Below are 72,089 nucleotides of genomic sequence, written 5' to 3'. Positions count from 1 at the left end.
GGTTATCCCACCATTTATGTGTACTGCCATTACAGGTTATCTTGCCATTATATGTGTACTGCCATTACAGGTTATCTTGCCATTATATGTGTACTGCCATTACAGGTTATCCCACCATTATATGTGTACTGCCATTACAGGTTATCCAACCATTATATGTGTACTGCCATTACAGGTTATCTTGCAATTATATGTGTTCTGCCATTACAGGTTATCCCACCATTATATGTGTACTGCCATTACAGGTTATCTTGCCCTTATATGTGTACTGCCATTACAGGTTATCTTGCCATTATATGTGTACTGCCATTACAGTACTGCCATTACAGGTTATCCCACCATTATACGTGTACTGCCATTTCAGGTTATCTTGCCATTATATGTGTACTGCCATTACAGGTTATACCACCATTATATGTGTACTGCCATTACAGGTTATCTTGCAATTATATGTGTACTGCCATTACAGGTTATCCCACCATTTGTATGCCATTACAGGTTATCTTGCCATTATATGTGTACTGCCATTACAGGTTATCTTGCAATTATATGAATACTGCCATTATAGGTTATCTTGCCCTTATATGTGTACTGCCATTACAGGTTATCTTGCAATTATATGTGTACTGCCATTACAGGTTATCCACCATTATATGTGTACTGCCATTACAGGTTATCTTGCCATTATATGTGTACTGCCATTACAGGTTATCTTGCCATTATATGTGTACTGCCATTACAGGTTATCTTGCCATTATATGTGTACTGCCATTACAGGTTATCTTGCCATTATATGTGTACTGCCATTACAGGTTATCCCACCATTATATGTGTACTGCATTATATGTGTACTGCCATTACAGGTTATCCCACCATTATATGTGGTTATCTTGCCATTATATGTGTACTGCCATTACAGGTTATCTTGCCATTATATGTGTACTGCCATTACAGGTTATCTTGCCATTATATGTGTACTGCCATTACATTACAGGTTATCTTTATATGCAATTATATGTGTACTGCCATTACAGGTTATCTTGCCATTATATGTGTACTGCCATTACAGGTTATCTTGCCATTATATGTGTACTGCCATTACAGGTTATCTTGCCATTATATGTGTACTGCCATTACAGGTTATCTTGCCATTATATGTGTACTGCCATTACAGGTTATCTTGCCATTTTATATGTGTACTGCCATTACAGGTTATCTTGCCATTATATGTGTACTGCCATTACAGGTTATCTTGCCATTATATGTGTACTGCCATTACAGGTTATCTTGCCATTATATGTGTACTGCCATTACAGGTTATCTTGCCATTATATGTGTACTGCCATTACAGGTTATCTTGCCATTATATGTGTACTGCCATTACAGGTTATCTTGCCATTATATGTGTACTGCCATTACAGGTTATCTTGCCATTATATGTGTACTGCCATTACAGGTTATCTTGCCATTATATGTGTACTGCCATTATATGTGTACTGCCATTACAGGTTATCTTGCCATTATATGTGTACTGCCATTACAGGTTATCTTGCCATTATATGTGTACTGCCATTACAGGTTTATATGTGTATCCATTACAGGTTATCCATTATATGTGTACTGCCATTACAGGTTATCCATTATATGGTATCTGCCATTACAGGTTATCTTGCCATTATATGTGTACTGCCATTACAGGTTATCTTGCCATTATATGTGTACTGCCATTACAGGTTATCTTGCCATTATATGTGTACTGCCATTACAGGTTATCCCACCATTATATGTGTACTGCCATTATATGTGTACTGCCATTACAGGTTATCTTGCACCCATGCCATTATATGTGTACTGCCATTACAGGTTATCTTGCCATTATATGTGTACTGCCATTACAGGTTATCTTGCCATTATATGTGTACTGCCATTACAGGTTATCTTGCCATTATATGTGTACTGCCATTACAGGTTATCTTGCCATTATATGTGTACTGCCATTACAGGTTATCTTGCCATTATATGTGTACTGCCATTACAGGTTATCTTGCCATTATATGTGTACTGCCATTACAGGTTATCTTGCCATTATATGTGTACTGCCATTACAGGTTATCTTGCCATTATATGTGTACTGCCATTACAGGTTATCTTGCCATTATATGTGTACTGCCATTACAGGTTATCTTGCCATTATATGTGTACTGCCATTACAGGTTATCTTGCCATTATATGTGTACTGCCATTACAGGTTATCTTGCCATTATATGTGTACTGCCATTACAGGTTATCCCACCATTATATGTGTACTGCCATTACAGGTTATCTTGCCATTATATGTGTACTGCCATTACAGGTTATCTTGCCATTATATGTGTACTGCCATTACAGGTTATCTTGCCATTATATGTGTACTGCCATTACAGGTTATCTTGCCATTATATGTGTACTGCCATTACAGGTTATCCCACCATTATATGTGTACTGCCATTACAGGTTATCTTGCCATTATATGTGTACTGCCATTACAGGTTATCTTGCCATTATATGCTGCCATTACAGGTTATCCCACCATTATATGTGTACTGCCATTATAGGTTATCAGGTTATCTTGCCATTATATGTGTACTGCCATTATCAGGTTATCCCACTGCATTATATCTTGCCCATTACAGGTTATCTTGCCATTATATGTGTACTGCCATTACAGGTTATCTTGCCATTATATGTGTACTGCCATTACAGGTTATCTTGCCATTATATGTGTACTGCCATTACAGGTTATCTTGCCATTATATGTGTACTGCCATTACAGGTTATCTTACCATTATATGTGTACTGCCATTACAGGTTATCTTGCCATTATATGTGTACTGCCATTACAGGTTATCCAGGTTATCCATTATATGTGTACTGCCATTACAGGTTATCTTGCCATTATATGTGTACTGCCATTACAGGTTATCTTGCCATTATATGTGTACTGCCATTACAGGTTATCTTGGTTATCTCATTATATATGTTATATGTGTACTGCCATTACAGGTTATCTTGCCATTATATGTGTACTGCCATTACAGGTTATCTTGCCATTATATGTGTACTGCCATTACAGGTTATCTTGCCATTATATGTGTACTGCCATTACAGGTTATATCTTGCAATTATATGTGTACTGCATTACAGGTTATCTTGCCATTATATGTGTACTGCCATTACAGGTTATCTTGCCATTATATGTGTACTGCCATTACAGGTTATCTTGCCATTATATGTGTACTGCCATTACAGGTTATCTTGCCATTATATGTGTACTGCCATTACAGGTTATCTTGCCATTATATGTGTACTGCCATTACAGGTTATCTTGCCATTATATGTGTACTGCCATTACAGGTTATCTTGCCATTATATATGTGTACTTACAGGTTATTTGCCATTATATCTTTACAGGTTATTATATATATGTACTGCCATTACAGGTTATCTTGCCATTATATGTGTACTACCATTACAGGTTATCTTGCCATTATATGTGTACTGCCATTACAGGTTATCTTGCCATTATATGTGTACTGCCATTACAGGTTATCTTGCCATTATATGTGTACTGCCATTACAGGTTATCTTGCCATTATATGTGTACTGCCATTACAGGTTATCTTGCCATTATATGTGTACTGCCATTACAGGTTATCTTGCCATTATATGTGTACTGCCATTACAGGTTATCTTGCCATTATATGTGTACTGCCATTACAGGTTATCTTGCCATTATATGTGTACTGCCATTACAGGTTATCTTGCCATTATATGTGTACTGCCATTACAGGTTATACAGGTTATATGTGTACTGCCATTACTTATCTTGCCATTATATGTGTACTATGTATGTACATTACAGGTTATCTTGCCATTATATGTGTACTGCCATTACAGGTTATCTTGCCATTATATGTGTACTTATCTTGCCATTACAGGTTATCTTGCCATTATATGTGTACTGCCATTACAGGTTATCTTGCCATTATATTTGTACTGCCATTACAGGTTATCTTGCCATTATATGTTTACAGTTACTGTACTGCCATTACAGGTTATCCCACCATTATATGTGTACTGCCATTACAGGTTATCTTGCCATTATATGTGGTACTTATTATGGTTATCTTGCCATTACAGGTTATCTTGCCATTATATGTACTTGCCATTATATGTGTAGGTTATCTTGCCATTATATGTGTACTGCCATTACAGGTTATCTTGCCACCATTATATGTGTACTGCCATTACAGGTTATCTTGCCATTATATGTGTACTGCCATTACAGGTTATCTTGCAATTATATGTGTACTGCCATTACAGGTTATCCCACCATTATATGTGTACTGTCATTACAGGTTATCCCACCATTATATATGTACTGCCATTACAGGTTATCCCACCATTATATGTGTACTGCCATTACAGGTTATCTTGCCATTATATGTGTACTGCCATTACAGGTTATCTTGCCATTATATGTGTACTGCCATTACAGGTTATCTTGCCATTATATGTGTACTGCCATTACAGGTTATCTTGCCATTATATGTGTACTGCCATTACAGGTTATCTTGCCATTATATGTGTACTGCCATTACAGGTTATCCCACCATTATATGTGTACTGCCATTACAGGTTATCTTGCCATTATATGTGTACTGCCATTACAGGTTATCTTGCCATTATATGTGTACTGCCATTACAGGTTATCTTGCCATTATATGTGTACTGCCATTACAGGTTATCTTGCCATTATATGTGTACTGCCATTACAGGTTATCCCACCATTATATGTGTACTGCCATTACAGGTTATCTTGCCATTATATGTGTACTGCCATTACAGGTTATCTTGCCATTATATGTGTACTGCCATTACAGGTTATCCCACCATTATATGTGTACTGCCATTACAGGTTATCTTGCCATTATATGTGTACTGCCATTACAGGTTATCTTGCAATTATATGTGTACTGCCATTACAGGTTATCTTGCCATTATATGTGTACTGCCATTACAGGTTATCTTGCCATTATATGTGTACTGCCATTACAGGTTATCTTGCCATTATATGTTATATGTACTGCCATTACAGGTTATCTTGCCCTTATATGTTTACTGCCATTACAGGTTAACTCACCATTATATGTGTACTGCCATTACAGGTTATCCCACCATTATATGTGTACTACCATTACAGGTTATCTTGCCATTATATGTGTACTGCCATTACAGGTTATCTTGCCATTATATGTGTACTACCATTAAAGGTTATCTTGCCATTATATGTGTACTGCCATTACAGGTTATCCCACCATTATATGTGTACTGCCATTACAGGTTATCTTGCCATTATATGTGTACTGCCATTACATGTTATCTTGCAATTATATGTGTACTGCCATTACAGGTTATCCCACCATTATATGTGTACTGTCATTACAGGTTATCCCACCATTATATATGTACTGCCATTACAGGTTATCCCACCATTATATGTGTACTGCCATTACAGGTTATCTTGCCATTATATGTGTACTGCCATTACAGGTTATCTTGCAATTATATGTGTACTGCCATTACATGTTATCTTACCATTATATGTGTACTGCCATTACAGGTTATCTTGCCATTATATGTGTACTGCCATTACAGGTTATCTTGCCATTATATGGGTACTGCCATTACAGGTTATCCCACCATTATATGTGTACTGCCATTACAGGTTATCTTGTCATAATATGTGTACTACCATTACAGGTTATCTTTACAGGTTATCCATTATGTGAACTATTACAGGTTATCTTGCCATTATATGTGTACTACCATTACAGGTTATCTTGCCATTATATGTGTACTACCATTACAGGTTATCCTGCCATTATATGTGCACTACCATTACAGGCTATCTTGCCATTATATGTGTACTGTCATTACAGGTTATCTTGCCCTTATATGTGTACTGACATTATATGTGTACTGCCATTACAGTTTATCTTGCCATTATATGTGTACCGCCTTTACAGTTTATCTTGCCATTATATGTGTACTGCCATTACAGTTTATCTTGCCATTATACTGCCGGTCTAATATGTTGTTCCACTGTAATTACTTTAGAGTAGTTTGTTGTCATGAGTAAACCTATTTGACTTTAATATAAACTTGTCAACTGTAAATGACACCTTGTCTAGTGTATAGGTTTCTGGGTCAACTAATTATTTCAAATGCTGCCCGCAGAAACATATCGTGAACGGAAAATGTTCACTCAGTTTTGAAATGCTTGATAAAAAGTGTTTACGTTTATCTCCGGAGGCCACCAGGCTTTGAGAGATTCTGTGCAAGACAGTAAGGGCCACTGGAGATTTAGCCATTCTCCTTTCATCACACGCATATTATTTTTTATATCTCTTGACACAACTATAAATAAATGAGTTTTTGCAGTAGATCCCTCTCGATCTGTTGGATCTCCTTGGATAGTTGTCTGTTGATGACTCAAGGTCAAGACATGTTAAGGGGAAAGTAGAATGAAAGTTAGAGACAAAGGGACAGAATAAGTTGGTGCTGATTGTAATTGACCCCGCTTTATCTCCACTTGAACGATGTGGTGAGCCAGCGTGGTGAGCCAGAGTGTGGTGCAGATGATACTTCCGGTGTAGTCGTGTGGACATCTGCTGGTGTAGGGGAAACATGGCGGATACGTAGGAGGGTGAAGGATTTACCTTGACACTTCCAGACACTTAAGACTTCTACTTCTTTTCTACTCTGATTCTTGGGAGTTTTCAATCTGCGAAACACCGTTGCACACGAACATATCGCCTTATAGACTAGAGTTTCCCTTTGTCATAGGACACCTTTCTATAGACAGTCCTGATTTTGCCGATATGGGAGTTACGTCAATGCGTCAGTAACACTGATCTCTTTTTCTTCGGGTGCTAAACATACAAACCTATTGTAAAGAGAATGTGTTTCCCAATACACAATATTTACCATCCCTAAACAAACTTGCCTGATAAACGCTGTGTACTGTTATTCAGTGTGCAGAATGGCCCCTGTTCCCTATATGAACTATGTGTCACCAGTGGTTGATATTCTTGCACATCACACCTATTAATTCACAACCATGACACTTTATACCATGTGCGAGAGCTGACATCTATGTTTGCTGACCGGTATTCCAGGTATAGGGTGTGTAAGGTGGAAGGAAAGCAATTAGTGATGCGCTTTGTGATGTTCACTGCTTAGGTTAAACTAGAAGCGGAACTGTTTCTATGATCATTAGAAATCTCAGCTACGATGTTGATAGCAGAACATCAAGACCAAACTTTGATTCCAGTCAACTATCAAAGGATCCTGGCATCCTAAGGAACGTCTTAGAATTTGGATTTAAGCCTAATGTTCTTAATATTTCGTTATGTACTGTGATTTGTATTAGCATGTTGGCCTGATTTAGTAGACATAACACAGTGATTACACAATGCCATTTAGAAAATGGTCCAATGTAACATATGTTATATTTGGGATTACACTTTCTTAATAAAGCACAAATTCTAGTACTTTTTGAGTTGAGCCCCATCCGGGACTTCCAAGGAAGTCGCGGTAGCTGAGCGGGTTAGGCGGCTGACTTTGTGTGCTGGCGATTAGGTGCCTGACTCTGAGGGTGTGAGTTCGAATCCCGGATGGGGCTCAACTCAGAAAGTACTAGAATTTGTGCTTTTCACTAAGAAAGAGTAATCCCAAATATAACATATGTTAGACATAACACAGGTCTATACAACTATTTCTGTACGATTGTCTACTTCAGCCTCGTGTGTGTACCCTTGTTTGTATTACAGAATGTCCAGTAGGACACGAAGTAGGACAGGGGCTGTTTGGGGCTTTCAGGGAGGATAAGAAAAGCAAGATTTGTGGATGTCAGCTTCTTTATTGTGAATACCATGACGATTCAGAGTGCATGCTTGCTCCTTTATAACATCCTTCCACCTGATGAAGGAGCAAGCATGCACTCCGAAACGTCGTGTTATTCACAATAACGAAGTTGATATCCATAAATCTCGATTTCCTCATTGATTCCACTTCTAAATGCCCCTCAAAGATTTCAAGGAGTATTTAGGAAGCTGGAATATATATGTGGTACCCGTCACGTGCATAGGAAAGCCGACTGTACCCCTGAAACACGTCAACCTTGTAACACATGGTGCAGGTGAATGGGGAATCAGCTGTTACACTACATCATAGATCTTCCTTCGTTTGGATGTATGGCCGCAATGCCATTGCATCCTGGCTGATCTAGCAACAAATAAGCGGCACCATACGGCACCTATAGTGACAAGTTGTTGTTTAAGTGGGAGTATCGTTTTTTGCCCTGCTCATTACACGTTTGAATTTATGTATCCCGTTTTGTGGTTTATGTTCATTTGAAAGCTTTAATGTTTTCTGCCGAATACGGAAAGTCAATATGTGAAGCCGAGTTGACGCATCTCATTATCAATTTAGTGAGACCTTCTACCATGATGATAATTTCCAACAAAGCTCTATCAAGTGAAAAGGTCATCTCACTCAAACCGAAGACTCAAGTTGAAATATCATAGTGGAAATAACGAGATATGTATGAAAATAAAGGTTTATGAATTTGAACAGAGTGTGACTATAAACTGAATAGAAGTGATGTTTTATTCAACAACTATATATCTAGTTATCAGTATAAGTCCGGTTATCAGTGGTCCGCGTCGGTATATTGCAAGTGCATACTTTAATATAAAATTCTGTGTGTAATCGAATTGCGGTGTCGCATGTCACTTAATAATGATGAAGACACCATGAGTGAGATGGTTATCGCATAGGAAGCAGACGTGTTCTCTGTTATACAGTTACAAAGGACGTCTTAAACCTATGTTCTCAACATGTTCCAAATCGGACATGCCATGGAGCTGGTTTACAGTTCGTAACTTTAAGAATGTACTATATGAAACTGTATACTGAAAGTCCACGCGTACAAGGAACAGCTATGAACCTTTGTGCTTGAGGGTTCGTATCTATCAGGTTCAAATTACAAGGTTGGGTTGTTCAAGATGTGCCTGGTGGTCTGCCTGGAATGTTGTTTTCGCTTAAAAAAACGTCTTTCTGCCACACGAGTCACAGCGCGCCTTGGATGCAAGCATTATCAATTATTTTCCAGTGTCTTTGCCGTAACATGCCCCCCGTTGTGTAGCCGAGGCGTGCTTTATTGTGGTGCCCAACAATCACCCTCGTCCATGTATCCCGGTCTCTCTGCCCAGAGATAGCAACCCCTTCATACAATGTGCAACTGTAGACAGTATTCTATAACAAGCGCTGATACATGATGTACATACTGTAGCTTCAAGTAAACGATATTCCATGTGACGTTAATTTTATATGACATGTTGGATAGTGAGTCTCTCGCTGATAGTTGAAGGCGGTAGGGGGGCGATTTGAAGCAACAAAATCCTTCAAACATCCAGATCTAACACAAATACGATCTCGCCATGCCGAGTGAGCTTTACTGGATGTTATCTTCTCTACTGGCATTGTGTCGGAGATGCTCTACTTGGCATTGTGTCGGAGATGCTCTACTTGGCATTGTGTCGGGGATGCTCTACTTGGCATTGTGTCGGGGATGCTCTACTTGGCATTGTGTCGGGGATGCTCTACTTGGCATTGTGTCGGGGATGCTCTACTTGGCATTGTGTCGGAGATGCTCTACTTGGCATTGTGTAGGGGATGCTCTACTTGGCATTGTGTCGGAGATGCTCTACTTGGCATTGTGTCGGAGATGCTCTACTTGGCATTGTGTCGGGGATGCTCTTCTTGGCATTGTGTCGGGGATGCTCTTCTTGACATATTGTCGGGGATGCTCTACTTGGCATTGTGTCGGGGATGCTCTACTTGGCATTGTGTCGGGGATGCTCTTCTTGGCATATTGTCGGGGATGCTCTTCTTGGCATATTGTCGGGGATGCTCTTCTTGGCATTGTGTCGGGGATGCTCTACTTGGCATATTGTCGGGGATGCTCTTCTTGGCATATTGTCGGGGATGCTCTACTTGGCATATTGTCGGGGATGCTCTTCTTGGCATATTGTCGGGGATGCTCTACTTGACATATTGTCGGGGATGCTCTTCTTGGCATATTGTCGGGGATGCTCTACTTGGCATATTGTCGGGGATGCTCTACTTGGCATATTGTCGGGGATGCTCTTCTTGGCATATTGTCGGGGATGCTCTACTTGGCATATTGTCGGGGATGCTCTTCTTGGCATATTGTCGGGGATGCTCTACTTGGCATATTGTCGGGGATGCTCTTCTTGGCATATTGTCGGGGATGCTCTACTTGGCATATTGTCGGGGATGCTGTTCTTGACATTGTGTCGGGGATGCTCTACTTGGCATATTGTCGGGGATGCTCTTCTTGGCATATTGTCGGGGATGCTCTACTTGGCATATTGTCGGGGATGCTCTTCTTGACATTGTGTCGGGGATGCCCTTCTTGGCATTGTGTCGGGGATGCTCTACTTGGCATTGTGTCGGTTAAGAAAACACGGTTAGCCACTGTTGTTATCACACGTGCATCACCAGTAGGTTCACGTTAATGATAATGATAATGATGATAATGCTGACAGATATTGGTATCGCGCCATGTGCGCCCAGGAATGCATGCGCACAATGCTAGTCGGGCCACGTGTGTGGTGAAGCTGGCATACAGCCAGAACTTATGTATCAAGCATTAATAACAGAGGAAAATAGCGTATATTTTATTTAGGTTTGAAGCCACAAACTACTGGGGTTCAAAATATTCCAACTATATTATTTGACAGGGGCGGTGGGGTAGCCTAATGGTTAAAGCGTTGGCTCGTCACTCCGAAGACCCGGGTTCGAATCCCCACATGGGCACAATGTGTGCCCTCCGCCGTGATGTTGCTGGAATATTGCTAAAAGCGGCGTAAAAGTAAACTCAGTCAGTCAGTATTATTTGACAAAAACATTAATCGAGAGTACATGTGCACCTACAGTCTCATTTGACCTTCTTGTACCCTTTCGTCGACGTTTGCCAACGATTATCTCGAACAGAGTCTGCAGAAGCAAGTATAGTGTGTTATTTCAGACCTATATTAACAATTAAATTTGATTGATAGAAGATAAACCTTACAGTGTTGGTATTAAACCAGATCCACGTTTAATTATCTGCTTCAGGTAGGATATATTTTTAGATCTCTTTGAGTTTCTTGTTTCTTTCTACAGAACATACATTTTTAATGAACATCAGGATTTGCTTCAGAAACCAAAGACGACATTAAATGCAGTTCATGTAGCCATTGTCACCTCTCTTGCAGACCTAAACTGAGCAACGTATTTGTCAGTTCAATGCCGGGAAAGTATCAATCCTATTGTGTTTGAGCGATTATTTCCCGATTGAATATTTTTGTGTTGACCCAGGTGTTGCTACATCCAGCAGAGGACTGTGATGATCAATTAAATTGATGAAGTGGTTGTTGACACTGCTGAAGTTCAAATCTGTCCTCTACGTCAAGACAATTACCCCTTAGAAGATTTAATCAATAATGTACAAGAAATTCAGAGATTTGCAGAAACCCTAGTATCTCCTTTTAGTGAAACTAATTTTGCGAAACTGAGAGTATATTTGGCAGCACTGTTATACATTCATAAACGGGTTTGTTCCGTTCCATTTAAAAGGTGCATTTACCTATCACTTCGCACTCACGCTCTTGGATCATTGTTGAAATTATGAATAAAATTAATAGCAAATGGTTTTATCTATGTATTTCAAAACAAATATGTGTGATCACAACTGTGACAGCTATATCTCTGAGTCTGTTTGAACTGAAATTGGATTCAAATTCTGAAATATATATTTCACGAAAGCATGTTTAACAGGCGATGACGTCATGTGAAGTGCTTCCTGGATTTGCACTGGTTGTTTAGTTACCATACGTTGTTTGTCCTAAGCTGGCCACCCCTTCTCTGTGTGCTGCACTACATGGGGACAAACATATCTACCAGCATTATTGCCTCATGGAATACTTTTAGATAACAGATGCAAAATGACATAACATAACTCCTTTTGTGATTATCGGATAGTTGTTTTATTTTCTACAAATGCTTTTGTGATAACATGAGATACAATATTATACAATATCACAGGTTTAATGATTAACATTCGACAAAATCTAAGTTTATTGCACAAAATACTATCGTGAAACACCGTCAAAATTTAAATGTTTATCAATAAAAATCAGTATAGTTTCTCCGGTTTTAATTTCTTAATCATGATGAATAAGAAGAGAACATGTACTCCAAAATATAGATTCTCAAAATTTATATAGTGTTTCTGTCTTCCTCTACGTTTGATGGATGTCATCAAAACCCTCATTCTGTTTATTTTCATAAAAGTTTAAAGCAATAAATATGTATTGTAAAACATAAATTGAACATCTATCATAACAGTCACAAATCAATGTTAGGCTTAAGCATAATAGGGGCAAGTTAACAAATTGATGGAACAATATTGAAAAGAAATATACTTTAAGCTTTGTATGACCTTCTCACTTATTGAAGCAATTTACAGCAGAAACTTTCCCTGTCGCTGGGTGGTACTAAAGTGGACCTCCAGATATCATTGCCTTCATCTTTAGATGTTAGTTCATGTTTCTTTCAACAACATCCCTGAGTTTAAAGGTTCTCTGAGCCACCATTGTCTCAGTTCTAAGTATAACTTTTGTATTCCATTATTCCCCAAAACAAACTTCTTTGGGTTTTATAAATACAGTCTTTTTTAGATCACTTGATTTCGTTCTTTATCAAGATACGGGAGTTTCCTACATTTAAAAGAGTGGCACCATCTCAAGTGGCAACACGGCAAGATTATCTGAAGTTGTTTCCCGCTGTCTGCTCAATAACTAGTGATGTTGGACTTCAAACTATGTTTACAAATGCAAGCTTTTATATCGGGAACTATTGAAAATATGACGACAAGTAGTCACTTTGAACCACTCAACTATTTTATTGTCCACACGAAACCGTTTGTGACATGCTCTCCTGGCTAATGGCGATTTGAATGATGACAGGATTCAGTGATGAACCATATACAGTCAGCGAACGATGGTGCTCGAGACAAGAAACAAGCGTATTGTACCGTAGATGCCATGGTAAACTGTATCGTTTATGTTGCACACTCCTTTGTGTATGTATATTTCATGAGCTCTGAGCGAAGTCATCTTTTCCAAGTAAAGAGGGTGTTTCTTTGTAGTCAAAGACTTCCAGGATTTCACAAAGTAGGTTTTAACACAAACATTTTTATGATGTTTTATTCGAAAAATATCCATTACTGTCTTAATTGCCGGTGAAGTAGTTCTCTTAATGTTTGTTCACACATGAGGGATAGCATGAATATAGTCAGAAAAATAGCACGCATTCAGTTTCAATGAGAGAGTAAGAGATGGACGTGTTTTTTTAGTTTTGCCGAATCATAAGACTGTCCACGTGCACTTCACATTTGAAGAGGAACCTATTACGTCACTTCCGACACGATGCACAGCGTCATCTGCCGCCCTCTTTAGGGAGTATTTCCGCTGTTCTTGTTCTTTCCCAAGGCGTAGTAAACAAAGGGGTTCACCAGCCTCTTGTTTTCATAGTATCCATCCGCCAGTTCAGAGTCACCGTAGGGGACGTTGTTTTCCCAGTCTTCACCGTTGTCCAGGACGTTGCCGTCGTTCATTTCCATCTCACGTTTGCCGACGAACATTCTGTGGGCGTAGGGCCTCTTGCCAACGAACCACCGTCCAACTTTGGGGCTTAGGCGTGTTTGAAAGGCAGTGGGCATGCGTTTGCCGACGAAGTAATAGCCGTACTTTGGACTCCTAGATTCCAGCTCAATTGGCATCCGCTTCCCAACAAACATGTGGGTGAAGCCGGGACTTCTTCGTTTCTCAACGGCAGTGTCGTCACTTGTTTGGTCATTTCCTGAAACAAACATAATCGTTTCAGAATATTGCGTGAGGAGGATATTGAGACGTACAGATATAATGGTATACTGGAAGCAGAGTTGCCATGGAGACATGGTGTGAGCTCATCATAAATAATACACAATCAACATGAATCGTCCGAATAAAAACAATCATTGCCCCAAAATAGTGATTTCAAAGTTACATGTTAACAATGTACAAGTTCACAGAAACACCGATTCTTGTGTATATTCACAACTATAAATATGTCATGAAATATGTCCAATATACATGTATATCACAGTTTAAAATATCCTTGAGTCGTTTGTTGTAATCAGTGAAGACTGTGCGAGTTCTGTGAATGTCTTATGTCTTACATGTTAATGTTGTATACGAGTTATATAATCATCATATATTTTATCAAGGCGTAAATATATCAGTAGATTTAATCTCGAGTCCCTTATATATTCTTTACAAGTCAGAAGAGTCCAACTGAAAGTAATAGGCGAATTCCTTGACAGCGCATGTCGTTGCTTTTGTCATGTTCTCTGCCTCTTACAGTCATCGGATTGAGACAAAATCTGAATTCAGTGAACACATTGTCGTAATCCATTGCATGACGTGTAAGTATACATTGTAGGACATCCAGGACATTGTTGCACAGTGATGTCCTGAAGCTAAAACAGTTAGTCTGTGGAAATGTCAGAGATTGTAGTAGGCAAAGCAGAGCCGCACATCTCGCCTCCTCCCTGGTATTAAGAGTCTGCAATCAGAACTGCTAATGGCTGTTACACGGATTCCCGCAACCAGAGAGTAGCGTGATTGAAGAGCAGACAGGGTCTTCTTCGGCAAATCATGCAAACAGTATAAGTTTAAACTGAGGCAGCAAATGACAAGGCCATACACAAGTATTTTCCCTTCCTGACCCGCGTTCCTTCATACTGAGCATATATTACAGATCTTTAGTTTCAGAATTAATATTGGATTTACCATGGATCGAAGGTAAATCGGATGTGTAAAGGATTTTCTACAAGCTTTACCCATAAGCTTCTATTTTGAGATAACGGAAGTACTAGAACTGAAATAATAGATCATTATACACGGCCTCAGCTGTCTAGATGTATTTTCACCGTGTGATGACGTACGAAAGATGCTGAATCCATGTGTTCAGGGAATGTATTGAACCACATGTATCGAAATAGTATCGTGTTTTGTGTGTTTTCAGCTACTAGGTTAATGTCTCATAATGTGTCAAAAAGGGACGTTTTACGTCTACCGAAGCGTCTACTTCTGTTCGTCTTAATGCATCCTTGACGAAGTTAGGAGACCCTTTAGCCTTGCAATTTAGAATGGACTCTTCACCCTTCCTTTCAGTGATCAAGTCAGACCGGCAATTACACAAAGTCGACTTCTTTTGGTCAGATAATGGTTGGACAAATATAACATAGGGAAAGCCTGAGTGGTCAGCGTCCGCTGTGCGCAGAAACCGCCTAGTGATTATGGTTCCAATGCTTTCAGACCAATTTAAGTATTCGGCTCGTCCTTCAAGTAAGAAGACTATTGTTTGGTCATGCTTGTAGCAGCAATTGCGTGCGACTCCAGCAACAGAGGTTTTCTAATTGTAGTGACATTTATTTCATCAGCTGCAGTCTTACGAGTTCTGCAGACATTTTATGTAGGATAACAGCGCTTCTATGAAGAGACTTCATGCATGTTATGGTAACTGGGCGGCTCTTGTTTCAGTAGGAAACTACCCGTCTGGCACCATTTCCTGTTCACGGTGCCGAGGATGGGTGTGCACTCGATCATACGCCATTCATCTGTCTACACTCCATCATACGCCATTCATCTGTCTACACTCGATCATACGCCATTCATCTGTCTACACTCGATCATACGCCATTCATCTGTCTACACTCGATCATACGCCATTCATCTGTCTACACTCGATCATACGCCATTCATCTGTCTACACTCGATCATACGCCATTCATCTGTCTACACTCGATCATACGCCATTCATCTGTCTACACTCGATCATACGCCATTCATCTGTCTACACTCGATCATACGCCATTCATCTGTCTACACTCGATCATACGCCATTCATCTGTCTACACTCGATCATACGCCATTCATCTGTCTACACTCGATCATACGCCATTCATCTGTCTACACTCGATCATACGCCATTCATCTGTCTACACTCGATCATACGCCATTCATCTGTCTACACTCGATCATACGCCATTCATCTGTCTACACTCGATCATACGCCATTCATCTGTCTACACTCGATCATACGCCATTCATCTGTCTACACTCGATCATACGCCATTCATCTGTCTACACACTCGATCATACGCCATTCATCTGTCACTCGATCATACGCCATTCATCTGTCTACACTCGATCATACGCCATTCATCTGTCTACACTCGATCATACGCCATTCATGTCTACGCCGATTCATCATGTCTACACTCGATCATACGCCATTCATCTGTGATCATACGCCGTTCATCTGTCTACACTCGATCATACGCCATTCATCTGTCTACACTCGATCATACGCCATTCATCTGTCTACACTCGATCATACGCCATTCATCTGTCTACACTCGATCATACGCCATTCATCTGTCTACACTCGATCATCTGTCTACACTTCATACGCCATTCATCTGTCTACACTCGATCATACGCCATTCATCTGTCTACACTCGATCATACGCCATTCATCTGTCTACACTCGATCATACGCCATTCATCTGTCTACACATCGATCATACGCCATTCATCTGTCTACACTCGATCATACGCCATTCATCTGTCTACACTCGATCATACGCCATTCATCTGTCTACACTCGATCATACGCCATTCATCTGTCTACACTCGATCATACGCCATTCATCTGTCTACACTCGATCATACGCCATTCATCTGTCTACACTCGATCATACGCCATTCATCTGTCTACACTCGATCATACGCCATTCATCTGTCTACACTCGATCATACGCCATTCATCTGTCTACACTCGATCATACGCCATTCATCTGTCTACACTCGATCATACGCCATTCATCTGTCTACACTGATCATACGCCATTCATCTGTCTACACTCGATCATACGCCATTCATCTGTCTACACTCGATCATACGCCATTCATCTGTCTACACTCGATCATACGCCATTCATCTGTCTACACTCGATCATACGCCATTCATCTGTCTACACTCGATCATACGCCATTCATCTGTCTACACTCGATCATACGCCATTCATCTGTCTACACTCGATCATACGCCATTCATCTGTCTACACTCGATCATACGCCATTCATCTGTCTACTATCACTCATCTGTCTACACTCGATCATACGCCATTCATCTGTCTACACTCGATCATACGCCATTCATCTGTCTACACTCGATCATACGCCATTCATCTGTCTACACTCGATCATACGCCGTTCATCTGTCTACACTCGATAATACGCCATTCATCTGTCTACACTCGATCATACGCCATTCATCTGTCTACACTCGATCATACGCCATTCATCTGTCTACACTCGATCATACGCCATTCATCTGTCTACACTCGATCATACGCCATTCATCTGTCTACACTCGATCATACGCCATTCATCTGTCTACACTCGATCATACGCCATTCATCTGTCTACACTCGATCATACGCCATTCATCTGTCTACACTCGATCATACGCCATTCATCTGTCTACACTCGATCATACGCCATTCATCTGTCTACACTCGATCATACGCCATTCATCTGTCTACACTCGATCATACGCCATTCATCTGTCTACGAGAGCGATTCATGAAAACCTTTGCCTTTCTAAACGTTGACAACTGACAAGTAACAAACTATTTTATTATATATAAGTCTATGAAGAGATCAGTACTGTGGTTTCTAAAATCAATTAAAATGTTATGATTGTTTTCTTCAAATTAGCTATAGTTTATGAATTATTATCACACTTTAATGTTGTACATCCTCAACGCCGAAGAATATTCACTCTCGAATATCTGCAGTTTCCATTGGGCAAAATAGTAGTGAAACATTTATGAAGAATCAATGAAATTATTGTCAATAACCTTTTTCGAAAATGGTAAGCATGTCCCGCTCTGTCACTCTCACAGTTTGTTGAAAAGGCGTCTACACAGTCTTTCCATGTGGGTAGCTTCGCGACATAGGATACATGGTGAGGAACAATCACGTGACAGTTTCGTCGTGTGTATAGTTCCACGAATTCCTAGGTTCATCTGCTTTCTTATTGCTAGAATAACTTCACACTTGTTTCCATTTAAAGGAATGATATTTATGAGAAGTGAAACCTAAGACACATATGTCAACATTTTGTGTGTTGGCACCAGCTGTTATCTTTGCAGATAGTAGCGTCAGTACCAAATTTGTTATTTTTATAAGGAACTCTTGTTAAAAGGGAATTAGCAAAACGTGCAGATTGTCAAATGACCTTGAAATCGAAGACTCTGACCCCACCTGACCTCTGGGGATACGTGTAACGAAAACCGTAACCTGATAGTAGGTAGCTGTCTGTAGGAGTTGATCACACTCGTGATTGAAATAGTTCACCAAGTGCCAGACTGGTTGTATCTTAGGTCTAATCTTGATTTGACCGACACGGGTGGCAGATGAGTTAGTGGTGGAACAGTGGGGAATCTAAGATGACCGACTGAGGGTCAGGAATTGAACGGAAATGGTCATATCCGTGGGTTTCAGATTAACAAAAGTGATATCATGGCTATTCCATCAAGAAACCTTCACAATGTATCCTGGTGAACCAGTGAAGATACGTTTTGGAATTTTTTCGCGGATGATTACGAATGATCAGAATCCTGACGATGTGTACGGGGCATTTCCCCTGCTTCAGATACTCGAACGTATTTGACTTTGTTTACTCGTACAGCGCTGTCTGTCATTTAGAACCAGTCATAATGTTAATCTTGTCCCGACTGTTTTCTTGTGAGGCCGATATCTGTGATCACTGGTATCACCTTTCCGTTTCCCCTCATCACACTAAAACGCTGTGCTTGGACTTGAGTTTCCTGACAACTGATTATGTAAACACGCACAGCAGACCATGTCGGCTCCACACATACATCAACGTCATTTTGACAGCTCTCAACTTACCAACTCACAGCAATTATCGTCTCACTTGAATAGACAGGTACTAGAGGTGACGATAGCTAAAGTCTTAATGAGGGTCCGCACCATGAATATCGTGTTTCCCTTTTCCTCGGCCACGTGGGTGGGAAACATTAGTAAACAAGTCGTCAAGAAAGATATTCCCATGCGTACAATACACACTGTAAGTGATTTACCATCTAGTTTAACTACACGATCCCGACAATAGCGGTCTGACGGATACACGTCACCATATGATGAAACAATCAATGACGCCGGTTACTCAAGTGCGGCCAGCCTCTGGTGTATTTAAAGTAAACAATTATGATTTCTAAACACTCACTGGGATATTAGCATTGAAACCAGATACCTGGTAACAACATAACTGACTTAACAACCCACTGAAGTCGTAGATTTCATGTACATGAAACGTTTCAATTTCATATCCGATTCCAGATAAAGCCTTTGTACACTTTCTCTGATTATTTCGTGTTAACAACATCACACGGTAAATGTGTCAATAGTTTATCATCATTCTGCCATGAATGTTTTGTCACTACGACTGTATTGTAATAGGGTAAGCCGCTGTTTCATGTAAACCTGTCAGCAGAGTCTCTATAAGGCGATAAAGACACGGCAAGGCGTACGTTACATTTCTCTGTCATCACATACCACCATAGTCCGTTGTATTTGACAAGTTATATGATCTTTCGAGCTGTTCAGAATCCCTTAAGTCAAGTAATTGACATCTGAATGACATGTGTCAAACTGCGTGTCTCTTCCCTGATGACAAACATCAAATAGTGATGTCTTTTCGTGGCTTTTACTGAGACAATTACCGTGCGGTGCTGTGGCTCTGGCACAGAAGCTAATCACTTCGTCGTTTGTCTTCATGCTGGTGATAGTCAACACCCAGTGCTCCACTACCCAAGAACCTTCCCAGAGATTGTGTGTTCATGCCATTTGCCTTATCTAACTCGGCCAAATGGCATTGCAAGAACGTTCAATGATTTATACTTTCACTTAAATAGATTTCATTTCAAATAATTCGACACAAAACGTTAAAGAAATATTGTTAAATTTAATTAAAAATCAATGGCGAAATAATGAAGGAAATTAGATAACTTCTCAAAGAATGGAGACATCAACACGAGTTATATTACACACTGCTGCTATGATTGAGGATATTATAAAAATACTTCTTTTGAAATTTAAAACAACAGACCCATTTGTATGTAGCCCTTTGTTATTATGACTAAATCGTGCTTAATTCTTTTTAATTTAGTGAATATCCTTCATCAAAACTAGGCTGTTTACCTTATTGTGCGCACGTCGTGTAATGGCTGACATTAGCTATGAATAATACATACTACACGGTGTGCGAAGAGAAGATCGGGGAATCTTAAGGCTAATGCGGATTGCTGGCAGAGAAATACATAACTCTGGTAGGATTCCGTAAATAAATCAATATCTACAGTCTTGAAGTAGTCCCAATACCACCAAAGAATAATCTGATTTTGTACTAAGATGGTTCCAATTGTCTTGTAGGTTTGGTTGAAAGATTGTATATATCGTGCATTAGTGTCTTCCTACTGTATATGTATAGGGCAGCCTATTCAAGTGATTGCACACATTAGTGATTACATTGATGTTTCACAGGGTGTTCTTAGCGTTCCTATTAATTAACAAGTAATGACTTTTACACAGGGTCCCACGGCTCAATGCTTATTTTCTAAGCCGTCTCTTGTTATAATCTCTGTTTTTTGTCATTAATAGGAATTTTACATTAGCAGCCTTACAAGGTAAAATATGATTAAACCCCCCAGGACGACATTCCGATGAATGCCGCTTTAGTCGGAAATATAGGACGAGTCGGAGGGGGATGAATATTTCATAAATATAATAATCATCTGATCTATACTAACCAGGTTTAAGAAATGTTGCCATATTTGTTTAAATGGAAGACACCACTGAACACAAACATTGGCTGTTCTGTAATCCCTAGTCTGGAGCATAAGAAACAGTTCTTTACCCAGCATAATTGACAAGCAAAGAAAAAAAGTACAGTTAACAAACGAATATTCCATGAAGAAAAACTCCAACTGGATTAGAGTCTATTTTCTTTTCTTATTAAAAAAAATATTTCTACAAACCAAACCACTGAGGATGTGAGATGGCGGCTTCGTGCAGAAGCAAACACTCATCCTCACAAGCGAGTCCTCGCTGTACACCACGTCTTCCGTGAGGAACATATCTGTACACATGTCTGTACATGCATGACACTCATCACCACAAGCGAGTCCTCGCTGTACACCACGTCTTCCGTGAGGAACATATCTGTACACATGTCTGTACATGCATGACACTCATCACCACAAGCGAGTCCTCGCTGTACACCACGTCTTCCGTGAGGAACATATCTGTACACATGTCTGTACATGCATGACACTCATCACCACAAGCGAGTCCTCGCTGTACACCACGTCTTCCGTGAGGAACATATCTGTACACATGTCCGTACATGCATGACAGTCTGTGGTTTTATGTTACTCGTTCTCTTCACTGTGCTTGCAACACTTTGCACGTGTATGGGGCTTTAGTGTCCATGTTGCGATATTGGTCATAAAATGAGAGGTAAATATATTGGAATAGTAACACACATTTCATATTATACCAAGTTATACAAACGTGCATTTTGGATTAAGTACACAAGTACCCTTTGGTGGCTCCTGTTTCAGCCAATGAGCCCGGTAAGCTTCTCCGCGAAACTCGAGAACTTGGCCTATGATAAATTTGAATTATTCATTCCGTTTTCTAGTGTTCTGAGACAAAAATAGTTTTGTATTCCCTTGAGCGGGTTTTGTCATTATGTAGATTGCACACAAGGTTATACTCGGGATGACAAGCTTGGACTGAGGGTGAATGTCTGGGTTCAAATCCCGACGGACTGAACAAGTTCAGCACCTCTGACAAGAAGGATCTTCATGAATGATTTCCGTCAAAGGAACGAACTCTAACGTAAATATTTCTAGGGACGACTGGCGAAAAGGGGACGAAAGAAAAGCTGTAACTGTTTCACTCTCTCCAATTCTTTCTAATCACCAGACAAATCAAGCCAGCTGACAATGCCAGGAACTTCGCAATAACACAAGTGTCAGAAGGGATAGGTTCTCAACATTTTCACAGTCGAAATGATTAAGTTCTTTTGTTGGACTATTTTAACTCCTGGCAATCGTGCATCTGAATCATTGCAATGAATTAGTATGTGCAAATACGTGAGAGAGGTGTCCTTAGGATTCCGTTCATCTTTGGTATGAGACGCCTGTTCAATTAAATGTTTGAGACATGGCGACGTGTAGAAGTAGAGCCAATTATTGTAAAGTCAACACAAACTGCCGATGATGAATTAGGCAGAGGTCGTAAGGGACTTGACATTCCCTTGTGTCATACCATCAAAACAAGCCCCGATTTACATGACATTCACAATAATATTACGCACATTCTCATTACTCCCGTACCACCCGGTGTCATCACTGATGTCCAGTGGCCCATTGAAGTAGTTGGCAACACAAGTTTACAATATTCGTCGAATCAAATCGGTTTCAAAATATAATCGAGGCTAAACGTTCCTAGGTTGTTCTTTGGAACAATAATTGTCAAAACATCATATCGAATTCTCTTCGACTGTTATCATCTGTTTACAATTCAGTTTTTATGGAACAAATGTTCACATTTCCCACCAAAAACACGTGATTGGTTCCTTCATATCGCTATATGTGGCTTTAACAAGCTGTCGAAAGCCATGAGATGAAGTGAAAACAGTGTTTGGTTTTCAACTTTTTCTGTCTCAGTTTTCATTTGAGTTTACACTGACGCTAATTTCCTCCCTATCACTAACAAAAACACTGCCCAGGAAACCTTCACGTCAGAGATGAAAAGCAGATTTGTAGAATCTAAAAAGTCCAATATTTTGACACGTTCCTCAAGGCACATCTCTATTCATATAACTCTTGTTATTCCCCTTTCCCGGTTGTGTCAATATTAAACTTTGGTATTAAAGTCAGAAAAAAAAACATAAGTCTGTGGGCAAAATTCCGCGATTCTTTCCGTTAGCAGTGTACACCCAGTAGCCTGTAGTTTATCCACGTTGCATCAATACAATAACCAATATTATGTTTGATAGAGAATATGCCAAAACAGCAATATGAATGACTTGTACAGGTTATGACTGCAAAACATTACTGATTGTATTGAACAAGTGACTGTCGCCATGTCCTCGGGCTTCAGATACAATCCGGTATAATACGTTTTACAACACAAAATCCAATTGAGATACCCAAAAACTCATTGGCAAGGACACCAAGGCGGTATGGCCTCGAAGGCAGGAAGTCTGGGCTCTTTTGAAACACACCTAATGAGCATCCTAATGTGAGTTTTTCATATAATCCAGATTATTTTGTTTGTCATATTGCATTATTGTAAGATAATTAAATATTTATCGTGATATACGTTCTATCAAAACGCTAACTCTTTTTCTGGACTCAAATAGAAAATCGTTAGGCTACACATTTAGTATTATTGCTAAGTACCTACTATCGAAAATTATCAATAATTAAGTAGACGTGAAATCAGTGAATCTTGAAAGATTCCAGATCGTGGGAACAATGGTCATGTGCAAGCTAGCATGATCCAGTCATGATTGTACATGTCATTATCTTACCCCTTTCTGTCCCCAGGATATGACTGGGACCGTTTCATGGTTACAGTATTAATATTCACAAAAGGTTATGCTGATGGAATAAGTTAATCTGCATTCCCGCTTACGCGTTATTGTTGGTAGATAAGCTACCAAATCAATGTACAGGCTAATTCCTTCATACATGTACTTACCGGAGCACGGTATTCGTGTCGGCTTGACGATGTAATGACAGGCTCTATCAGCAGGAATGTTTGATAAAAAGATTTGAGTTCTTCACAACAGACATTCCTGAATGTAACACTTTACTTTACTTTACTTTACTATGTCATGATGGGCTAATATGTATACCAAACCAGCATCCATGTCAAGGACATTCTCTACACAATCTGCCACGACTTCTGTTCAAGTATTGTGCTGCTGCTGCTACTTTGTCGACCTGAGCAGAAATTCTGCAGGTTAAGGAAAAAGCACGTGCAAGCACGGTGAGTCGAGCACAAATATCGTGGCAAATCTGGTTAATCTGCGTAATTCGTGGGTAAAATGAATAAATTGATTTGTTTGTACGTCTGGATTGTGTAGTGATCGCCAAACACTTTGGGCAAATCAGTTCAGTATTGTCCGCACAGAGTGTCTGATCAACGTCATGAAATGATCAGTACGATTATGTCAGATAAACAACCAGGCATTACACTTAATCTCGCGGAAACGTACAGGTGGAACAGTGCTTTATCAGATCACTTTATAGCTTGCCTAACAGGCAAAGCTAATGCCTTTTTTCACAGTTTAACTGAATATATAGATACTAATCTAGATTATCAGTCATCTACTGGATGCAGCCAAATGTATGAAAAGACCAGCTTTTAGATGCCAGACTTTAAGACGCCAACCCTTAAACAACGAGTGTAGGTCTGCAAAGCGTGAAGCGAAGAGGGCGCTTAGGAAATTTAGACTTACACGAAACGACTACAACAGAAAGACTTTTTGTACTTTGAGAAATAAATATAAAGAATCATGTCGAAAATATAAGAGCAAAACAAGAGATCTCCGATTGAAAAAACTTAGCACTTTCACTCAAAATTCTGGTAAATTTTGGCGGGAGATTCGTTCCTTGAAAAGTAAAGATAATGTGGTTTGTAAGATAACAACTGACCAGTGGTTGTTACACTTCCGTTCTGTCTTTTCACATTTTCATGAAGAATATGAATGTAATGATACAGCTAGCTTGCAGGAATCTAAGGCTAGTTTGGAGACCAGTGGTTATACAGAACTTGATGCTGAAATCCTTGATTCAATAATAACCGAAACCGAAATTGTCGATGCCATAGGAAATCTTAAAAACGGAAAATCACCTGGTCCGGACAAAATTTTAGTGGAGATGTTAAAAACTTCCCAAGTCATTATATTGCCATTTTTACATAAATGTTTTAACTATGTTTTTAAGACTGGATACTTTCCAAGAACCTGGGCACAGTCTATCATAGTACCTCTACATAAGAAGGGTGACACCAATAACCCTGACAATTACAGAGGCATATATCTGACGAGTAGTATTGGTAAATTGTTTACATCTATCCTCAACAAAAGATTAAACATGTGGGCTAATATTAGAGATAAAATTCCTGAAATACAAGCTGGCTTTAGGAAAGGTTATTCCACATCTGACCATATTTTTACGTTGTATGCAATTGTGCAAATGTACTTAATAAGAAGAAAACGTTAATTATATGTAGCATTTATTGACTTTAGGAAAGCATTTGACTCTGTAAATCGACAGAAATTGTGGGCTTGTTTAAAGCGGGCGGGATTAGATGGGAAAATGTTATTTATGTTACGAGGTATTTATGCCATCGTAAAGGCTTGTGTGCGTAGCAATGGGGGATTCACTGACTATTTTGAGTGCCAACTGGGTGTGAAGCAAGGATGTTTGTTAAGCCCTATTCCCTTTTCTTCTTCATTAGCGAATTGGAAAATGAAATAATTCATAAAGGCAAACATGGTGTACAACTATATCCTGATATTTTGGAGATTTTAATGCTACTGTTTGCTGACGACGTGATATTAGTATCGGACTCAGTGGTAGGTTTACAGAACCAATTAGACATTCTGGAGAACTACTCGAAAGAATGGAAATTAGATGTTAATCTTGATAAGTCAAATATTGTTGTATTTAGAAGGGGTGGACCAATCGCTAATGGCGAAAAATGGTCTTATAACGGCATTCCAATGCAAATAGTTTCTGAATACAAATATCTTGGAATACTTTTTAATTATACATTGAATATGGGTAAAGCTGCTATTGCCTTATCAGCAAAAGCAAAAAAGGCTCTGGTGTATCTGCTTTCATCACTATATCCATTAGCGCCAATAACACCAAAGATGTTTTTTAAACTTTTCGATGCACAGATACAACCAATGCTTTTGTATGGGGCGGAGATATGGGGTTTCCAGACTTTTGAACCGATTGAAAAGATACATCTATTGGCATGTAAGAAGTTCCTAATGTTAACATTACAACACCAAACTACATGGTACATGGAGAATGTGGAAGATACCCACTTTATATAAACTTTCACCTTCGCTGCATAAAATACTGGTTCAAAATACTGAAAATGCATGAACAGCGTCTACCAAGAAAGTCATATAACATGCTACTTAATTTAGATAATATTGGTTATGTAACATGGGCATCAAATATAAGATATCTGTTATTTTCGTATGGATTTGGATATGTGTGGATTTTCCAAGGTGTCGGTAACGAGTGGCTGTTTATGAATGAATTTCGCCAAAGAGCCGTGGATATGTTTCGCCAGAATGGGATGAATACCCTTAATCTAAGTTCAAGATTCGATGTATATAGATCCTTTAAAACATTGATCGAACCTGAGACATATCTATCAAACATTACAAGCAAGAAACTTAGAAATACAGTTATTAGATTTAGACTTGGCTTGACAGATATAATGATCAATACTGGCCGTAACAAGTCACTCGCCAAACATCTCAGATTTTGCCCTGTCTGTATGGCGGATATCGAAGACGAATATCATCTGTTATTTATATGTGACGCTTATGTCGATTTAAGAAAGGAGTACATTCCACAAAAATATCTGGGTCACCCTACAAGGGAAACACTTATAAGAATTTTATCATCAAAAGCCGAATCTGTCCATGTAAAATTAGCCCTGTTTTTAACACATTCGCTGTCTTTAAGGAAGAGTTTAATTTCTCCTGTCAACTAATCTAACAATGTTATGATGCTTTCCACTGTTTGCAATGTCCATACCTTGCCTGTCATTACAATACTCTGTATACGGGCCAGAGGCCTTCTGTACAATAAACCATCTTCATCTTCATCTCTTGTTCGCTAATATTCCAAATTGTCCCCAATTTACGCGTCATGGATCCAGTCCTCCGGGTCATGTAGAGGGTGGAAGGAGGGGCCAGTTGAGACACAGCGTGATGTGGTCAAGGTCGTGATGTGGTCAAGGTCGTGATGTGGTCAAGGTCGTGATGTGGTCTATGTATGTATATTTAGGACGTGCCACATGTACTGTAAAGACGGCGAGTTGCGGTAGCAATTGCAGTCAAGAACATAACCAAGTCAAGTCATCTACATATAACACGACCCTTCCGGTAATTCGGTAGATATACACGCGTAACGGGAATATTAACAGATGGAAACACTTTTCATAATCATAAGAAATCGTTACTAGAAGCTGAGTGTCTCACTCTGAGAGTGTGGGAGTAGGGGACGCTTTATCAGGAATACAGTAGGGGACGCTTTGTCAGGAATAAAGTAGGGGACGCTTTGTCAGGAATACAGTAGGGGACGCTCTGTCAGGAATACAGTAGGGGACGCTCTGTCAGGAATATAGTAGCGAGTCATTATCGTCACCATCTAGGTACGAGTCATCGCAGAGCAGAGCCACCGCGGCTGGTTACTGGACGCGCCAATTATAGGTAATCCTATAACAACAATATCACGGAACTGTTGGGGGACATAATTCCGTTAAATAAACTCTGCTCATCCGGATCACCTTCTACTAGTTGCGTCGTCATGACGTCATCGCGGCGAATTTCATTAATTTACCTCTAATAACACCATAACCCCCGAGACCTATTAGTACATGCATGTCGAGTACCATGGCAACTACTTCTCTCGTTTATCGATATCGTGTTCTACCTACAGGTGCTATACTTGACTATATGACGTAATGCAAGCTCACACAGCACAGCCATAATTGCTTCCAGAACCAGATGTTTTCACAGCGTGGACAACAGCGAATAATCACGTCTCAACTATATACACAAACAGCTTCCATGGGCCGAACAAGCAGCGAGGCAGAGATGGAACAGTAGATGGATGGATCACTGGAAAACGGTAACCGACGCACAGGGCGTGTCTAAAGCTGACAGAAGTCACGTTCCAAATCGTATACCTCCCTTAGCCTTATTTGTTTGTAGTACAATTTATGTTTGTTGATGACACCGTGTGAGTGAGTGAGTGAGTGAGTGAGTGAGTGAGTGCCCAGGTCTTAAGGTACCCCTCTCTGTGACGTTACAGTTATGATGGATAGAGTGTTCCAGTCTGTAAGCACTGAACTATAAGGACGTTTGTAATGAATGGAGTACTTTTCACAAAGAATTTTTAATGGACATCATCGTTGATCTTCTTACACTCAACATAAACATATTTACAACTACTTGGCCAAGAAACTCCCACCTCTGTTAAACTCGTCAAAATACATATGGCAAATACGAATAGACGTGTATGAAGATTGCTCATGAAGAGGAGTAGGTTTTACTTTATCAAATTGTCATCCGAGAACAGGGAGCGTTAATCATTAAAATATGACACACAGTTAATTAACTGATAGTATTATGGAAGGGGTCCAAGCTTACCTGTGACGAAAACAGTGTGTATAAATAAGATGGCAAGGCTGACTTTCCATAGATACTCCACGATGGGCGACATAATGCGGTGATTCGGTTCTGTCAATCGGTGGTCTGAAAACACAGAGATGTCATTCTTAAACAAAGTCAAAATTCCCCACCTTCCGCTTATAGTAAATGTGGGAGCAATGCTCGACATAAATGTAAAGTTGACGCCTTTCCTATCCCCTGTCTACAGTAGAGTGTTACTCTAATCTGTAGTGTATATCTAAATAACAAACACATGACACGGTTTGACTGGTCATTTCAAGTTCAAGTGGGTAAATCAGTGGGACGGAATTTGCTGTTAGAGCGACAACACATTTTTAACACCCAAAAGAAACCTCTTGTTTTTTATTTGCCAGTCCAAACAGACATTCCGATTTACTGTATACACCCATACAGTCCGCCATTCACATATCTCACCAGTACACGTCAGATGACGTTTGCTTTCAGTTTTGACAAAACCTGACCATCTGAGCGAATGAGTTTAGTTTTACGCCGCTTTTAGCAAAATTTCAGCAACATCACGGCGGGGAACACCAGAAATGGGCTTCACACATTTGTGACCATGTGGGGAATCGAACCCGGGTCTTCGGCTTGTGTGAACGACTTCACCACTAGGCTATCCCACCACCCCTTGAACATTTGATGGTGGAGATGTAACTATACGTGGTCACTAGTTTTAATACCTTATTGACGTCTTGAACCTAGTGCCACAGTCTACAGACTTTATATACTGTTGTACAAAAGAAAGTACACACCTGGTGTATTGAGACTATTCCCAAATAAACAAATATTTTGCTAGCAACAGTGTACTTGAGTACGACATCTGGTGTTATTGCAACACGTACACAATGATTGTGACTTGTAAGTCACAATCAAAACACTTTTCTAATTTTAAGAAAATATTTTACCAAAGCATCAGGTGTGTAGTTTCTTTTGTACGTCAGTGTAGTAAAGTTGAGCGTAAATGTTGATAGTGTTATTGTCTGTAAAGTCAACCAGTACACATGAATCGGATTCTAATTTATAAATGACTTTCTATTATAAAGATATTCGTGAAACAATTCTCACTGTTTTTGTCTGCCATGTGATTTCTAACTTCCTGCTCCGAGTCCCGTGGTATAGTTGTGTTTGCTTAATACATCCTTCCTAAGCGTTCAAGGACCCGTGTATATTGTTCGCATTGCAAATACACTTGCATTTCCAGTAAAGTTAGCAGTAGAATATTATTTTTTCTTCCAATGCAAGGCTACTCTGTCATCACATGGTATTTGTTGTCAGAGATTGATCGCCATGTAACAGCCAGTCACATGAATGAAGAACAAATGTAGATGTGTTTCCCACTTGTCGTGGAATTCCTATGGGGCATGCGGGACTGAACAAAAGACTGCTGTACACAATCTGTATGAACTGTGATTGTAAATGAATAGCACACTAGCGAACCCAGTAGACAACACTGGCTTTTTGTCTTTGTTAAATCGGAGGAGATATATTGTGCTTGTATGAATCGATAGAACCTGATTAAGAGACGTTGAAAACTCTCACGTTGAAATATCAACACACAATCAGTAGTGTTCGTCAGAGAAATGCATTATAACTCTTGACAGGTAAAATGTATGTCTTTAACAGCATCCATGATGTTTTTTGGACGTGATGTCTCTGTGATACGTAGACCTCCATACATTTAAGTCTGAAGTATTGTGTCGTCTGCTTCAACAATCGATAGCTGCCTGCACTTCTGTACCATAATGGCGTTTATGGGTCAGCGATGTCTACTTGAGATTTTCTAAATGCGTTTACACATCACTTACTCCCTGTGTTTATATTTGCTGATCTGTTTGTCGCCAAAAAGAAAAATCGACAACAAAAAGCAACTCCTGTAGCTTGATTCAAGCCCGAGTGCGTCTGTGTCCATGTCGATACAATGGCGGCTGTATTGACAGTACAATATATCGATACAGGAGTTATGGAAATAAACATGTTCCATCCGTAAACTGGCGTTCTGACTAATCTATCCATTGTCCCGTAATGCAAAATCATGATGCGATACCAATTTATATTTCACACATAATTGTGTCTCAAGAAACCAGGATCTGCAGTCCAGTTGAATCAGTTCCTCTCACAATTAGTTTCATGTATACAATGAGGAACATACGTAACGCTGATTGAAATCTGTACCAGGCATTACCATTACAACCGGTGTCTAGAAGTCGCCTGTATGATGCCAGGTTACAACACCGGTGTAGGCTGACTGCACCAACTGTGGCTTATCCTGTGTCTGTCTTCACGACCCCACCGAGTTCCCGAATAAATGGGCAGCCTATTGGTTTAAATGGTGCTCGTATCGTCGCATGCTTGGGTACAGCGAATATATCTGGTACACGAGTACGGTGAATAAAGCCCATTTCTGTTTCCCGCCGTGACGTTCGCGTAATGTGGCGTAAAGCAGCACTCGCTCACTCACTCGCTCACTCACTCACTCTCCACCCGCCCGCTCACTCACTCACTCACTCTCCACCCGCTCACTCGCTCTTACTCACTCACTCACTCACTCGCTCACCCCACTTGCTCAATCGCTCACTCACTCACTCACTCGAAAGCATTTCTGTTTTCACGGCCCAACAAACTGTTTGATCCGCTACTTTTTTTTCAACTTGTTTCTCTGATGTAGTGGTTCATACGATATCCTCAGTTTTATCATAACCATCCAGACAAAGTTAAGGGCACAAAATAGATTTTTCTTTTGAAGATAAGGATACAATATTCAGTTTGTGTCTGGGATTAAATCAATGTCACAGATACGATCTCATTTCTAGAACTCAAGTGTCAATGAATCTCCTTAGAGATATTACCGCGCAGTGATATCCCAATAGACAGCTTAAAGTTACAGGCATTGCTATAAACTCCTCCATTAAGAATCGTCTTGGCTAGAGGTCATTTCAATAGGGTGACACATCGTGCCAGTCGATGTGCTATCTGATAACATGTAATTATGTAAATTCTCATATAATTAAGTGCGAGAAAAAGAAGGACAATATTTAAGAGTTTATTGGATTGAGCGTTATGCTCGTTAGCCAAAAATCATAATTATTCAATTTTCTGTTGACAGGAGCTCTTTTCCTTTTTGACCGGAACTTGTTAAAGGACTCTTGAATTCAAAAGCGAAAAGAAGACATTTATGCTTGTTATTAATCAGAGTTTCTTTCAGCAACAAATCAGCGCTGAAGTCGTTGAGATTCTCATATCCCGTTCACACTCTAAATCAAGGCTGTGCTTTCACAAGCACGCTACGTCGCGTGATAGTGTGATGAGTTTTCACAGGGGTATTTTCACCAACAAGTAGGGAAATTCAACGTCGTGAACGGCAAATGCGACATACGTTTAGAAAGCACCTGTGCTGTGCACATGACGACAAAGAGCCCTTGGCGGGAACCAGCCTGGTCTTCCTCCGGTCTCCACTGACTGGCTGGAATCAACGGGCGACTAATTTGGCAGTAAAACAATTCAGTCTGAATTGAATCAACCTCTCCCTAGGGTGAAATAACTTGAAATCGGATCGAGTTTTCACTGACATTCGGAGTAATCGTAATGTTCTTTTCCGTACAAGAATCTCCACGGAAGTATATTCCTTGTTATGGGCTAATTCCCATTCGGGATATCGTCAGTCTACTGGGGATGTTTCTGGTTGAAATCAGTTCTTCTCTGATGTGCTTAATTGAACATATTGCGCCCTTCAACTGAAGGTGACGCTTGTTGTGTTTTGTAAAGTTGCACATAATTCGACGTGAACAGTTAATGTTCGTGCATTGATTGTAAACAAATTAAAGGTGTTTTCTCCACCAGGTACAACAACATTATCCCACGGTTGGACATCAGTGTTCGATATTTAATCCCACCCATATTGTAACTATGTAGTAGGGGTGAAACGGTATACCGCGGTATTCGTAGAAACGTGGTATTTGCCTTCGATTCGGTATACCATAATGCAGTCCGAAAATTCGGTATTTCCAGTTTTCGTACCGTCATTTATTAACCTTTTAAAACCTTTTCTAAAATGTCTAGAAATCGAATCATTTTGTCAAAATCTATGCATTTCTTTGCCAGACGGCCGCTATTTTCTCGGAAGTAACCGAGGGCCTTGTACCGCAATACGTACCGTACCGTGGTAAGAGCGTACCTTTTCACCCCTACTATGTAGCATCCCGCCAGCTGACAAAACAGTTATACATTAACGCCAATGTACTTGACTTTTGGGATTGTTTTAAATCGGTTGTGTGGAAACAAATCCCTTAGTTATACTAAACACTAAACATATTAATTATTTACAATTCGCAGTTCAAACTGTTACCTATCCCGTGAAACTATCTGTAATTCCCAAGAAAACATGGAACTACTTTCCACTAAATATCCTGACTGGAACGATAATGTATTTGTCGATTACAGAATGCTTCTGCACATCGGCTCCAACAAGCTTCGTAAGATACAATGGGCAGTTGTATCTCAAAATCATATCAGACGGGAAAATCCCAACATAAAACAAGCTACCTGTGGCACCTTAAGGTATGACCAGATCATCACACTAATCTATCCCAGCATAAGACCTTACACAAGTAACATAGCACAATAACGGGCTAATGTATCTCACCATGACAAGATGTCATATGAATGCCAACAGTACAGTCGGCTAGTATGTTCCAACATACCATCTGACAGATGTATCCTACCATGACAAGATGTCATATGAATGCCAACAGTACAGTCGGCTAGTATGTTCCAACATACCATCTGACAGATGTATCCCAGCCTAACACCGGGCTAAAATATCCAAATATATTTTTGGACTATCGTAAGGTAACAACGGCATGTTGTATCTTCAGTCTGCATCCCGAGCCATCATCCAGCAGAACAACGGCATGTTGTATCTTCAGTCTGCATCCCGAGCCATCCTCCAGCAGAACAACGGCCTGTTGTATCTATTGCCTAATCTGTATCGACGGCCTCCTCCCAAAATAGTAACCAGTTAGTATCTCAACGAAGTAACCAGCTCATGTATCTTTTAACTTAGTGCGCTCAAACAGTTATCGCCTAAATGTGTGCGTCAACAGTCATTATCTATCTTTGCAACACATTAATGAGACGTACTGCATCCACGTTAATCACACGGTGTGTCTAGCTCGCGTCCAGATGCCATCACCTAGCACATTTACTCTTGATCTACTGTTGCAACAAATACCCGCCATAATGTCCACATGTCAACTCCATCAGATGCCCTCTCATTGCTACACTATCTCTAAATGAAGGGGCAACCGAAGCAGCCTTTGTGCGTAGGTTTCATCACTTATCGTCAATGGGTGTATGACAACTGGTGTATCATAGACAGTCCCCGAGGAAACGTATTGAATAATGGGTTTGTTTGACAATTGACATACATGTGACCTCTCTTAATGAACCGCGAGGCATTTGCGACCTGATAATTGAGTTTCCATGCCGAGGTTATTAATGCGATGAATGCTAGTGATTCCCTCAGGTGTGTTGTGATCCTACCAGAGTAGATGGATGGAGATACCAAATAAATGCTCTATTGTCCATGTTACTCATCGTATATGTCCCCTCGTATAATGTTGGCGTCGCTAGTTACACATACGTTACTACCCAGACAGTGAGTTCCCCATCAGCAAAGACCTGCGGTAGAATGACTACGGTAATGACAGACTAATAGGATACGAGCAGATCAGGCTACATGAGGGAATATTTGTCAGAATACAAATGTGTGAAAAGACATAATTATTTGAAGCTGCCCGATAGAGCCAGACATATATACGGTCTAAGACAATCATTTCTAGAATCTGTGCCGCTATCTTCACATTTAATGTGAAGGCCAACAGAGTTGTGGGATGGTAGATGTTTAAACACATATTGTGTGTCAAGGCCAAGCCATTTCACTCCATGATGTTATAAATACTGCGGCTACTGTCTGCTGTCTCTGGCAACAATATCAGTGGACAATACACAATGGCGGCAACAAATCCAAACGTGTTTTCTGAATAGTTGGAAATTATTTGATTAACCTGATTTAAGCACGTATGTCTCCTTAACTAAATTTCAAGGACACGGTATATAACTTGGATTACATTTGACCTACAGACAATGTTTTATGTTGTATCACAATGTATAGCAGCTCTACTCTGCCAAAGTGCAGTAATGTCTTTTGCCTATATTGAGTGACTATTGTGTTTTGAGTGCAAACGCAGCGAGTCACTGTTACAAATTCGTGTACAATATTGCACCTTACACCGTATGTCTAGCGTCATCAAGTTGTAAATGAATATAACCACACCTCTACATTAATGTGTAACTACATACAGATACTGTATGCTTGTACGTCAGAGAGTACCGTTAGTAAGGCATGGAGACTACTGTCATCCGTACTGTGTGCTTGTACGTCAGAGAGTACCGTTAGAAAGGCATGGAGACTAGTGTCATCCGTACTGTATGCTTGTACGTCAGAGAGTGCCGACAGTAGTGGAGACTAGTGTCATCCGTACTGTGTGCTTGTACGTCAGAGAGTGCCGACAGTAGTGGAGACTAGTGTCATCCGTACTGTGTGCTTGTATGTCAGAGAGTACCGTTAGTAAGGCATGGAGACTACAGTCATCCGGGGCGTGGTGGGCGAGCTGGCTAAGGCGCCAGGCTAGTGATCCAGCGAGCATGAGGTGCCGGGATCGAGCCCACCTGTGACCGGGTGTAAAACTTCTTTGATTGGCATTCTAGAAGTTGGGTAGATGAAGAATGAGGACTATTTTTATGGATATACGACTTCTTTATTCTATATAGGCGCCGTTTCGACATAGATTCTAATGTCGTTGTCAACCAAGTGGTGACGTATGACTTCTTTGATTGGCATTCTAGAAGTTTGGTAGATGAAGAATGGAGGCCATTTGCTTGACAACGACATTAGAATCTATGTCGAAACGTCGCTTTTATAGAATAAAGAAGTTGTATATCCATAAGAATAGTCCTCATTCTTCACTGGGTGTAAAAACCTTGGAATCAACTTTGTGTGCAGACTCTTTCAGTGTTGTCACAACCCCTAGTGTACAGTACACAACCCTGTGCACTTAAAAGAACCCACGAATTCGTTGGTATATGACCAGATGGTGGCCACATGAATACGTGCAAACACCTAGTTGCGCGTACAGCAACGTGCAGTAAACTTGGACAAAGTACTGTGACTATGTGTCCCAGTCCACCCAGCTGTGAATGGGTACCTCGTAAGGATGGGAAAGCCACAATAACTCGGTGCGCGTTGTGGCAGCCAGAGCTGTATGATCCCCAGGGAGTTGAGATTGATAATAAGATGTGCCGTTGAGATTGACATCCAGTGATCGGGGGTAAAATGTCGGCGCCTTGAGCACGCCTAGTCCGTGGATATGTGCGCTATATAAGTATCCTATAATACTGTGTGCTTGTACGTCAGAGAGTCCCGTAAGAAATGGAGACTAGTGTCATCCGTACTGTCTACACTGATGATGACTCTAATGTGTGTTTTTACATAGAAGCCAAACAGATTCAATTTGATCCCGAACGAAGAAAAAGTAAAACTTTATCTTTCCCAAAAGAAATATTCTCACATGGCACAGAGTGTTCTAATTTAATGATGGCAGTGTGATGTTTCGGGCAGTTCAATAAATTGTGAGATCAATGGAGTTCATTGCATTCATCATAAACCTTCGGAACTATTAAGTTCAATGGCAACGAACACCCCGAACATTTCATTGCCTGTCCCGACTGTCATTAACACGTGTACATTGCCTCATAACACGTGTTGCCCGCTAGGTTTCCCTCTAACACATCCTGGTTTAGCGCTGTTCATTGCAAACTACCGGTGTAAATATCACACAGTATTTGATACGCTCTAACAAGTGGCACCAATGGGAGAAGTCAGATATGTTGCCGACACTTTAAACCGATTTAACTGATAGGCCTTGTTTCAATTTCAGCCCGACTTCATGCTATTTATAGTTACAAAGAATAGAATGGAATCGTTAATATGTCCCAGTGCACCCTGGGGCATGGCACCTCGTGCACAGCAACAGGGGTACTGCTCATTAAACGAAATACGCCCGAAACCATCTGTGTCTGGTGATCGTGAATCAAGTTTAGATGAAACGGACATCACATTCATTGTGTAAAAATTGTAAAACTGTTGCAACGGATATGCTCGCGGGAACGTTTAATAAATTACTATTTGCAAAGTATTATCTAGTTTCTATGTCAACATAAAGCTTGAAAGAGGCTTACATGTGAATGTGGGCAGCTATCGGGAGTCTACAATAACCCCCGTGGGCTCACTTACAATGTCCACACAGGCAATATGTTGTGTTGTGATGAGCACCGATAACAGGTCTCCCATGTCGTATTTACAGATAACAGGTCTCTCATGTCGTATTTACAGATAACAGGTCTCTCATGTCGTATTTACAGATAACAGGTCTCTCATGTCGTATTTACAGATAACAGGTCTCTCATGTCGTATTTACAGATAACAGGTCTCTCATGTCGTATTTACAGATAACAGGTCTCTCATGTCGTATTTACAGATAACAGGTCTCTCATGTCGTATTTACAGATAACAGGTCTCTCATGTCGTATTTACAGATAACAGGTCTCTCATGTCGTATTTACAGATAACAGGTCTCTCATGCCGTATTTACAGATAACAGGTCTCTCATGCCGTATTTACAGATAACAGGTCTCTCATGCCGTATTTACAGATAACAGGTCTCTCATGCCGTATTTACAGATAACAGGTCTCTCATGCCGTATTTACAGATAACAGGTCTCTCATGTCGTATTTACAGATAACAGGTCTCTCATGTCGTATTTACAGATAACAGGTCTCTCATGTCGTATTTACAGATAACAGGTCTCTCATGCCGTATTTACAGATAACAGGTCTCTCATGCCGTATTTACAGATAACAGGTCTCTCATGCCATATTTACAGATATCTTACAGATAACAGGTCTCTCATGTCGTATTTACAGATAACAGGTCTCTCATGTCGTATTTACAGATAACAGGTCTCTCATGTCGTATTTACAGATAACAGGTCTCTCATGTCGTATTTACAGATAACAGGTCTCTCATGTCGTATTTACAGATAACAGGTCTCTCATGTCGTATTTACAGATAACAGGTCTCTAATGTCGTATTTACAGATAACAGGTCTCTCATGTCGTATTTACAGATAACAGGTCTCCCATGTCGTATTTACAGATAACAGGTCTCTCATGCCGTATTTACAGATAACAGGTCTCTCATGTCGTATTTACAGATAACAGGTCTCTCATGTCGTATTTACAGATAACAGGTCTCTCATGTCGTATTTACAGATAACAGGTCTCTCATGTCGTATTTACAGATAACAGGTCTCTCATGTCGTATTTACAGATAACAGGTCTCTCATGTCGTATTTACAGATAACAGGTCTCTCATGTCGTATTTACAGATTTAGTTAAAGTGAATGTTAAACAGTTTTTAAGAAACTAGCAAAGAATGTAACCTAAAAGCTTTAGTCTCAACACAAGGAACATGCTCCGGACCAATATCCAAAGCAATCTTAAAACATTTAAATTATTAAACAAAAGGATGTTTTGTAATTTGTCGGATACAATAATTATTCTTATGTCCTTTACTGCAGTCCGTCGGGATGCAAGCCAGTCCAGTGTAATGAAATTCCTTGTACATTTAGTCTTTGTGTAAGAGGCGATTACGATCACGGCATCCCTAAAGGTCACAGGAAGGCTTCAGTTCCATTCGGTTACCGATCCTTAGCGCTGGAAAGATTTCAGTACTTTAGGCTAATTTCCCTACTTTGACAACAAAGTCAATTTTACGCAGCACGTTTCATGAAAAGGAAGGCAAAAAGAATATCTTTAGATCACAGAGCTGTTACAGGTATCAATAATGAAGTCGCGTTTTATCAACATGGCTTCCTGGTGTCCCGGATGCGCTGACAAAGTAGGCAAATTCCTGGCATCGTTTGTGTAATAAAGAACGTATGAAATACAGGACTGCTTTTGCTGGAGCGATATATCGATGTTCTGCAATACATATTGACACATTAGGAAATTAAAGCCTGTGTTATCGTCACTTCGTAAACCTAACAGGCCTTAGGAAGGGTATGTGAAGCTCGACAGTATACGACTGGCTGCCAGGGTCATCTAGACATAGTTGTGACATATTCGTTTAGAATCCCATTCATCTCACATATTAAACGTCTTAGCCAACACACATATAGCACAGAACTTGTATCTGTCAGTTCATGAAAATGAATATGTGAGTGATACTGTTGGAATATACCCAGAAGTGGCGGTGACATGCAAACAATGTTACTCAGAGCCAGCCTCAGATTCGAATGAACATAGGATCCTGACACGCCTAGGGGACGCAACTCAGCCGTTACGATGGCTTAGAAGATGGGGCCACCACCCACCCAACAAGTATTTGTAAATACGGCTTCCGTTCCTTGAAATGTTGACAACGTCTGTGTTATATGATCAGTTGTAATGATGGCTGTCGAGAGAAGTGGTTATGCGAACCCTTAAATTGGTGAACACGACATTGTTCTTTTTTCCCAAACCACCAAATGTTTAAAGACGATAAATGTTGTCATTTCCTGAACTACCAAATTTTTAAAGACAGCCACTGTTATTTCCTGAAACAACACATATTTAAAGACAACTGTCATTTCCTGAAACACCATATTGTTGAAGACCTCCCCGACTGTTAACCTGCTCCCTGGCGGAACCACCTCAGTCTTCAAGGAACAGAACGGATGAGAATGTGAAGATGATTTAATACATTACTGAGTGGCAAACTGACAGCAGAGCCCTTTCATCCAATTCCTTCCATTTCAGTCGTTTATTACTGTTAAGGTCAGATTGGTGTTCGGCCACTTAGAATATTGACCAGAATGTGTACTGTGACTCTTGTCAATCCAATCTTTAGCCCAGGTCAGCAAATCATCTGACATACTAAATGATCATTGCTGCCAATGTCACATCTGCCAGAGTGCTCGACAGAACCTTTACATTGTCTGCATTGTGTGGCAAACACAGCTGTATGCTCCATGACCAGAACAGGCAGCCATGGCCAGTGGATCTGATGAAGTCTATAACGGGATACGCCGCCTGGTAGAATTACCACGACAGAATATTCACTCGTTGGTCATGATTGGATTCAATGACAGTAATAAAGTCATAATCAAATCACAATGGCAAAATGAGGGCAAATAAATACTACACGAGGAACACGGGCCAGCCTGTGTTGTAGATTATAGACAAGGATTGTCCAATATGAGCATCTGATCGCAGTTAAGACACTGTTATTACCATAACCACGCACTGGAGATTGTGTGTTCTTAGAACAAGTCAGCGAAAAGCTGGGTCGGTTTAATAACTGTCCAAATGGAGATGTCCTTTGGAATTATTTATAAAGCTTCTTCTCAATACCACATAATGGCGAGGACCTCTTAGTGAAGGAATGTTTTACTGAAAACAATTATGTTTCATAGATAGTTTCAGTGACAACGTTTCAAACAGACCCCAGTGTGAGTGTTTCATGGCGTGGGTTACCACGTTTATGAAACGTTAGCTCATCTTTTAAACACCATCAGAGCCAGTGGCTTGATATTCAACCATACAATACGTGAATACATTTTGTTGTTTATACCTAAGGCGACAAAATAGATTATAATGAACTAAATCACATCTAATTTTTGTTTCATTTTCCATGAATTTATCATAAAAATGTTGCTGTCTAGGCCGAGAATGCTTATGAGTACCTGTGAATATATTTCTAATTATCTCAACACATACTGGAGGACTAAAGAGAACGGATCTGGACAAACTACGATGCTTGAATTCGTATTTGCCACATGTAACACTCACAACCACCCGGTGTTCAAATAGGCGTCTATCTTGTCAGTTTGGAACTTGTATTCTTGAAACACACAATACGACCATTACTTGTTAGTTTACTGCCTGGAATACTGTGGAAGAGCCCTTATCATTCACACCAATGTTTGGGTTGGTGTTCGACTGGATCTAAGCTATCCGTGACTAGGGCAAATCCAGTGTCTCGGGCAATGCAGGAATTACCACCATGGACTCTCCTTGAAATCTGCAACAGCTTTGTCATTGTCCTGCCCGACTCAGTATGCAATCGACACTGTGATAATTACAACGACTGGCAACTATTTCAACACACCAGTCAATAGTTTTCTTGGACTCGCTTCCTGGTTTTATCGGAAATTGACAACAGTGGTTCCCTGTCTAATGAAGCCATACAGCCCGGGATCAGTCGGGGGCAACCAAATGGCATTTTCCTCTTCTCCCAGGCAAAGTTTAAGTATGAGCTTCAAAGATATCGTTGGTGCAGTCGAGCAGTGATTACGGAGGGTGATAGTTTTTCCCATATAGTACGTTTACGAGATTTTGTTAATGACACATATGTAACATGAGATGTCATTTTGTATGGATGGACAAGAAAGACGAAGATGAAACGCACTGGTATACGTCTTTAACGTCTTACAAAGCACGATCCCATTCCGCTCTGGATTAGATTACACGTAACATTATCTAATTTCAGATTAAAATACCTGCGTTAATAGAACATTCCATAAAGAACTGGCTCAAACTAGATCCAACCCGAAGTCATAATGTACGTTATGAATGTTTTATGTTTTATGCTGCTTTATCTTTGTGTTTATCCCTGTTGGGCAGAGCTGCATTATCTTTGTGTTTATCCCTGTTGGGCACAGGTGCATTATCTATGTGTTTATCCCTGTTAGGCAGAGCTGCAAAATCTTTGTGTTTATCCCTGTTAGGCAGAGCTGCATTATCTTTGTGTTTATCCCTGTTGGGCACAGGTGCATTATCTTTGTGTTTATCCCTGTTAGGCAGAGCTGCAAAATATTTGTGTTTATCCCTGTTAGGCAGAGCTGCTTTATCTTTGTGTTTATCCCTGTTAGGCAGAGCTGCATTATCTTTGTGTTTATCCCTGTTAGGCAGAGCTGCATTATCTTTGTGTTTATCCCTGTTAGGCAGAGCTGCTTTATCTTTGTGTTTATCCCTGTTAGGCAGAGCTGCATTATCTTTGTGTTTATCCCTGTTACTACATAGATGTGACCATCTGTTACTGAAGCTCATCCACTGTCGACTTGTCACGTGACATAAGCCATAATGATGACGTTTTAGCAGTTTAAGTATGTACTGTATAGATACAGCTGGTTTCATGGTTTGATGCCGTTTTATCACAAATACTCACTGCAACGTAAACGATCATGAGATTAATAATTTGCAAAGTTTCTCTAGATAATCTCAGCATTACTGCAGCTGTAGAGTTTCAGCTCGGAAATAAATAATGTATGTTAATACGTACTTTTATAACGTTCACTACATACACGTGCGACGTCGAGTTAATGCCTCAGCCAATCCAGACCTTATATTTGTGTTTCCGACAAAAAGGCCATTTCTCCAGACGTGCTCCCAAACTGCCCATGTTGCCACATGAGTTGTCCCACATCAAATACATCTGTTGGTAATTAGGGTCGCCCATAAAAATATCAGGACAGAAACAGAGAAAAAAAACCCGTGATAAATGGTACGCGAGTGATTACTCAGATAGATAATGAGAACACAAGACTTCTGGGTGGAGGGTTAAGCGTGACTACCAACAGCAATGCTATGATTAACACCGTGTGCTGATAATTGCTTCCTGCTGAGGTCCGCGTACCTCATTATACCACAAGGCGTGTTTCAGCGGGACAGGAAGTTCCACGTCCACGAACATTTCCTGAACAGTTCTCGCCAACTCAACCGTACTCTTCTTGCACGTGCACAACTTACAGACAAACGACTTAAAGGTTAACAGAAACACATTTTCTTTATAAAAACTCGTCTTATTAAGCTTTGTTGAGCGTTGTAATGACGGGATAGTTTGTACAGGTTACAAGTGTTCCATAACCTTCTTTTGGATCAACACTTTCACACGTCAGTTAGGTCTTAGTGTTTCCATAAACAACATACTGATCATCAAGTGAATGATCCTGATAAATCTTTGTAACCGAAACAAATTTCCAAACGAGATTTGAAAGAGATGAAAAATAGATGGTGGAAATATCGGTGGTAATAATTATCATTCGTTGCATGTTTATTCGACAAGTGTGTACATCTTGTAATTGGGATGGCAACACAAAAGTTAAATTATTAACTCGCCGGATATTTACTGTTTAATAATGACACAAACGAAAGGAAATTGTTCCCGCCCCGCCTCACGATCTCGGGGATGATAACCGCCGTCAAGGTGTGAGTTCACTTAGGTGAAGAGCTGATGATGTGTGAAGACTTTACTAGCCTGGCAAAGATCCCGTCCTGGTGGGGCTCATTGCTCATCACTATGAAGATGTTCCAGGAGTGTTGTCTTAAAGTGTTGTGTTTCCTTACGGCTTCCTATGTTCGCCCTAAACTCAAGTTTTCGTCTCACGAACACGTTTTCAGTAAATTAATGTCCCATACAATTTTGCTGTTTAAAATGTATTGCCAGGATGAATCAGATAGTGATTGTGTAACGCAGCGGTCACTTGTATTCTTGTAACAATGACAAGCAGATAATCAAATCTGACCCGAGACAAGTGGAGGAATCGTATTGAGATGAACAACAAACAATTTATTCGATATCTTTTGCAGAGTGTTATAAAGGTATTATATTGTACAACCCATATTTGGTTTTTGTCTACTTCTGTGTGCAACCACATCCCGGCTCCAGTGGTTTCCTTCAGTCCTCCCAACCCAGTGGCAATATACGAGGGTCCTGTAACTTAACTATGGTCCCATTCTCCAGGTGGCCAATGTTTATAACGTAACTATGGTCCCATTCTCCAGGTGGCCAATGTTTATAACGTAACTATGGTCCCATTCTCCAGGTGGCTAATGTTTATAACGTAACTATGGTCCCATTCTCCAGGTGGCCAATGTTTATAACGTAACTATGGTCCCATTCTCCAGGTGACCAATGTTTATAACGTAACTATGGTCCCATTCTCCAGGTGACCAATGTTTATAACGTAACTATGGTCCCATTCTCCAGGTGACCAATGTTTATAGCGAAACTATGGTCCCATTCTCCAGGTGACTAATGTTTATAACGTAACTATGGTCCCATTCTCCAGGTGACCAATGTTTATAACGAAACTATGGTCCCATTCTCCAGGTGACCAATGTTTATAACTTAACTATGGTCCCATTCTCCAGGTGACTAATGTTTATAACGTAACTATGGTCCCATTCTCCAGGTGACCAATGTTTCTAAGTTCACTATGGTCCCATTCTCCAGGTGACTAATGTTTATAACGTAACTATGGTCCCATTCTCCAGGTGGCCAATATTTATAACGTAACTATGGTCCCATTCTCCAGGTGACTAATGTTTCTAAGTTCACTATGGTCCCATTCTCCAGGTGACTAATGTTTATAACGTAACTATGGTCCCATTCTCCAGGTGACCAATGTTTATAACGTAACTATGGTCCCATTCTCCAGGTGACCAATGTTTATAAGTTCACTATGGTCCCATTCTCCAGGTGACCAATGTTTATAACGTAACTATGGTCCCATTCTCCAGGTGACCAATGTTTATAAGTTCACTATGGTCCCATTCTCCAGGTGACCAATGTTTGTAAGTTCACTATGGTCCCATTCTCCAGGTGACCAATGTTTATAAGTTCACTATGGTCCCATTCTCCAGGTGACCAATGTTTGTAAGTTCACTATGGTCCCATTCTCCAGGTGACCAATGTTTGTAACGTAACTATGATCTCAGTGTCTTTTACAAATATGTCATATCATACATCGTTAGTGTTGCATAGTTCAAGCAATTCCGTTTTCAAAATTGTAAAATATCAGGAGATATCGAGCTGAGTATTATGTTTAAATATTTTATTACTTTGCTTCATTGCTTAGCAACAATATCTAATTCTTGTAACTGTTGAAGCTGTTCCAGATTCTGGACCCAGTAAGTATTGTCGGAGAAACTCCAGTCTCAGGACAACATGTCCTGGTGCTGGCTACATGAACCCAGCCAGCTGTGTATGGTTCTGTGGAGTGCTTCATTGCCATCTCCTGCTAAGCAGTTGTCAAACATAATGTTTAGCCGATTTGGCAAACGTAACGAGAAGACATATTGCTGTAGATATTTGCCGTTAAGAGTCTTAATCGTGTACATGATTCAATGTCAAGTGAATGTAGAGCAACCCGCAATAAACACATCCTCGAATCTCCTCGTCCGTGTCAAGTGACGATTGCGACACAGCTGTGAATGCAGGGGTTATAATGCACCTTTCCGATGCGGGTATACGCTGATCACGTGATCACCCTTGGGTGCTGTAACGATATTGCCAACATGTGAACCTATCTTGTTAGCACATAAGCCTGTGCCAATATGAATATGATCGTAATCAATATCATTCCAGTCAGTAAAACAATTAAGCCTTGCCCTGGAGCAGGATGAGAGACAATTAATGTTGTGGAGCTAAATTGAGAATGAAACCTACGGCTAGTTGCTCCCCATTGCACACTGACCATATGAATACCCACCATTGTGTTAATCAATCGAGTCAAAGCGGGCAATAATCAGCCAGCGTAAACTTGCCACGAGATACAACTACTTCCCTTGCAACTGTGCTGAATTATTGATAGATGTTGTCAGATTACTTCAAGCAGTTCTGTGTGATGTGGGATATTGGGGTCCCGTGACTCGGCTTCTTGACCACCTTAAGAACCTCAGTTGACCCTTATTTGCAGGTGATGTATTAACTTTGAATAATGAATTACCGATCAATTAACGCTCGTCATGACCTGACATCGACTAATCTCACAGCGAAACAGGGCTTACATACAAAATACGCAGCCTGCATCATCTCAGCTCACAACGTATCAGAGCTTACACACAAAATACGTAGCCTGCATCATCACAGTTCACAACGTATCAGAGCTTACACACAAAATACGTAGCCTGCATCAGCCCATGTCACAGCGCGCAACAGGACTTACACACGATATAAGTAGAATACAAAATGATTCCGAAGCGAGAGTCTCCTAAAACAAATCGGCTTAAAAGAAAAGAGCAACCATTCGTCAGATGTTTGTTGTGGTTCCTGAAGGGTATTACAGTGTTGCCATCACTCAGGGGACGTGTGTTTGTACATCAGTGTACAGTTGGACGTGTAGGTTTCAATCACAATTGTTGAGATTACAAGGTTCACGTTCCAAGCACCAGCACCATATGTGAGGATTACAATTGCTGTAGTTGTAGTACAGGAGTACTCGTTAGTTGAGACCCGGGAGTATGGAGAACAAGATACGCACGATTTAGTAGTTCGCATTACCGTACTGTGTTGCCAGTAACATCTAACCGTACTGTGTTGCCAGTAACATCTAACCGTACTGTGTTGCCAGTAACATCTAACCGTACTGTGTTGCCAGTAACATCTAACCGTACTGTGTTGCCAGTAACATCTAACACTGGCTACTGGTATTTTACACAGGAAAGTATTCTGTTTGCCAATTTGAAGTTTTGCAAAACTGAAATATAATTAATGTTCTTATTATATCCATTAAACAAATTATCCTTGGAGCTACTTTGCAGCACGCGTGTCATTTCGCCAACATTTATCATCACTATTTCATGGTGATTCATAAACACATGCTCTGTCATCGTATCGCATGGTGACAATCACTGGAGTGTCTGGTTCAGACCCGATTTGGCAGATATTTCTTATGAATGTGGAAAGGGTTTTGTCGCTTCTTTTAATCCCTACATCAGGGTTCTCAGATTGGTAACAAGGCGCCTTCTTCACAACCCAAAGCTGGACCGTACAAACCAGTGATCGATGTCAGGAACAAGACCCACGCCTATTACAACTAGCAGAGTTTTCTCAGGTTCATACTCTCGGAGATATGAGTGTCATGAGATAACTGCACACACAACCGAGGTCATTTGTCGAGCTGCTTTGTTACTTTTACTGTGCTGTTTGGTATTTGTGTCTGTGTAGAGAATGTTTAAACAACGCCATTACTTCTCTGTTCCGCGGACCAGCGTCTCCCTTGTGTACGATCTGCATGTATATTCATACGTTAAAAGTATTACCATGTCAGAGACAAACGTTAGAGTTACGGTATTACCATGTTGACATCTGCCAATGCAATGGATATTGCAGAAAGTGTATTTCCACGTAACACGGCATTGTACACGTATGTAATGGCACCTGCGTACTGATATCAGTTACCCTCCTGAGACGTCACCTGAGGTCCCTGGGTAAAGATGTATCATCAATAATAGATTCCCGCTACGTCCTCTATCTGTGTCAGTTGTCTGTTGTTCTGCAGACACTTGCATGACGCCCTGCTTCGAGTCACAGAGTTCTATCATGCTGTAAGTCTAATTGTCCGGGTCATCGGTCCATACAACCCGACTATATGCATGTGCACACAATCCGCAGATCCCGCGAGATAGTTGGCCATGGAGCACAGAAACGAGGCACGTTTGTCACGTTGAGTTCTGGGCTGGTCTGTTTCCGTAACGTAAGATCAGCCACCCCGGGATGTGTTTTACATTCGCCATCTTCTTGCCGGGGGTGGAAGATATGTTAGTAGGTGAAGTGAGCCAACAATGCCAACCAACATCCTGCACACCTCCAAGGTATGCAGACTCCCAGTCGTTATGTAATGGAAATGCCTAGTTGATATAAGTTTGGTTGGCAACGCCAATAATCCTCGTTCGCAACACCAAGATTCATTGTCCGCTACCGTGATATGGTTGTAAAACTGCTGAAACCCAGTAAAACTCGACTGAAGTGCATTGAAGATATCTATCTATATGCTCTGTATATTTTATTTACAGAACGTCACAGACTGGGAAGTGATGCTGTTGGGCTTTATACGCCGCTGTCAGTAATGTTTCCGGTATATCATGGTGTGTCAGCTTGACGTGGGAAGACACTGAGGCAGGTGCTATTTGCTTGGCACCAGAGTGAATTCCCTAATCATTATAAGGACGAAACAGAGAGCTGAACCGCCGATCAGTGGAACGTTCCTCCACAAGGGGCACAACGAACCACAGCGAAGTACGGCGCCCTCGATAAGAATACTTATCCAAGAACTTTATAGAACAATTTAATTGAAGAGGTCATTCGACACTGTCGTCATTACGGGAGTGTGTTCTTGACAAGCACACATACATATTGTACCAATATGGTGGAATCGAACATGATCGCCCGGCTCAAATCTTTGAGGGGCATTTAGAAGTGGAATGCATAAGTTAAACAAGTGTTATGGATGTCAACTTCTTATTATTTATAACACGACGTACTGCGTTAACAGCTTGGTAACCTTATATCAGTATCCGAATCTGTATACTTAAAAAAACCCGAACAAATCTCACCGGATCTCTGAATTCAACTCATCAACTGTCTTAATCTGAATTTATTGACATGTTAAGTAACTGCATATATTTTTAACCAGCAAGTTTTCTTTAAACAGTGACTATTCATTACGTACGCTCAAACTGCTTCAGTATCTTCATCCATTAAAATGTCACACGCTGACAAAAAAAGACGTCTGTAAACTTTAAGATTGCCTCCAGCGTAAAAATATACGTGACGTACAAATAACTATTTTTGCTTTAGCACAATTGGTTCGTTGCGTAAGAGAAATAGAAAGGTTAATATAGTTATGTCTGTTCTTTCCGTGGACACAAATGAATTTACATTAAATTTGCGTAAGATCTAAACTTCTTGATATTGACACTCAGTTTAATTCAGCGTGTTCCATGTGATATACTTTCCTGCTTTGGAATGTTGAAAACCATCTACTTAAATTTTCATTTTTATATACCCTGTGCTCAACATTTACGTCAACGGTCAAAGAACATTTTGAATTCTCAATACTGAAACAAATGTGAATCACGACGGAGGGTTCTAATCAAATTGTGGAGCCAATCTAATGAAATCGTCCTGGTGTTGAATCAATGTATGATCCTCAGGGATGAAAATACACGAACATCTAGCGAAACGTAAATCGATTTTGGGAATGTTGCATATTCTTGGATGAGTTTTAGAAGACATATCTCCATCAAACAAAATTAACCTTCCCAATATTCAAGCAGGCTCCGTCGGTGTTGGAAATTTGATTACCGTAGATAAGTTCCAAACTTATTAATATTATTTCGAAGAACGAGAGCGACATAAAGAGTCCTACTTTGGATTATACATAACAATACAGTGGAACTTGGATAACCCGAATGAGTTTAACGCATTAACTCGCTGGAGATGGGGTAGCAGCATTGTCGTTGCTCCTCTTATACCAGGGCAATGGTCAGCATCAGGACCTACTGCAGTCAAATTAGTTGGGTTTATTTTAACGTTTCCAGCTATATGACGACGTTTGTAAATAATGGGGTCTGAAACAGACGATCCAGTAACTGACATCATAAGCTTCGATTGACGAGTTAATGAGTTATCTTGAGGTCAAACTCTCGTCACGCTGAAACCCATTCATGTGAGATATGCCACGTCACACCAACCGGATGGGATTAACGTGCTTCCAACAACTTCGTGGTGTGTGAAGAAATGAGGGAGTTACCTGTTTGCGAGCACGGGTACGGTACTGACTGTGATCTGTCCAGGTGTCTGGAAGGCGCAACCTACTCAGCATACGGTGGATTAAGGCATAAAGAAGAGCCCCACTAAAGGCGGTGTTTCCCTTGTGTCTGGGACATACCTACACCTACACGTCCCGTGTACGTCACGTGTACGTCATACATTGCTCGTACATACCCAAAACATGTAAGACTTAATAGCAATTTCACCAAACAGAAAGGCCCAGTGTATAGTCCGTGCACATGTATATAAAGGCCAGGGGATAATGACCAGTAAGCTCTAGTGTGCCCTGTTGTCTTGATGGGGCGGTGGGATTGCCCAGTGGTTAAAGCGTTCGCTCCCGACATGATACATTGTGTGAAGCCCATTTCTGGTGTCGTCTGCCGTGATATTGATGGAATATTGCTAAAAACGGCGTAAAGCCCAACTCACCCACTCCTGTCTTAATTGTGGATTATTTTCGTTACTGTGCCCCATGTCGTATTACACTGATACGTTGTCACACCTGAATACGGTAACTTGGTAATACATTGCAACCTCACCCAGCAAAATCTTTGACGTTTAGACAGAAATGCGAATGGTAAAGCTTAAATGTATATCTGTTACTTGATTTATATCCGAAAATGAAAATCCCAAAAATCAAATAGGCATCCATATTTTTGATGTGGCACAATATATTTGTAGCAACTGTTCGGACTCGCCTCATGACATCGAAACTGGACAAGGACAAACTTTATGGATGAACAACTTCTATATTCGGATGATGCGACGTTTCGATACAGATTCTTGTATTGTTGTCAAGCAAGTATACAAGCATGTCATACACAAGCATGTCATACACAAGCATGTCATACTTGCTTGACAACAATACAAGAATCTGTATCATCCGAATAAAGAAGCTGTTCATCCATAAAGTTTGTCCTTATCTGATTCACCAACTTCTAAACATGCCACTCAAAGAACTTATCGAAACTTTGATGTTCCAGAACAATGAATGCCGTATGACATCTTTCTGGACACGTACTGGACACAACCTTGACACGTATTGGATGCTGAGTGGACACGTATTGGATGCTAACTGTCCACTAACTGGACACGTACTGGACACTGACTGGAGGCGTATTGGACCCAGAGTGGACACGTTCTGGACACTGACTGGACACGTATTGGACACTGACTGGACACGTATTGGATGCTGACTGGACACGTACTGGACACTGCCTGGACACGTATTGGATGCTGAGTGGACACTGACTGGACACGTACTGGACACTGACTGGAGACGTATTTGACACTGACTGGACACGTTCTGGACACTGACTGGACACGTATTGGACACTGACTGGAGACGTATTGGACACTGACTGGACACGTACTGGACACTGACTGGAGACGTATTGGACACTGACTGGACACGTATTGGATGCTGACTGGACACGTACTGGACACTGCCTGGACACGTATTGGATGCTGAGTGGACACTGACTGGATGCTGAGTGAACGCTACAAGGGATCACAGCAAAGCCTGCATCTTTGAAATCCCCTTAATGATGCCATCTACCGCACTTATCTCCTTACAGCTATATAATCATCCGACATGAGGGATCGTATTGCCATTTCAAATCCCCATGTCTGATGGGTCGGCTTGTGTTTGGGTGGATTGATATATTGTAGGCTTCCACTGGCAGATAATGTCATAATATATCTACAGAAACAGTCCAACGGCGTGTCTGTGTGTGGCTTGCCGTCGGCGAGGCGAACACCAAGTAGCTTCTACCTACCACAAAAACAGTGCTTCCACACCGAAATCGATACAGAAATAAAATATAAAAGAAAATGTTTTCTTTCAGCGGCATCATGTTTGCTTAATTTACAGGTTCACATGGCCAATGTAAAACGTGCAAGTTGTTTCGATATTAATGCGTCGGTTTGTTGAATTAGAATATTTAGAACACACTGTTCTACATTCACACTGTATTGTCCAGAACATGGTTAAAATATCCTCGTGATATCTCTGCATCATATACGGTGTACTTGCCTTCCTGTGTGCGGGCTGTGTTCAGTATAACTCCTCCCAGCCACGCCCCAGCCTTTTGGGAGGAGGGTTAAAAGAACGGAGTAGTGAAGCACACTATTTCGGGGGTTTAAGTAAGGCGACAATAGAAGTGTGGACAATCGCGGGACGGAGGTAAGGCCGTAATAGTGTGGACAATCACGGGGTGGAAGTAAGGCGACAATAGTGTGGACAATCGCGGGGACGGAAGTAAGGCGGTAATAGTGTGGACAATCGCGGAGTGGAAGTAAGGCGACAATAGAAGTGTGGACAATCGCGGAGTGGAAGTAAGGCGGTAATAGTGTGGACAATCACGGGGTGGAAGTAAGGCGGCAATAGTGTGGACAATCGCAGGGATGGAAGTAAGGGGCGACAATAGTGTGGACAATCGCGGAGTGGAAGTAAGGCGGTAATAGTGAGGACAATCGCGGGGATGGAAGTAAGGCGACAATTGAAGTGTGGACAATCGCGGCGGTGGAAGTAAGGCGACAATAGAGGTATACAATCGCAGATCGGAAGTAAAGCGACAATAGTGCGGACAATCGCGGGGGCGACAAAAGAGGTGGACAATTGCGGGGGTAGAAGCAAGCCGATATAAACAATCCTGGAGTGGAAGTAAGACGATGGACAATCGCGGGGGGACAAGAGAGGTGGAAGAAAGGCGCGACAAGAGAACCTAATCGAACAATCGCGGCGGGTGGAAGACAATCGGCGACAATAGTAAGTATGGACAATCGCGGGGGTGGAAGACAGGCGACAATAGAAACTATGGACAATCGCGGGGGTGGAAGAATGGCGACAATAGAAAGTATGGACAATCGCGGGGGTGGAAGACAGGCGACAATAGAAGTGTAGGACAATCGCGGGGTCACAGTAAAGGAACAATAGAAGCATGTGCTGGTCTATAAGGGCGACAATAGAAATGCCATTTTAGAAGCGACAATGGACAATCGCGGGGTGGAAGAAAGGCGACAATGAACCTATGAACAATCGCGGGGCAGGGGAAGACGGGCGACAATAGAAGTGTGGACAATCGCGGGGGGTGACAGAAGAATCGAGGCGACAATGGAACAATATATGGACAATCGTAGTGGACAGGGACAATAGTCGGCAATAATGAACAACAATAGACGTATGGACAATCGCGGGGGTGGAAGACAGGCGACAATAGAGGTGGACAATCGCGGGGTGGAAGTATGGCAACAATAGAAGCATGGAATACACAATGCCATTTTAGAAGCATGGACAATCGCGGGGGTGGAAGAAAGGCGACAATGAACCTATGAACAATCGCGGGGGTGGAAGACAGGCGACAATAGAAATATGGACAATCGCGGGGGTGGAAGACAGGCGACAATGAAACTATGAACAATCGCGGGGTGGAAGAAAAAGTATGGCGACAATGAACCTATGGACAATCGCGGGGGGTGGAAGACAGGCGACAATAGAGGTAGAACAATCGCGGGGGTGGAAGACAGGCGACAATGGAAACTATGAACAATCGCGGGGGTGGAAGACAGGCGACAATAGAGGTAGATAATCGCGGTGGTGGAAGAAAGGCGACAATGAAACTATGAACAATCGCGGGGGTGGAAGACAGGCGACAATATAGGTAGACAATCGCGGGGGTGGAAGTATGGCGACAATAGAAATTTGGACAATCGCGGGGGTGGAAGACAGGCGACAATAGAGGTAGACAATAGAAGCATGGAATACACAATGCCATTTTAGAAGTATGGACAATCGCGGGGGTGGAAGACAGGCGACAATGAACCTATGAACAATCGCGGAATAGACAGGCGATTTTAGAAGTATGGACAATCGCGGGGGTGGAAGACAGGCGACAATCGAAGACATGGACAATCGCGGGGTGAAGACAGGCGACAATAGAAGTGTAGACAATCGCGGGGGTCTAAGACAGGCGACAACAAAGGTGTGGACAGCAATCAGTAAATACCAGCGACATAGACCATACTAAAACATGCATGCTAATCTGGATAAGACGGACGTTGACGAGACATGTTGAGGACCAGGTAAGAACCAGCCACAGGTCCTCGGTGCCACTCAAAGTGTGAAATGCACGACAATGTAGTCGGGGACGGAGGCGCAATAGTAGCGCTGGGGTGGTTAGTATGGAGTTGATGGTGGTTTAAGGGATGAGAGTATAGAAATGTTGAGATAGTTAGAAAGAAACCATCGTACTGGTCAATAAAGACACTTTTCTACTCGATAAAATCAATGTTTCTCTTTCATAATATCACTGCTGAAATTACTTGGAAAATGAAAGAACTACACTGTCTCAGACTGCCACGGTCAACCGCCCCAAGGTCTTAGTTCTCAGTCGAGTGCGGCGCACAGACGGACTGGTGTATTTTAAGGCAAGCATTACCGTTATGTGGACATATGAAAGAGGGCATGCTTTCAGTCCTCGCCATGAATAACGAAAACATGCTTCCAACGGGAAACAACCTCACTGACATATACAGTTGCCCTACCTAGCCTTGTATCAGGTGCTACCGACCTGCCAAATGCCACCTCTTGAAGACACCGCCAGCATTTGGACATCAAACACACATCAAAGATCACAATCGTTTATAATCAGCAGAGATCCTATATCGAATCTGCATGTCCTATATATATATGGGACGATGGGCATCGAGGGATTCACTGAACATTTTACATGAAACATTATTTAGAATAAACGACATCTTTTGAAGTTCTTCACGAGTCGGGCATTTTATAAAAGAACTAATTACATCTCTGCGTTTTCCTAAAAAGGTTACATATATTGCTCTTTCAAACATATTGAAACAGACATGTCTTTCTTGGAACAAGTTTCTCAAGCATGTATATATAAGTGTGTTACGGTGTCGTATGTAAACGTCGGTGTAGAACGACGGCACCATGTGTGAGCGTGTCTCGAGTTTAACACCATCCAGCGACCTGCAAAGCAGATACTTCATTGAAATCGTCTCATTACGTGCGCGAAGAAGAGCCATCGAAGATCATTTTGAAACATGCTGTTGTAACTATATTTGACAGTTTACTGCGCTAATCCACAGCTCTCCTGGAGTGATTGTCTCACACAATGAAATCAATACGACATCGCCAACAGTTCAGCCCTATAGGCCAAGCGTGATGCCGACCGTGCAGCATTCGTGCAATAAGCATAGCGAGAGTGAACAAGACATAGGTGCCAAGCGGCCCTAGCGTCACACGGAACGTTTTTAAGTTTCTCTCAGCTAAACAATTTTCCCTGTGAATCATATTTGCCTTAATGCCTCTGAAACTACTTAAACTACGTGCGCCAGGTCCCTGAGATAAAACTCAACCCATGTTTTATTTCTTCTTGTTTCACGATGAATTATATTCAGATACTCAAATACAAACTGTTAAAAATAGTTTTACTAAATTATTTTCTGCATCCCTAATCATCACACATATATGCTAGGGTTGTGACATGTAGGTTGAACCTTCTGCCGTGGCTCTTCATACGTGAAACCGAGCGCCTAAATGTTCATGCAATAGAAACAGCTAGCAATATGTATTCTCAGAGTAGACGTGATGCCACGCAATGGAACTCGGTAATCCACACCAGCCACTATCAGACACTGACCATTATTTCTGTCACTCTCACATGCGTACGATTAATCGAAGATCATGGCCAATTTCAACTTCCAAAGTAGTTACGATTTGCTACGGGGATGAGCATTAGAGGTTGTAGTTCAACATAGAGCTTGAAGCTGATGGTGCTGTTCATTGTATGCCTTTGTGTTTTGTAAACCAGGCGCTTCACTGAATACATTTACATCAAGTTACAGCCTTAACCATATTTCGCGACCCCGTTAAACCATCCAGAGAAAGAGAACCCCAGTCACTAGCTATGTACCCTCGTTCTCAAGAAAACTACAAAAACAAGAAGCCGCTGTACAAACGAAATATGGATTCCGCCCCCCTCACGGTCACTAAGTCCAATCCAATAACCTTATCCAGTTTCTAGATCCCGCCGATGTCGACTAACGAGCTACCTTCAGACAAACACATACTTTGACAGCACGACGGCGCTCATGTTTGTAAATTATAAATTTTCATTAAAAGAGAATTTGATATCCAGTGGAAATTGAGAACATAATGCGTGTTCTTTTGAAACAGCGATCATGAAAGAACCATAAAATGTACTTCCGAATAAATTCTGAAGAAAATTTATATTTCATCTTAAGTTTCTTCTTTTTATGACAATTTATCCTTAAAACAGGAAACGAAACGCGAGGATTACAACATTCAGGCCAAATTAGTTTAAATTCCCAGATTTCTTAGACTTACCTTTGACTAATTTATCATGCAACAAATTTTAATCCATGAACGACATTCTGGGACTTCAATATTTTTCTACTTAAAGATTAAACAGTCAAATTTGGTCACATCCAAACGAAATCTGATGATTTTCTTGCCTGAATATCATCAAATAATTTGGAATGTTCTCAGTTTATAAAAAAATACATTCAGTTCTGACATTTTAAGAGATCACAAAAAGATTTTCTATCAACCGTTATAATTCAAATACATCGCTAACAATATAAGTATCCGTGTTTCAGCTGAGACAAGGAATCCTGCAAAGCCATGTACTATAGTAACAAAGAAGTGCGAGATATCATATATTCGCCCAGCGCTACCGTGGATCACCGGAGCCGAGATTATGCTGCATGGAATAAAAGTTCCCTACCTGATGTGTGTTGGTGTCGGTCTGAGGAGGGAATGGACGAGGCAGGATCTTACCCGTGGTTTATAAAACTTTCCTCAACCCTTGGAGGCGTAAGAGTCGGAAACAAATGCTAATGGTGTGATCACGTGGCCGCGCGTCATAGAGAAAGCCACCGTCCCATGTTCTGCTCGCTCTCCTTGGACGACAGAGACAAAGCGAGTCCGCCAGTGTCATAATAGACATTGCCAGGAACAGAGGCTGAAAGCATCGTGTTTTGGTTCATAATACTTTAATAATGCGTTCATTTTCGGACCATAATGGCACTGGTTTTGATGGTTGGTTTGGTAGAACAGCTACCGATTAATGAATACAATTGTCGGGGCTTTCTTCCACTACAATTTCGTTTAGGACACAATCTGGGTTGGGTTTCTAGTTCGCGGTATCTTTCAATGGAAACGGTTTGTGTAATGGCTTTTCATTAGTCTACAGCATAGCAGGGAGGTCCACAGCGGTGCAGGGAGGCTGTCGTCCTGGGACTTCGTCCTCCATGTGATTTGTCGATCGCTTGTGTTTGGAAGACAACTGTTGGTGCGTGTATCGGGCCATCAACCGGAGACTCGGTAACTGTTGTCGCTCTGTAACCTGTTAGAGGGTTAACAAGCTGAGTTGCCTTTTGTGGCGTTTATGATATTTTGTGTAATGGGGATTGGTGCGGCATCATTGATCTAGCTGTAGGTGGATAGTTTAATGGGGTAGGACGCATGTCAATATTATACTTTTATTACAAGTCGAGTTACCTCGTTAATTATGAACAAAAGATATTGATTGTGTTAAGTCACAGTGGTATAATTGAGGATACAGAGACAAGGGCAGTTTATATTTATTTAGGTCCTGGAATATCTCCTATTTGAACAGAAACTCTAAAAGTACAATAATGAAAACATTACATGTTGGAATAATGATTGCTTCTTAATATGACTCGTATATTTAAAGACGTTCCTGAGACGGCTTGTATTGATCCATCTGATCCAGCAATTTAAGGGAACTCAGGATATTTTGAAAGACAATTTCATTAAAATTGCATCAATAAATTTAATTACTGTATTTTGCCGACACATAGTCTACATAAGTATTTACGTACCCAGCGACACACCGTTTGCGATAAGGATCTAAGTATCCAACGACGCACATAATACGTCACGGTTCTACGTTTCTAGTGACGCACAGACTACAACAGGGATCTAAGCAAAATGGGTCAAAGTATCCAACGACGCCCTGCCTACAATATGGGTCTAAGCAGCCAACGACGTTCTGCCTACAATATGGGCCTAAGTATCCAACGACACTTAGCCTACAATATGGGTCTAAATATCAAACGACGCTCTGCCTACAATACGGGTCTAAGTATCAAACGACGCTCTGCCTACAAAATGGATCTAAGTATCCTACGACCCTCTGCCTACAATATGGGTCTAAGTATCCAACGACACTCAGCCTACAATACGGGTCTAAGTATCCAACGACGTTCTGCCTACAATATGGGTCTAAGTATCCAACGACACTTAGCCTACAATATGGGTCTAAATACCAAACGACGCTCAGCCTACAGTATGGATCTAACTATCTAACGACGCTCTGCCTACAAATATGGATCTAAGTATCCAACGACTGTCTGCCTACAATATGGGTTCAAGTATCCAAAGACTTGTAAGTTTTCTATTGGAAAGAGGAAATCATCCCTCTTGGCATGCAGTCTCGTGGAATGTATGTTGTCACAGAAATACGTATCCCTGTACCTAAAACTGGTCCGGTGAGGAGGTTTCACTAGCTGTGATTGACTGGAGATTTACACGAGTGCACGTGTTTCCATCAGTCTACGTGTACAGAAGTACAATGTTTGGCAAATAGCAATACCTCAATGTCTGCGTAACGAATCCATGAAGTCATTACAAAAGCCCGCATGCACGATCTGTCTACCTACCATTGCTGTGGTTGCTCGAGTGTTGATAACTACAGCGTAAATTGGTCTCACAGAGGAAAGATGTTCGTTATTTGGTCCTGATATGTTCTATAGAGGAATCCGTCAAGCGGGCTCTGCGGACATTGTTTAAGTGGCATCATGGTATAAAGATGACATACCGAGGAACATATTGGGCTAAATGTGGGTTCCAGCTTGCATCAGTGACCCAACCCTGCAGAAACAGGTCGATCATTTAGAGGCTTGGTTTTTTTGTTCTGAGCTGGTGTCACACCTATAGATGATATGGTATGAAACATTCCTGGCAGAGAGCTGTCAGTCTGGAATGTCTGCTGACAAGGATTCCATTCATTGTAAATGGCAAACATTAACATTTTATGATGAAAAAATACTGATGACACTTGGTGAAAAGGCGAAGTATATTTTGTCTACAAGCTACACCATCTATTTGCATTTGAGTTACTTAACCCACCACAAACTACACACCACACACCACACACCACATACCACACTCAACACACCACACACCACATACCACACACCACACGCAACACACCACACACAACACAGAACAAACCACACACCACACACCACACCACACACACTACATCACACACCACACAACACACCACACACCACACAACAAACCACACACCACAGACCACATAACGAACTCAACACACCACACACCACACATCACACACCACATACCACACTCAACACACTCAACCCATTCAACACTCAACACACCACACCACACACCACACTCAACACACAACACACACAACATACCACATATCACACTCAACACATTCAACAGGCTACAAACCACACATCACACACCACACTCAACAAACCACACAACACATATCACATACCACACACCACATACCACACACCACACACCACAGGCCACACACCACTCACTACATACCACATACCACTCAACACACGGCTCACCACATACCACACACCACACACCACAGGCCACACACCACTCACTACATACCACATACCACATACCACTCAACACACGGCTCACCACATACCACACACCACACACCACAGGCCACACACCACTCACTACATACCTAATACCACACATCACACACCAGAAACCACATACCACACAACACACACCACACACCACTCACCACATACCACATACCACATACCACACACCACAGACCACATACCACACACCACACACCACACACCACACACCACACACCACACACCACACACCACTCACCACATATCACATACCACACACCACACACCACAATCAACACACCTCACACATCACACCACAAACCACACTCAACACACCACACACCAAACTCAACACTCAACACTCAACACACCACACTCAACACAAGACACCGCACACCGCACACCGAACACCGAACACTACACACCACACACCACACAACCCACACCACATACCACACTCAACGCACACAGCACACCACACGCAACACAACACACACAACACACAACAAACCACACACCACACACAATACACCACACAACACACAACACCACACACCACACACAACACACCAAACAATACACAACACACACCACACAACACAACACAACACACACAATATCCCACCCCACACCACTCACCACACAATACACACCACACACCACACTCAACACACCACACACCACGACACACCACACAACACTCCAACACACGACACACCACACAACACACAACACAAACAACACAACGCACACAACACACCACACAACACGTACCACATACCACACTCAACGCACTCAACACACCACACTCAAACACACCACACACAACAAACCACACACCACACACCACCCCACACCCCACACAATACACCACATACCACACACAACACACACAACACACACACACACACAACACACAACACACCACACTCAACCCAACACACAACAAACAACACACAACACACAACGAACAACACATACCACATACCATATACCACACTCAACGCACTCAACACACCACACACAACACACCACACACCACACTCCACACTCCACAGTCAACACTCAACAGACCACACAACACATAACAACAAAAAAAATGCCACATACCACACTCAACACACTCAACACACCACTCACCACACATCACACAACACACACCACACACCACACTCAACACTCAACACTCTACACACCACATACCACATACCACACTCAACACTCTCAACACACCACAGACCACACTCAACACACCACATACCACACATAACACAACACACACCACATACCACATACCACACTCAACACACTCAACACAATACACACCACACTCAACACACCACACATCACACAACACACCACAGACCACATACCACACACCACACTCAACACACTCACCACACCACTCACCACACATCACACACCACACTCAACACACCACACACAATACACCAAACACCACACGGAACACTCAACACACCATTCACCACACAACACACACCACATACCACATACCACACTCAGCAAACTCAACAGACCACACACCACACATCACACACCACACACCACACTCAACCCACTTAACACACTACACACCACACTCAACACACCACACTCAAGACTCAACACACCACACACCATACACCACAAACAACACACCACACACCACAAACCACACACAACACTCAACACACCACACTCATCACACCACACTCAAAACATTCAACACACACACCACCACACCACACACCACACAACACACACTACACTCAACACACCAAACACCACACTCAACACGCTCAACACACACAACACACCACACACCACACATAACACTAAACACACTCAACACACCTCACACCACACCACACTCAACAGACCACACTCAATACACTCAACACACCACACACCACACACCACACTCAACACACCAAACACCACACTCAACACACTCAACACACACCACACACCACACATAACACACTACACTCAACACACTCAACACACCACACATCACACATAACACACCACACTCAACATACCACACTCAATACACTCAACACACCTCACACCACATACCACACACCACACTCAACACACTCAACACACCACACTCAATACACTCAACACACCACACACCACATACCACATACCACCCTCAACACTCTCAACACACCACAGACCACACTCAACACACCATATACCACACATCACACACCACACATCACACAACACACAACACATACCACATACCACACTCAACACACCACACACCACACGCCACACATCACACAACACACACCACAGACCACATACCACACACAACACTCAACACACTCAACACACCACACACCACACTTTACACGCCACACATCACACGGCACACACCACACATCACACACCAACCACCACACACCACACACCACACTCAACGCACCACACACCATACGCCACACAGAGGTTACGGACAACAGCATGTTACATGTCAAGCAATGTGTCTATGTCAGTTACTGCACACTGTTTGTGAAAAAGTATCCATAACAGCAAACTCGCATCGTCGAGGTTAGTTTCACCTCTCACCTGTGCTAAACTGTTGGCGATGACCTTCAGGTGTGCATGTGAGGATGTCCCAAGGGTCGAATTAAAAGTAAAAGGTTGAACGATCTATGTAACCCTTCCCGGACATTAAAACGGTAAGAATAAAGCGCCAGTAATCAGTCCCCATGCTTCATATGTCAGACGCATAATCCATCAATCAATAATGCACGCATGTGGATGTACAGGTTCCAGTACCGTTCGTGCACATGTTCCGATTGTCGCTCTGGGAGTAATATAGCTGGATAGAGATCTAATGTTCTTACATCCAGCTGAGGGGCTAAAGAAAGTACCAAGTTTTGAAAGAACTGTTGTATAATTTGATTATGTTTCTCTATCGATAACTCATTCCAGTAACAGTTGGCAAAAAGTAATCTGTGGTTTGGTAATTTTGTGTGAAAATATTTTAGTTCAATAAGGATTGAGGTAAGAAAAGAACGTGGAACCACATTACACCTACTATGTTTAAAATGTTGTGAGTTTGTGCCGAAAAAGCAGTTACATTGATCTTGTCTTAGCAGTTGTAAATTAAGCGATTGTTAAGTTTTAATTCCAATTACGAAACATATATATGAAAAAGAAAACCAAGTAGAAACATGCTTTGTGTGCTGAGTAAGCGTCAGTACTTTGGTTCACTGCTGGTCGAGGGGAATCAAGGTAACATTGGTTCACTGCTGGTCGAGGGGAATCAAGGTAACATTGGTTCACTGCTGGTCGAGGGGAATCAAGGTAACATTGGTTCACTGCTGGTCGAGGGGAATCGAGGTAACATTGGTTCACTGTCGGTCGAGAAGAATCGAGGTAACATTGGTTCACTGCTGGTCGAGGGGAATCAAGGGTAACATTGGTTCACTGTCGGTTGGGGGGAATCAAGGGTAGCATTGGTTCACTTTCGGTCGAGGGGAAACAAGGGTAACATTGGTTCACTTTCGGTCGAGGGGAATCAAGGGTAACATTGGTTCACTGTCGGTCGAGGGGAATCAAGGGTAACATTGGTTCACTTTCGGTCGAGGGGAATCAAGGGTAGCATTGGTTCACTGTCGGTCGAGGGGAATCAAGGGAAGCATTGGTTCAGCATTGGTTCACTTTCACTGTCGGTCGAGGGGAATCAAGGGTAGCATTGGTTCACTGCTGGTCGAGGGGAATCAAGGGTAGCATTGGTTCACTTTCGGTCGAGGGGAATTCACTTTCGGTCGAGGGGAATCAAGGGTAGCATTCACTGGGTCGAGGGAATCAAGGGTAGCATTGGTTCACTGCTGGTCGAGGGAGCATCAAGGGTAGCATTGTCGGTCGAGGGAATCAAGGGTAGCATTGGTTCACTTTCGGTCGAGGGGAATCAAGGGAAGCATTGGTTCACTTTCGGTCGAGGGGAATCGAGGGTAACATTGACTCACTGCTTGGTGCCCCACTCAAATACTTATATGGATCCAAGCCGCCCAGTCCTTATTTATTATATAATTCCTCTTATGTCGAGGGTCAGTCATGTACAATTTGTCGGTTTGACCCGACCAGGGATCAAACCCGACCAGGGATCAAACCCGACCAGGGATCAAACCACCGACATTACACTCTCCTAACAGACACACAATTCAAAAGGTTTAAGACGATATGGCCTCCAACAGATGCGGTAACTCACTTCGTGTAGGGATATGACTACATTACAACGCTGGCCAGTGGAACTGGAAACACAATTACCTATGTCTAATAACAGAGACATACACAATGTTCAACCTTTTTGAATATATTGGTTTTATCGACAGAGATTTAGGTAAATGACATGGCAATAAAACCCACTGATATTGAGATCTAAAAGTGAGCCGTGACGTGCTGTATTCTTTCACGAACAACCTGGCCGACATTGATGCAATAGTTTACAGACGTGTGTGACATACTTGCTGCCGTAGTTGACCACGTGGGCCGGTCGTCGCAGTGTAGTGAAACCAGAGTAATTCGTGACATGCGTGTTGAAGATATTTCTTCAGGAACAGAACACATCGCATGAATCGTGACAGATACCGAGGATGAGTGGAACAAAGATATCATCCTTACAAGAAGTATACCAGTGAAACTCAAGCTACCAAAGGCCGTCACACGATGACTTCCATCGGACTGTAAGCCACGTGAATCATTATATATTTGAAGAATCTGATGTCACAATGTTGTGTCTACCCCAAAACAAGGCAACAAATAATCAACTTTCACATGAACTTACTTTAGGAACTTAGTAAGTAAAGAAAATATTTACCGAAAAGTACCTCTGTCGCAAACCCCGCCCGTTGGGCAATAACAAAAGCTGATCTTATTCCATTAACGTTGCTGAACCACGCTGTGTGGTTCCTACATTACTTACAGCAATATATAGCAGGCGGAGAATCTGGCGAACAATGCTCACAGAGTATTGTAAAATTCAGAAACACCAAAACAGTTTTATAAATGTGGTAACTTTGAAACATTACTCCGCCGCGTTTGTCTTTGAATGAACGCAACAGTTATTGATTTGAGTTGGAAGCATCAAAAACATACGTGTTTCTCGTAAATATCACTTACTGGATGCAATACTCTGGGCTGATCGTCAAGTATGCCAGTAATGGTGAAAAGGAGACAACAGAGTCCATCTTGGATTGTTTGTGTGAATACTGCCACTATCTACATCGATGTGACAATTTTGTGAGCATAAACATTATACAAACCAATAACTGAAGCAATGTTTACGATAGACATCTGACAATGAGCAACTTTAGAGCCCACAACGATTAGCGATAGCGATGGGATTACTGATTATAGATTTGTGAATAGATGACAACATACCGCCAGATCCTTCTCAGCCCATCAAGTTATGTAATATATTATTGGTCCACTGATTTGATGAAAAGTAATAAGTGATCTCCATATCTTCCCTGAAACACAAGCTGTATAAGAGTACGGGATGCGGTGTCAGCAACGTCATTGGCTACCGTTTCAATACAACCAAATTCTACCTCTATGGATCAACGTAGGCGAGGAGTCGCAGAAAAGTCATACACTCCAATTAAAGACATCACATAGCGAAACAGGAAACATTTCTGTTCGTCGTTAAAGACATCATCGATAAAACAAAGTATTTGAGGAACGAATACGGCGAGTCTTACCTCAAAGTATATACTACACACACCAAACACACTACACACAAGGCACCACCCACTAGACACACACTACACACACCAACCACCAGTTACCACACACTAGACACACACTACACACCAGGCACCACCCACCAGACAAACACTACACACACTACACACCAGACACCACACACTAGACACGCACTACACACACCAAACACCAGTTACCACATACTAGACACACACTACACACCAGACACCACCCACCAGACACACTATACACCAGGCAACAGACACTAAACACGCACTACACACACCAAACACCAGTTACCACACACTAGACACACACTACACACCAGACACCACCCACCAGACAAACACTACACACACTACACACCAGACACCACCCACCAGACAAACACTACACACCAGGCACCACACACTAGACACGCACTACACACCAAACACCACCCACCAGACAAACACTACACACACTACACACCAGACACCACACACTAGACACACACTACTCACAGGCACCACACACTAGTCACGCACTACACGCACTACACACCCTGCACACCAGGAACCACCCACTAGGCACACACTACACACCAGGTACTACAAACTAGACACACACCACAAACCAGTTACCACCCACTAGACACGCACTACACTCACTACACACCAGTCACCACCCACAAGACACGCACTACACTCACTACACACCAGTCACCACCCACAAGACACGCACTACACTCACTACACACCAGTCACCACCCACAAGACACGCACTACACTCACTACACACCAGTCACCACCCACAAGACACGCACTACACTCACTACACACCAGTCACCACCCACAAGACACACACTACACTCACTACACACCAGTCACCACCCACTAGACACGCACTACACTCACTACACACAAGGTACCACTCACTAGCCACACCACACACCACTTAATACCCGCTAGACACGCCCTACACACACTACACACCAGGCACCACCCACAAGACACGCACTACACCGACTACACACAAGGTACCACTCACTAGCCACACCACACACCACTTAATACCCGCTAGACACGCCCTACACACACTACACACCAGGCACCACCCACAAGACACGCACTACACACCGACTACACACAAGGTACCACTCACTAGCCACACCACACACACCACTTAATACCTGCTAGACACGCCCTACACACACTACACACCAGGCACCACCCACAAGACACGCACTACACCGACTACACACAAGGTACCACTCACTAGCCACACCACACACCACTTAATACCCGCTAGACATGCCCTACACACACTACACACCAGGCACCACCCACAAGACACGCACTACACAGGCCACACACAAGGTACTACTCACTAGACACACCACACACCAAATACAACCCACTAACACGCGCTACACTCACTACACACCAGTCACCACCCACAAGACACGCACTACACCGACTACACACACAAGGTACCACTCACTAGCCACACCACACACCACTTAATACCCGCTAGACACGCCCTACACACACTACACACCAGGCACCACCCACAAGACACGCACTACACAGGCCACACACAAGGTACTACTCACTAGACACACCACACACCAAATACAACCCACTAACACGCGCTACACACACTACACAACAGTTACCACCCACTAGACAAAGGTACCACCAACGAGAAACACACTAAACAACAGGTACCACCAACTACACGCACACTACACACAGGTACCACCCACTAGACACACACTACACACACCATACACCAGGCACGACCCACTAGACACACTCCAACCACTACAAACCAGGTACTACCCACTAGACACACTACACACCAGGTACTACCAAAAAAGCCACACACCAGGCACCACACACTAGACACACGACATACCACGAACTACATACACACCACACTGGGCACCACCCACTAAACAAGCACTACACACACAACACATAAGGCACAACCCACTACACACACTACACACCAGGTACCACCCACTAGACACGCACTACACACACCAGACTCTGGGAACCACCCACTAGACACACCACACACCAGGCACAACCTAATAGACACGCACTACACACACTACACACCAGGCACAAGCCACTAGACACCCACTACACACACTACACACCAGGTTCCACCCAATAGACACCCACTAGACACACTACACACCAGGCACGTTCCATTAGACACGCACTACACACAATACACATCAGGTTCCACCCACTAGACACACTGCACATCAGGCACCATCCACTAGACACAAACTACACACACTACACCAGGTACCATACACTACATACACTTCACACCAGGTTCCACCCTATAGACACCCACGAGACACGTCACAAACCAGGCACCACCATTTGACACGCACTACACACAATACACACCAAGCACCACCCACTATTCACACTAAACATCAGGCACCACCCACTAGACACATACTACACACCATCCCCAGGTACCACACACTACACACCAAGCAACTCCCACTAGACACGCACTACACTCTCTACCCACCAGGTACCACCCACTAGAAAGCAACTAGACACAACATACACCAGGTACCACCCGCTAGACACACCACACACCAGGTACCACCTACTAGACACGCACTACACACAATGTACCACCCACTAGACACGCACTACATACACTACACACCAGGTGCCAATCACTGGACACACACTACACACACTACACACCAGGTACCACCCACTAGACACGCTACATACGAGGTACCACCCACTAGACACCCACTACACACACTAGACACCAGGTTCAACCCAATAGACACCCACTAGACACACCACACACAAGGTACAACCAACTAGACAAGCACTACACACACCAAACACAAGGCACCACCCACTAGACACCCACTACACACACTACACACAAGGTACCAACAATTAGACACGCACTACACACACCACACGCTGGGAACCACACACTAGACACACACCACACCAGGCACAACCTACTAGACACGCACTACACATACTACACACCACGTGCCACACACTTGAAACACACTACACACACTACACACCAGGCACAAGCCACTAGAACCCACTACACACACTACACACCAGATTCCACCCAATAGACACCCACTAGACACACTACACACACCAGGCACGTTCCATTAGACACGCACTACACACACTAAACCAGGAACCATACACTACACACACTACACACCAGGTTCCACCCAATAGACACCCACTAGACATACCACAAACCAGACACCACCCATTAGACACGCACTGCACACAATACACACCAAGCACCAGCAACTAGTCACACTAAACGTCAGGAACAACCCACTAGGCACACACTACACACCATACATGAGGTACCACCCAATAGAGACACCACACATCAGGTACCACCCACTAGACACACTACACACCAGGTTCCACACACTAGACACCAACAAGACAACCCACTAGACATGCACTCCGCACACCACACACAAGGCACCACCCACTAGACACCCTCTACACACACTACACACCAAGTTCCACCCAACAGACACGCACTACACACACCACACCATGTATTATCCACATGACACACCAACCACCAGGTACCACCCACTAGACACACACTACACACACCACACACCATGTACCACCCAATAGACACACCACACACCAGGTAGGACCCACTTGACACACTACACACAAGGCACCACCCACTAGACACACTACACACCAGGTTCCACACAACAGACACGCACTAAACACCACACACCACGTCCCAGCCAGTAGACACGCACCACACATACTACACACCAGGTACCACCCAACAGACACGCACTACACACACCACACAAAAGGTACCACACACTAGACACACCACACACCAGGTACCACCCTGTGAACACACACTACACATCAGGTACCACCCACTTGACACACCACACACCAGGTACCATCCACATGACACACCAAGCACCAGGTACCACCCACTAGATACGCACTACACACACTACACACCAGGTACCACCCATTAGACACACACTACACACCAGGTACCATCCACATGACACCAAACACCAGGTAATACCCACTAGACACACACTGAACACCACACACCAGACACCACCAACTAGACACGCACTAGACACACAACACACGAGGAACCACTCATTAGACGCGCACTGCACACACTACACACCAGGTTCCACCCAGTAGACACCAATTAGACACACCACACACCAGGAACCACTCACTAGACACACCACACACCAGGTAGCACCTACTAGACAAACAATACACATATACTACACCCAAGTGCCACCCACTGGACTCACACTACACACCAGGTACAACCCATTAGATACCCACTAGACACATCACACACGAAGTACCACCCACTGCACACGAACTACACACACTACACACCAGGTTCCACCAACTAGACACACCAGGTACCACCAACTAGACACACCACACACCAGGTACCACCCATTAGACATGCACTATACACACACACATCAGGTACCACCCACTAGACACACCACACACCAGGTACCACCCATTAGACAAGCACTAGACAGACCACACACCAGGTACCACCCATTAGACAAGCACTAGACACACCATACACCAGGTACAAACCACTAGACACGCACTCCGCACACCAACACACCAAGTTCCACCCAACAGACAAGCACTACACACACCACACACCATGTACAATCCACTAGACACACACTACACACACTACACACCAGCTTCCACCCAACAGACACTCACTACACACACCACACACCATGTACCAACCAATAGACACACCAAACACCAGATACCACCCACTAGAAACACACAGTTCACACACACACACACACATACACACTATTCAACACCCACTAGACCCGCACACATACACTTACACACTTACACACCATTCACCAACCACAAAGACACGCGCACACACTCACACAAACTACACACAAACACACGCACTTCACAAACACACTTTGACACTTTGTCTGACTGAAGCATGTGTTATGTTCGTACCAGTATAATTCACAAACAAAGTAACAATGTTGTGTCGTTCAATGGTTGATATTAATTCTGAGCTACCTTGAGACTCTCCAGTGTTTGGGAGTGTACTGCCATGTGCTGGCCGACCCTGCTTGGCTTACCGACCCGCCGTGTTATTGTTTTCCGGGGATATTGGTGACAGGTGGGAGCGGATATGGGTTTACAATGTGCCATATCTTAGCCAAGTAATAAGCCGCCGACATACAACATCCCATTCTCTTCCGCTATTCTTTACAACAAATTTAGCAGTGAATAACGATGGATCAGTCATGGATCAATGTTTTTGGATCGTAATGTCTGTTTAGATTAAGAAAATTAATTCTACCACACCCTTGCAGATGCATTTAACATCAAAGAATAGATAGCAGCATTGAAAGAGGCGCGTTTTCCTATTAACACGCTGATACTAAGTCATTTGCATTTTGGCTGTAAGAGCGACAGACAATGAGGAAAGAAACTCAATGTTAGAGGGCGTATTCTTAGTTAAAGCATTGATGTTGATAAACTGGAGCCGTCAAGACAAGCCAAACAAGTTTAAAAAATCGATTGTATTTCTTTTTTAAAAAACTTGTATGCCAGTCTTTGAAGTATGTGTTTGATTTATGTGGAAAATATAATGTGTTAAAGCTTCTATGACTTTACGTAGGGTATTCCCTGTGGACGGAACACATTCACATACAACGCGCTCTGGTTGCGTTGTTGCTTGTGTCGCAGGTCACGTGGCCCGTTAAGAAAACTGGTAACAAACGTATTCCTTTGAGGGTATCACACTATATCTTTATTTACAATTATCAAATTGTATCAACACAACACAACTGTTGTTTATTTCTTCAACGACTTCTTAAATATTTATGTGTTACGTCGTACGTAAAGATACCCTGTGAGCTCTGTGTTCAGTCAGTACATTGTAGGTAGACACTTGGGTAATCCGGTACAACGTGCAGGTACCCTGTGAGCCATGTGTTCAGTCAGTACATTGTAGGTAGACACTTGGGTATGGGGTACAACGTGCAGGTACCCTGTGAGCCGTGTGTTCAGTCAGTACATTGTAGGTAGACACTTGGGTATGGGGTACAACGTGCAGGTACCCTGTGAGCCGTGTGTCCAGTCAGTACATTGTAGGTAGACACTTGGGTAATCGGGTACAACGTGCAGATACCCTGTGAGCCATGTGTTCAGTCAGTACATTGTAGGTAGACACTTGGGTATGGGGTACAACGTGCAGATACCCTGTGAGCCATGTGTTCAGTCAGTACATTGTAGGTAGACACATGGGTATGGGGTACAACGTGCAGGTACCCTGTGAGCCATGTGTTCAGTAAGTACATCGTAGGTAGACACATGGTAGACACTTGGGTATGGGGTACAACGTGCAGGTACCCTGTGAGCCATGTGTTCAGTCAGTACATCGTAGGTAGACACATGGTAGACAATTGGGTATGGGGTACAACGTGCAGGTACCCTGTGAGCCATGTGTTCAGTCAGTACATTGTAGGTAGACACATGGTAGACACTTGGGTATGGGGTACAACGTGCAGGTACCCTGTGAGTCGTGTGTTCAGTCAGTACATTGTAGGTAGACACATGGGTATAGGGTACAACGTGCAGGTACCCTGTGAGCCGCGTGACCAGTCAGTACATTGTAGGTAGACACTTGGGTAATCCGGTACAACGTGCAGGTACCCTGTGAGCCGTGTGTTCAGTCAGTACATTGTAGGTAGACACTTGGGTATGGGGTACAACGTGCAGGTACCCTGTGAGCCGTGTGTCCAGTCAGTACATTGTAGGTAGACACTTGGGTAATCGGGTACAACGTGCAGATACCCTGTGAGCCATGTGTTCAGTCAGTACATTGTAGGTAGACACTTGGGTATGGGGTACAACGTGCAGGTACCCTGTGAGCCATGTGTTCAGTCAGTACATCGTAGGTAGACACATGGTAGACACATGGGTATGGGGTACAACGTGCAGGTACCCTGTGAGTCGTGAGTTCAGTCAGTACATTGTAGGT

General features: G+C 42.1%; 1 protein-coding gene across 1 annotated transcript; it reads right to left on the bottom strand.

The window, feature by feature from the left end:
- Positions 1-13,051: 13,051 nt before the first annotated feature.
- Positions 13,052-56,450, bottom strand: LOC124284246 (enterin neuropeptides-like). Its single transcript, XM_046720315.1, has 3 exons — positions 56,327-56,450; positions 28,798-28,902; positions 13,052-14,034 (listed from the first exon to the last, which is right to left on the bottom strand). Exons 2-3 carry the CDS (start codon positions 28,868-28,870, stop codon positions 13,628-13,630), a joined length of 480 nt encoding a protein of 159 aa, XP_046576271.1. The 5' UTR covers positions 28,871-28,902; positions 56,327-56,450; the 3' UTR covers positions 13,052-13,627.
- Between the last annotated feature and the right edge of the window lie 15,639 nt (positions 56,451-72,089).

This window comes from Haliotis rubra, unplaced genomic scaffold, assembly GCF_003918875.1.
Source record: "Haliotis rubra isolate DU_JTF1 unplaced genomic scaffold, ASM391887v1 Scf331, whole genome shotgun sequence".
NCBI lineage: Eukaryota > Metazoa > Mollusca > Gastropoda > Lepetellida > Haliotidae > Haliotis > Haliotis rubra.
The sequence above is the reverse complement of the archived record's forward strand: the minus strand, read 5'-3'. Positions and strand labels throughout refer to the sequence as shown.

What these genes read in the sequence shown, in the direction of transcription:
- LOC124284246 (XM_046720315.1), bottom strand. Translation starts at nt 28,870, where the DNA reads ATGTCGCCCATCGTGGAGTATCTATGGAAAGTCAGCCTTGCCATCTTA. An exon ending in ACACACTGTTTTCGTCACAG is followed by an intron (nt 14,035 to 28,797) that starts GTAAGCTTGGAC and finishes TGTTTGTTTCAG; the next exon opens with GAAATGACCAAACAAGTGAC.